The sequence below is a fragment of the Nerophis lumbriciformis genome, linkage group LG17, assembly GCF_033978685.3.
Source record: "Nerophis lumbriciformis linkage group LG17, RoL_Nlum_v2.1, whole genome shotgun sequence".
Taxonomy (NCBI): domain Eukaryota; kingdom Metazoa; phylum Chordata; class Actinopteri; order Syngnathiformes; family Syngnathidae; genus Nerophis; species Nerophis lumbriciformis.
Window position 1 is genome coordinate 20,580,765 of NC_084564.2, and position 64,236 is coordinate 20,645,000.

At 38.9% G+C, this 64,236-nt stretch overlaps 1 protein-coding gene and 1 long non-coding RNA gene across 2 annotated transcripts; both read right to left on the minus strand.

Moving 5' to 3' along the window:
* Positions 1 to 33,938: 33,938 nt before the first annotated feature.
* On the minus strand, positions 33,939 to 36,536 carry LOC140679520 (uncharacterized). The gene is made up of 3 exons (XM_072915035.1): positions 36,511 to 36,536; positions 34,220 to 35,181; positions 33,939 to 34,138 (listed from the first exon to the last, which is right to left on the minus strand). The coding sequence occupies exons 1-2, from the start codon at positions 36,534 to 36,536 to the stop codon at positions 34,488 to 34,490; spliced, it is 720 nt and encodes a 239-aa protein (XP_072771136.1). The 3' UTR covers positions 33,939 to 34,138; positions 34,220 to 34,487.
* Positions 36,537 to 36,599: 63 nt separating this feature from the next.
* On the minus strand, positions 36,600 to 37,295 carry LOC133614212 (uncharacterized). Its single transcript, XR_009816545.1, has 3 exons — positions 37,163 to 37,295; positions 36,907 to 37,095; positions 36,600 to 36,709 (listed from the first exon to the last, which is right to left on the minus strand). It is a non-coding gene; the product is annotated as an uncharacterized lncRNA (long non-coding RNA).
* Positions 37,296 to 64,236: the final 26,941 nt, after the last annotated feature.

Genomic DNA, 64,236 nt, shown 5'->3' on the forward strand with positions numbered 1-64,236 from the left:
ACAGAATTCCTATTCCTGCTTTAGGAGCACTTGCATTGAGAGGTGGAGATACACTTCCATGTTTAGATAACCGTTTCATGCATAAATAACACAACATGTTGATTGTTATGATTTTGTAATATCATCCATGCATTTTCTACCGCTTGTCCCTTTTGGAGTCACGGGGGGTTGGAGTCTATCCCAGCTGTAATCTGTAATATTTCTACTTGAATAAATGCTTCTGATATTCTGTACATGTTGTACAAGTTAATGGTCTGCATATTGCTGCATGGCATTGTTTTAACCTTCTCTATTTATCAAGCTGACTGAAGGTGTGATTAAAAAAAAAAGGACTTATTTCACATAAGCAAATCAGGTATGGAAAAAAAAAAAAAAGGGTAACAATTGTAAGATTAAAAGTCAACCGTCGCTTAGCTCGACCTTTCAAGTGTTCCATTTGGCAGCTTGTCTAAGCTTCCACGTGCACATCCAACTCTGACACAATTATTGTTTATAATGCTTAACTTATATGAAAATCTGGTAGATGGTAAAAGTAGGGATGGGCGATATGGCAAAAAAAATAAATCTATATCACAATTAATATATTCATATCATCCGATCTTGGTTAAACAGTGTTCCGTCGGGGATAATGACAACATTTTAAAATATAAACATTACCATTTTCAAAGACGGTATAGCTTGTGTCACTTAACATGCTAACGTACAGGGTACAATAAGCCATGCTAAAGGCAAACCACTAAGATAGAGTTTATGAATGTAAACCTAGGTGAGCGAATAGAGACTAATATTGACAGTGGCAATACCACTTGTGTCAATATTAATAATGGTTAAATAGCCTTTACTATTAACAACATTTTTGGTTGTAATTGCTATTGTTTACAAACTCAGGAAATAAGTCCCTGGTCACAGGAGGACTTGTAGGGATAAAACAAAGGTTTGAAATCTGATCCAAAATTAGGAAAACATTTAATTGATATTGCTACACCACCATTCTGTGTTTTTGTTGGATAATAATTGTGATCGAAAATTGATTTTGAATGATCTTGACAATTTTAAGCAATACATGAGTGTGTGAATATGAGTGTGAATGGTTGCCTGTCTGTCTGTGTCTGCGATGAGGTGGCGACTTGTGTACCATCCCTTCCGTCCGAGTGCAGCTGGGAAAAATTCCAGCCCCCCGCGACCCCGAGAGGGACAATTGGTAGGAAAAGAATGGATGGATAGATGGAAGTTAAAACATCGGTCCCCTTGTCGCGGCTAAACTGCTATTGCTACTTGTGCTAGCAGCAGTAGCAAGCTGTACAGACTTTGACAGAAATGGTTTTGTTTTGTACATTCTTTGTACATCGGCTTGATTTTCTCTACATCACTTTGGCAACCCAAAGCACCGCCACACAACCGATGTTGAGTTAGCTTTTTTTGCAACAATAGCTTCATCTTCGAAGGAGAACTTCCCTGTTTTCAGCTGCGTGTTTAGCTCCAAGTTCACATAATCTGTTTACTTCTGCGGCAACTTACAACCGGAAGTGGTGCAGAAGTCGACTCTGATTGGCTCTTTTCACGGATATTTTTGCCATGTTTAATCAAGTTCAAATACTAAAAGCTAAATACCGTGATGGACTTGAAATTTATCACGGTCATCAACCTCAATCATTTAATTGCTCAGCCCTAGGTAAAAGACAAAATAGATAACCCTTGACGGAAACTACAAGAAGAGGAACATGACAAAAACACTTTTCGAAGAATATATACAGAACAAAGTATGACAGCTTTCAAAAATGATCTGAGAAAACAGAGTTGGGACAATGTCTACAGTGAAAATGATGTAGATCATGCATATTTTTTTTTTGTTATTACCTTTGAGATGCTTTATGACAAACACTGTCCATTGAAACAACTTAGTAAGAAGCAAAAGAACAATAATCAACCATGGATGACAAAAGGACTGAAAAACGCTTGCAAAAAAAAAAAAAAAAGTACAACACAAAGATCTACAGAAGCAGAAAACAAGTACAAAACGTATAAGAACAAGCTAACTGGCGGACTACGAACATGTAGAAAATAATATTAGTCAATTATTGGACCAGAAGAAAAACAATATGAGAGCAACATGGGGCATCCTAAATAGCATTATTAAAAATGGTGCTAAAAAGGACTATCCTAAATACTTCTCAGATGGAAATGTAAAACATTACAATATGAACGAAGCTTCAATAAGTACTTTGTGAACATTGGACCAAATCTGGAGGAAAAGATTCCAGGTCCCGAGTCAGTTGAGGACTTGAATAACACCATAGATAGAAACCCCAACTCTATGTTCCTAGAAGGAGTGGCAAAAGAGGAAATAATCAATTTTGGGAAAAAAGGTAAATCCAAGATCTCAACTGATTGCAACGGAATTGATATGGAAACGATAAAAAACGTTATTAAAGAGATTTCAGAACCTTTAACATATATTAGCAACCTATCATTTCAAACAGGCAAATTCACAGATAATATGTAAATAGCAAAAGTCGTACCAATTTATGACTGGTGACATGTTTACAAACTACAGAACTGTTTCTCTACTTCCCCAATTTTCTAAAATTATTTAAAAACTGTTTAACAGATTAGACCAATTCATAAATAAAAATGAAACACTCACAGACAACTAATACGGATACAGAGCCAACATTTCAACATAAATGGCATTAATCGAAATAACGAAAGAGATTACCAATGCAATAGATTGCAAAACATTTTCTGCTGCAGTGTTTATGGATTTAACAAAAGCATTTGACACAATTAATCATAGCATTTTAATAAACAAATTAGAAAGATATGGAATCAGAGGGTTGGTCTTGAACTGCATTAGAAGCTACTTAACCAACAGGAAGCAATACGTGAACACACTTCTTCAGAGCTGAAAATATTTTGTGGCGTATCTCAGGGATAAATACTTGGACCAAAATTGTTCAATCTTTATATAAATTACATTTGCAAAGTTACAAAGGACTTAAAGTTAGTATTATTTGCAGATGATACAACTGTGTTTTGTTCAGGAGAGAACACACAGAAGCTAATACAAATAATAACAGAAGAAATGAACAAATTAAAAAGACGGTTTGACAAGAGCAGACTATCTTTGAATCTCAGTAAAACTAAAATAATGTTATTTGGTAACAGTAGACGGGAAAGTCAAACACAAATACAAATAGATAGAGTAGATATTGAAAGGGTAAAAGAAAACACATTTTTGGGTGTAATAATAGATGATAAAATGAACTGGAAACCTCATGTATAAAATATACATCATAAAGTAGCAATAAACACGTCAATAATGAATAAAGCAAAACATGTTCTGGACCAAAAATCACTTCATATTATTTACTGCTCGCTAGTGTTACCATATCTGAGTTACTGTGTAGAAATATGGGGAAACTACAAATGTGCGCTTCATTCACTAACGGTGTTACAAAAAAGATCAATTAGAATAATACATTATGTTGGATATAGAGAACATACAAACCCTTTATTTATTGAATCAAAAATATTGAAATTCAACGAGTTGGTGCATTTGTAAACAGCTAAAAATGATGTGCAGAGCAAACTATAACCTGCTACCCAATAATGTACAACAATTCTTCTCAACAAAAGAGGAGAAATATAACCTTATAGGAAAATCTAATTTAAAACATTTGTATGCTCGTACAACAATTAAAACCCTTAGCATATCTGTGTGTGGAATTAAATTATGAAATGGATTAACCAAAGAAATCAAACAAAGCAACAATTTGATTCAGTTTAAGAGACTGTTCAAACTACAAGGGTTCACAAAGTAAATAGAACAATAATTATGATGAACATCTTGAACCTTTTTTTTTTCTCGAGATAAAGATTATTTATTCATTTAATATTTGTCTACTTACTATGGTATATTATTTATTTACTATTCATTTATTCACTGTTCTGTTACAGAGAAAAAGAAATGGGATACAATTGCTATGGTATGAAAAGGGGTAGGATTAAATAAGCTCAGCTTCTTTCTACTCCTTTTCGGATGTGCTGTAATGAAACAACTGGAAATATGTGATGCATTATATTGTATCGTATGCATGTTCGAAATAAACCAGAACTGAACTGAACTGAACATTGGCTGTCATGATTTCTAGTGTCAATATGTAAATAGAGTGTCTTTTAAGTGTGAGCTTGTCAGAGTAATTTTTTGTTTGTGCAAGCAAACTCTTTTACTTCTGAACCAATGTGTACAAAAGGGTTAACATCTTAAAACATGCACCTCCACCGTGTTGTCTGTCTTATAATTTGTCTGACGAATAAACCAAATGGTGTTACCATCTCAAGTCAAACATACTTGAAATTTCTCACAATGTAAAAAACACTCAGTGTCACTCAGTCTTTAGCCAAATCACAGTGACATTTAGTGCCTGAGAAGCACATGTATGTTCAATTTGAGCAAAATTGGTTTAAAAACATGTTTTTGCAGGGGCACGAGCAGGACTAACGGCCATAAGTTATTGACCATTTGTTTAATGGTGATGTTGACGATATCTGTGTTGTTACTTTTATGCTACAATGTCTTCTTAGGCATTTTGAACGCAGCCTATAAGGGGGCCTGTTAAGTGTTGATTGGTTGGCATCTGCATTATCTTTTTCGTCATTGTGTACAAAGTTGTTAAGCTGTGAGGCCCAACCCACTTTCATTGGCGCGTCATCACAAGCACAAGCAGGCGCTTCCTGGAGGAAATCCTCAGCCTGGCCAGACATAACATAGTGTCACAGTTATCTCAATGCACCATCTGCTCGTATTGTCGTGGGCAGGTTGTTGCCTCAGAAAGAAAAATAATGTGGCGTAAATTGCTGTAATCGTTCTCAATTGGCTATTTGGCTTAGAAGCAAATTAACAATTTAGCTTATAAATGTAAGCACAGATCTCTGATTGAAGTTGGTAAAGCCACAATTGATTTGGTGGGGGAGGATATATTAATTACCAAAACTGCCTAATCCAACTCCACAAGAGTTTTTCCTTTAATCACACCTGCGTCTTTGCAAAATTGAAGAACTGAGTAGAGGTTGCCCAGCAGTCACCTGGAGGGGGGAACAACTGATGACTGTTATCCTGAGAGACGTGTCCTCAAATAGAAGATGGCAAGCCTAATTTGGACAAACAAGAGCGCCTGGTCTTTAGGCCTGCGACAGATCAGGCATCAGTTTGAACTGATTTTGACAAGTCTGAACACGCCGCATACAACGGTTTGAGAGATAATGGAGATTTCAGCCAGACGAACCTCTGTCAAAAAGATAAATTGTCAGGTCGGGACGCAGGTCTTGGATGAACGTTGAATATTTAGTCTGAAAGCAGGCATTATGTGTGTTTATGGTTAGGAATTCAATTGAAATACCAGTTCTCTTTGGCAATCCATCATTTTTGAGACGGGATGACCCCCTGATTCCTTCTTATAATGACAGGCTATTATTAGCAACATGGCACTTTTGAATGAGTATGGCATTTTACGACATGCTTATTACGAAAACACACCTTTGCTATCTATAAAAGATGAATTACCCCTCAGAGTGTAACAGTCAGGAATGGGATCCGTCCGCTTTTTCCTAAAATTATGTTTGATTTAAATTAATTTCAGAGGATATAGGTCTGGGATGATTATCAAAGATACCAGTAGTTTAAAATAAACATATTCTTTTTTGCAGACCTCGCTTAAATGTGTGGGTGTTTGTCGTCCACGTCCCCCGCCTCACAACAGGCAGCATACAAGTTTGTTCCATAGCGATAATAAAATTAATGGAGTGAACCTTTTTGTCATCCAACATCTTTGTCTCTTATTGGAGGTGGGGTTGCTATCATACACTCACATTGTGTGGTAACCTCATAATTTAGTGTGTTAATTTGTACTGCTCAAGGCAAGTCAAAGTTCTGTTTCTTGTCATATTTTTTCTGGTGTAGCGTCAGTCAGGTCAGTAATGGTGATGTTCTCATATTGGATAATCTCTTTTATAAGTATTATTAAACTAAACAGGGCATTAGCGTTTTACTTTTGTCGATCGAGAACTTTTTATAAAAATCCATTACCTACAGCATACATGTTAACTGTTGCTAATATTTTCTCATTGAGTGAAATTGTACTTCTAAAATGTTAACTAAGTATTTCTTCTGTGTGCTGATAATTTTTAATTCAAAGTTTTATCAACTAAAATTACCATTTAAAGGGTTTCACCCAGTTTGCCAATATACTTGTGATGTTTGGTGGATGGCTATGGGTGGGGTCAATAAGACATTGTATATTTTGCATACTCTGTGATGATGCAAATATTTTCTTTGAAACGGCTAAAAAAAAGTTTGTGCATACATTTAAACTCTGTTATTATTAACATATTTTCTTATCTTATCTTTATTTATCGTCTAGCTCTATTTTTCAATTGTTTCTGCTTATAGTATAGTAGTACAATGTAACACAGGATGTATACCAGTTGTGGTAGGGGAAGCTAATATTCAACTACTCTCTAAACACAAATACAGTCTCCAATAACGGATAAAAGACATAAAGATTGATAGGTTTTACAAAGAAAACGTCATTTACAGGATTGTCGAATTCTCTATATCATTGCGGAATGAAATTTTAAAAATGCTCTGGCAGTGGTTTATATTTGGAAATCGCTAATTTGCTCGTTTTTGGTGTCAATCAAAAAGGAATTAGGCTCAGACAGACCATTCAACCATCTTGCGGAAGCCCTGTGTCCAGGCCAACCGAGGCCATGAAGTCACTGAATGCACTGAAAAAACACCTCTGTCTCGTATTTCTCCGAGTACAGTGAAGTGAATTTTATTCATGCAGCGGTTTTTTTCTATAGTGTCTTGCCCAAGTACACAATGGCAGTGACCAGGACGATGGAATCCAAAAAATCAGGTAGTTTTTGGTGTTTCCCCCTATCACATCCCTAATCAGCATGTCAAAATCACGATTCAGTATGTATCTGGTTTAGGGTCACAGTTCGGTTAATTTTCAGTACTCCATGGAAACAAAATGCCAAATATAAAACTGCTTTGCTATTGTGCCAAAAGCTAAAAGCTGCTTTATGTCACGGTAACGTAGATGCTTAGAGGGCTCTCGCGTTCGATCATTGGCTAAATTCACATTGCAGGGTAGAATGTGCAATTCAGATTTTTTATTGTCAAATTTGATCGTTTTATGTAGTCGTTCCCATTCCAAAAAAAATGGAATGTCTAATGTGAACGCAATGCGACCCACATGCAGACATGTTGTCACACATGCAACGGTGTTTACGAAAGTAATCATTGGTCAACCATTCAGTTAGAGTAGGTCTCAGTCCTGGCGCATTTGTGGAAAGTTCTCTGAACAAAATTATTGCGTGTAGAAGATTAAGTAGGAAGAAGGCAAGCATTTTGGCTCTTGCAGTTTGTAGGACATTTTGCTGCGATGTCTGGGGATAGGTTGATCGGCAACACAAAATTGGCCCTAGTGTGTGAATGTGAGTGTGCATGTTGTCAGTCTATCTGTGTTGGCCCTGTGATGAGGTGGCGACTTGTCCAGGGTGTACCCCGCCTTCCGCCCGATTGTAGCTGAGATAGGCTCCAGCGCCCCCCGCGACCCCGAAGGGAATAAGCGGTAGAAAATGGATGGATAGATGGTCTGCTCCAAAGAAAGTGTGCGTGAGCAGACGCAGCCAGGAGTGGTGTGACACATATAGACAATTATCTATCACATCTGTTTACTTTAACCACTAATGTTATCATAAGCAAGCCATGGTGTTCTTGTTTTTTTGGTTTGAAAAATGTGACTTTGATCAAGCCGCAAAGAACCCCTTTAATGAATGTCTCACCGAACTTTATCCAAAAAAAATCTGATTCCAAATAAATGTAGTGTATGTTACACCCCTCATAAGAGACAAGTGCTGACCTCTGCCAAGTTTTTAATAATAAGTTGGCACACAAACAAACCCATGCAGGTGAAAGCATAACTTCCACCAGTGCAGATGATGGTGTCCCTACTAATGGAAACTCACAAGTTACCCCACACAAGGCTTGCAGCCCCCAAGGATCCGCTTAAGGGAGTATGTAGAGCTTATAGGACAGCATCCAAGGCCTTTCACCTTGGAGCTGTTAACTGTTGAGCCTGTGATCCCAAAAGCCCCTCCCCTTGTTTAAGACCCTCTTGGGTTTAGGATTGTAACCAGAGTGTTGGAATAACAGAGGAGGCAAAGTACCATGGCGAGCAGCCTCATGTGGCCTGGCAGGTCCGAGACCAGCACTCTCTTGTTGGCCTTGGTAGAAGGGTCATTTTTACCGTCTATCTATTGCTCCCTCCCATTGTCATACAAGTATCAGACAGTCAAGGAGGTCAGGACCATATGGATCCCATGGGGGCCCTCTGGTAGATGGACACAGTGGCTAAGGTCAAAGGATTCCAGTGCAACATTTGGAGGACATTGATGGCTTCGCAAATCTTGCAAAGGTTTATCTGTGAAATTTCCATAAACGTTGTAAATAAAAAAAAATAGTTGATGTGTTGATTTACCTGAACTGAGAAACAAATGTTAATTCGAAGCAGGCTATAATTAGAGAGAGGATGTTATTACCAAATTCAAAAACTCATTAGACTCATTAGACATGATCATTCATTAACAGGTATTTTTGTTTTGCCCTCAAAGTCCTCCTGTGTGCAGGGAATTATTCCATGACTTTATAAACATTACCAAAAATGACCCAAAAATTCTTTTGAGAAAATAAATGATTGAATGATTGATGAATTGATCTAATCACTCTAGTGTGGATGATACGGCATACTGATACTACCCTTTGTATCGACACCGATTTATGGATCAATCCACCCTCCCCGTATGTCCGCTGCACAGTAACAGAGCACTGTTATCCTTTCTCTAGAGTCTTATTAATTTACTTGTTAATTTCCTGTTAAAACCTGCTTACTTTCTGTTGTAATTTGGTTCAAACTACACTTCTTGAACTTTACCAAACACCTATTTAATGTACTGTTTCAAGCTTGCTTAGTCTCTAGCCTAATGATTATCATGTCGGCTCCTGCTTGCGTTTACAAGATGTGTAACATGTTTAGCCTGGTCCTTCAGTGACGACTTGAAATGGATACTTAAGATACAAACAAATTTAGTTGATATGCCCTAATGGAGGTGCTGATTAATGCATTAGCAGAGCACACTGTGATGGAGATAGTTAGCTTCAAGACGCCTGTCAGCCAGTAGACAGAAAATAAATAAATAGTGTCAGCCACCATTTTTGTGATCAGCATTGAAAGGCATTAATTGGCAGGTAGAGTACCCAAAAATTGTACTCAAGTAAGAGTACTGTTACTTTAGAATATGACTTAAGTAAAAGTAAAATGTAATCAACAACATAATTACTTGAGCAAGAGTAAGTAAGTATTCTGTGAAAGAAACTACTCAAGTATTGAGTAACTTGTGATTAACTTCTGATTTATTTAGTAGTTATTTTTTAATGGTTTTGGAACTACAATTATAGTTGGTGTGAGCCTATGTCTGTATGTGCATGTATGTGTAAAACATAACATTCATTTACAATTTACTGCAACATGTTTTCTGTAGTTGGAAGTAGAGTTTCTGTAAACTGAAGTGTGTACATTTCTACTGACACAGTTGACAGCACATGATATACAGTAAATGTTCTTTTTAACCAGTTTGAAAGAAATCATTGAAGACATCATGTCATGTCTGACGTCTGTCACTTTTTACATTCAGTACTTTTCTATGTAGTAAATTAGTCTTGATTTGTCAAATGATTCAGTTTCTTCTGTTTTCACAGCTACATGTGAAATTGTAGTTTCCATGCGCTTATCTCTCTGACTGATGGTCTTACGCACGGTGCCTCTCGTACACTAGGAGGTGATTGTGGTATTTGCAGCTTGTTTAGCTATGTTAGATGTAAATACTGTAAAGAAGGATAATTCTGTCCTTGGGCAAGACACTTCACCCTTGCTCCTGATGGGTGCTGGTTAGCGCCTTGCATGGCAGCTCCCGCCATCAGTGTGTGAATGTGTGTGTGAATGGGTGAATGTGGAAATACTGTCAAAAGCGCTTTGAGTACCTTGAAAGTAGAAAAGCGCTATACAAGCATAACCCTTTCTACATGCTAATAAACTAGTGCTAGTAACTTTAAAGCTACGGCTCTAACAGATAAGTACAACTTTCCACTGCTCTTTGATGTTGTTGGTAATGTTTTAATGTGTTTAGATGCTGACATAAGGATACGTCTTTGCAAGCCTTAATAGATAATTATAAATAATTGTGATATAAATAAATGTAACGATCGAAATGAAACTCAATGTAACGGTGTACAAGTAGCGTTTCTTCTCCTCAAAAATATAGGTAAAAAAATATAGATAGGAGAACAAATGAGCTCCTCAAAAGTCAAGTCTATTGACTTTCATGATCATAAATGCTATGAGTCAGAAAATAACATTGACCCAGATATTCACGTCTATAAAAACTCTAATGTGGGCTGTGAGTATTATATTGAAGGACAGTTTAATTCAAATGTTAAAATGGAAGTTTTTTCAGTGATTCATTTCAATAGCAGGAGTCTTTACTGTAACTTTTCCAAAATTAAAGAGTATCTTAAACAAATACAGCAAAGGTTTACCATAATAGCAATTTCAGAGACTTGGTTGAGTGATAGTAAGGAATTACTGGATGAATTAGAGGGATATGAAATGTTTTGGCAAAACAGGATGAACAAAAGGGGAGGGGGTGTTGTATTGTTTGTGATGTCCTCTCTCAAATGTAGAGTGATTGCTGACATGACAACTGCCATTGACAATCTGATGGAATGTGTAACTATTGAAATCAGTGTTGAAAGATCCAAAAACATATGAATTAGTTGTATTTATAGAACTCCAGGAACATGCATTGATCAATTTAATAAGACATTTTTTGAGTTACCGTATATGAAAGACATAATGATAAGGTGATCTTGATTTGTGGTGACTTCAACATTGATTTGATGAAATTTAATGATCGCATGAAAACCACTGATTTTGTAAATCTAATGTTTAGCTTGAGTTTCTTTCCACTAATTGTAAAACCTAGCAGAATAACAAAGGCCAGCTCAACACTGATTGACAATATTTTTATAAATGTATTTGATGGGAAGACAAAAAGGGGACTCTTAGTGACTGATGTAAGTGATCACTTGCCTGTCTTTACAGTGATGGAAATGAACAAGGACTGAAACTTACAAACAAAAAGACAAATAAGTAACTTTGTTAGAATAAAATCACCAGAGGCAGTTAAGTCATTCAAGGCTGCTCTTTTAAATCAGGATTGGCAAAAGGTTTTTTTGGAGGATACTAATGAAGCATACAATACATTCCTGGATATATTTCTGACACTTTATGACTGTCAGCTTTTGACACAATCGATCATTCCTTACTCCTGCAAAAATTGGAAAACTATGGCATAAGAGGTGTTTCACAGCAGTGGTTAAGTAGTTATTTAAGTGATAGATCTCAATATGTGGAAATTAACAAGACTAATTCACAAGAAGAGTTAACTTGTGGGGTTCCACAAGGCTCTGTATTGGGACCTAAGTTATTTATACTTTATTTAAATGATATTTGTTCAGTATCTAATAAATTGAAATGTGTTATGTTTGCAGATGATGCAAATGTATATTGTTCAGGAGAAGACTTGAAGGAAGTGTTGGAAATAATAGAGGTTGAGTTGCTTCAGCTAAAAAAAATGGTTTGATATTAATAAGCTATCATCAAATGATAAAAACAACTACATGTATGGTGTTTAGTGGTGCAAGGACAAATTGTGAAGCAAAATTTAAATTAAATCAAGTGGAAATTGATAAGAAATTGAAACTAAATTCTTGGGAATAATAATTAATCATAAATTATGTTGGAAATCGCATATTGAACGTATCAAGGGAAACATATCCAAATCCATTGCTATTCTTTAGAAAGTAAGACACATGCTGAATAAGAAATGTCTGCATATGTTATATTATTCTTTTATTTTTCCATATTTAACATATTGTGTTGCCGTTTGGGGAAATGTTTATAAAACAAACATAGACCCAATAATAAAACTTCAAAAAAGGGTAATTAGAATGATACACAAAGCGTGCTACTATGAACATACAAGTTCTAATGTGTTAACATTTTCAGATATTGTGTTTTTAAAATCAATGGAAATTAGGTTTCGAGTAAAGAACAACAGCCTTCCAGCTTGTATTCTTCGGTTATTTAAATTAAGAGGAGAACATTATAATTTACGGGGATATTGATTTTTGAAATAGGTAAAGTAAGAATGAATATAAAATACAAATGTATTTCAGTTTTAAGAGTTAAATGGTGGAACAAGCTCAGTGATGAGTTGAAGACGTGTAGTTCTTTGTTAAGGTTTAAGAAAGCCTTGATAGGGGAAATAATAGAAAATTATAAAATATAGTAACACTTACTTTCATCCCATTGATTTTTTTTTTTAACGTTGATGTTCCAGGTAATCTTATTTTCAGTGAAGGTATAAGATAGGCAAATATAAGCCTTGGCTTCAGCCTATTCCTTTTCAGTCATTCTTTTTCTTTTCTTTTTGTGTGTAAATGTGTATGATTGTTAAATATGTATAATCTGTACTGTTAAACTGATCACATAAAATGGTTGATTATACAACCGAAATAAACTTATTTCATTCAAATATTCAAGTAAAAGTTAAATGTATGTTACATAAAACTATTCTGACAATTACAATTTATCCAAAAAGTTACTTAAGTAAATGTAACGAAGTAGATGAAGCGCGCTGCAACCCACCTTGGTTGGTTGATCACATACTTTTTCCCGAAAATTGTCCGCTACTGATTGGTGGCTGATCAATTGGTGCAGCCATAATCAAAACCGTAAAACTATCTAAAATGAACTGAAAAAAAACATTTTATTTGTAGGGTTTCACTTCTAGTTCACTCGTTTTCTCGTTCAAGATAGTAGATGGTGATTGTCCTGCTTTAAATCCCACCACTATTCAAAAGTGCGTTTGTGGTGTCCCCCATGACCCATGACTTTCTGCTATCTCAGCCACACAGACGTGTCACACCTACGCCAGTCAAATAGTGTCCTTGCACCTTTATTGTTTCCCATCACTTCATTCATGACCTCCAACACAAACACCGCGGGGGTCTGTTCCTATAAATAAGGGGTTAAAGAGGAGGGGCCGTCTTCCTGTCTGCATTGTTGCCGTTTGCCAGCACTTCCTCTTTTCATTGACTGACCTCTTCTCTACTTCCTGTTTGTGTGACGCACCAGTGGTCATCCCAAGGGTAGTGTGACTGGATCCTCTAAATTAATTTTGGGTGGGGCCGCAGCAGAAAGAATGTGAGGAAGTTTAAATCAGAAGTAGATCACTGGTGCTGTATACCACATTGTCTGACCAGACGGCATGATTTAGTCTACTCACAGTTAGATTTACTGCAGTCCCAGCTTGTTACATCATATGTTAAAATCATAAAATAACATTTTAGTACAAAGAAGGGTATTAAAATCTCTTCTAATATTGCAACTTGATCGATGCAATATCACAGTATTATATAGTGTTGTTTTTCTCTCATACTACATTTAGATTATCTTTAAAAGAAAACTTTTTTCACCAAAAACATTTTTTGGGTCATTTTGTTTTAATAAATAAAAAATAACAATTTTGGAGGGGAATTGAAGAAAGATAATTGTAGTACAAAGATAGGAATTAAAATTAAGAAAAAAATGTATGAGCACATAACCAAACGTACGCTATGAAGACCTCCACAAAGGATTATTTTCTTTTTTCTTCAATTTAGCATTTTTCACTGGTTATGAAAACACAAATGTAACCTAACAAACTGTTATTGAGTAAAATTATTAGTACAATTATTTATGTATTATTTATAATAGTTTTTTATTTATCAATTATATATATTTATATATATATATATATATATATATATATATATATATATATATATATATATATATATATATATATATGTATATATATATATATATATATATATATATATATGTATATATATATATGTGTATATATATATATATATATATGTATATATGTGTATATATATATGTATATATGTGTGTGTATATATATATATATATATATATATATATATATATATATATATGTGTATATATATATATATATATATATGTATATATGTGTATATATATATGTATATATGTGTATATATATATATGTATATATATATATGTATATATATATATATGTATATATATATGTATATGTATATATATATATATATATGCATATATATATATATATATATATATACACATATATATATATATGCATATGTATGTATGTATGTATGTATGTATGTATGTATGTGTATATATATATATATATGTGTGTGTGTGTGTGTGTGTGTATATATGTGTGTATATATATATATATATATATATATATATATATATATATATATCAGTGACGTGCAGTCAGGGGAGGCAGGGTAGGGGGGGCCTCACGTGCCATCATGGAAAGAAAAATAATGTAAAAAGAAAAAAAAATCATTAAATTGTTATATGTATCCGGTGATTATATTATAAAGTTATTTTCCATTTAACTTCACCAGTTTTAGATTATTTTTATTCAAAATTGCTGAATTTTCACATTTGCCGTTCAAATACTGAGAAGAGACTTCCGGTGAGTCACCAGCCAGTTGAGCCTCGCTATGGATTGCGCAATGACTTGGCTCACTGCTGGCCTGCTGTGCAGTGAGACCGTATTGCTATATGAATTATATTATACATTTCCATAGTTTAGTTAGCTGAGGTATATAATGAACAGTGTATTTTGTCAACAACTGTATGTGTGTAACGTATTTCTTGTGCTGAGCAATCATAAAACGGCTGCGAAGACGCACTGGGTAAGGCTCGCAGTAATCCCGCCTCCTGGTGGTAGAGGGCGCTAGTGATCCCAGAGATCATCCTTGCGACTACTCGGCTGCAGAATAAGTGACAACAAGCAGCAACAGTTAGCGATCGTTTATTTTTTCCTCTCGCCTGGACTTTTAACATGGAGGATTACATATCTAAAATAAAATAGTTTTCTAAACTGGACTTTCAATCAAAGCAGGAGGTAATAATTAAAGGAAGATCTCCATCGAGACAGAGAGACTTTTAAAACTGAAGAAAGATAAGGAAGACTTCTATAAACAAGTTATCGATGCTTTTGTTCAGAAGGAGCGGCGCATGGACTTCATTTATAAGTAAAGGTAAGACCATAATAAAGTTTTTTTTATTAAATGTGCTTTTTTGTGTGCTACAGTTTGTATGTGTAAAGTTAAAGTTAAGTTAAAGTAATAATGATTGTCACACACACTAGGTGTGGTGAAATTTGTCCTCTGCATTTGACCCATCCCCTTGCTCACCCCCTGTGAGGTGAGGGGAGCAGTGGGCAGCAGCGGCGCTGCGCCAGGGAATTATTTTTGGTGATTTAACCCCCAATTCCAACCCTTGATGCTGAGTGCCAGGCAGGGAAGAATGTTGGTATGAGCTTTTAAACATAACCCGTTAACTGCTGCCAATCAAATGGTGAATATGATACTTTTTAGGGTTCATATGTTTGTAAATCTGACTGTGATGAAGTCAGTGCCTCAGTTGGTTATTTATGCGCCATATGGCTTACACTTATTCAGCCTGTTGTTCACTATTCTTTATTTATTTTAAAATGCCTTTCTAATGTCTATTCTTGGTGTTGGTTTTTATCAAATAAATATCCCCCAAAAATGTGACTTATACTCCAGTGCGACGTATATGTTTTTTTTCTTCTTTATTGTGCATAGTCCGAAAAATACAGTATATGGAAAATGAAAAACAAATACATTTTATAAATACATAATATAATTCAGTATAATACATAATTGTATATACAGTATGTTGTAAATTTTTTAAACCATTCGTAGTATATTTGATTATAAAACCTAAAGAAATAACTTATTTTTTTATCACTTTATTGCCACAAATCTGATGAAAAAAGAATCGAAACAACAGTCAACAGTTGCAAGTATGTTACTTTTCCTCACTATTTGCATTTAATTTGCATATTTATAAATATATGACGATCAAGGCCGGTGTTGTGTGTGTGCGCGTACATGCCTATGGGCGTACTGCGTACGTACATGCATGTGCGTGCGTGTGTGATTGCAGGACAATCTGTGAGTTTGCTTTCAGATGTCTGTTGTCTCCTGGGAGACCTTTTTATAGTGTAACAGGAACCAGTTCTCCCTTGTGTCGTCTACTCATCTGCACCAATGACACAGTTTTCTTCCGAGTTTAATTATTTTATTTTCTCCCGAGTTTGTAATTTTTTCTCATGCAAAGTCATCAACTGACTCAAGGGACCTTTGTGATGCTGAAGTTGTAAGTCAAGTAATTTACTGCCAGGTGGCATACATTTTGTAGTATTAAGGCCAAGTTGAGAAAAGAAAAAGTAGTAAAAAGTGTTGAAAACATTGACTATTCTATTTTTTGTGAACCTTCCACTGAAGTATAACTTTCAACATTCTCAACTCGTCTTAATGCCATACGTTATGGTGGTATTATTTCAACTGTATTCTCTTAATAGGCAAGGCAAGTTTGCACTAAACAAACATATGAATGCTCCCATTTTTCATGAGTTGAACTCAAAGATCTACAACTTTTTCTATATACACAAAAGACCTATTTCTCTCAAATATTTTTCACAAATCTGTCTAAATCTGTGTTAGCGAGCATTTCTTATATGCCAAAGTTATCCATCCCACCCCACACGTGTGGCATATCAAGATGCTGATTAAACAGCATTATTATTGTACAGGTGTGCCTGAGGCTGCCCACAATAAAAGCCAACTTTGAAATATGCGGTTTTATCGCGCAACACAATGCCACAGATGTCGCAAGTTTTGAGGGAGCGTGCAGTTAGCATGTTGACTGCAGGAATGTCCACCAGAGCTGTTGCCCGTGAATTAAATGTTCACCTCTCTACCATAAGTCGTCTTCAAAGGCGTTTCAGAGAATTTGGCAGTACATCCAACCGGCCTTACAACCGCAGACAAAGTGTAACCACACTAGCCCAGGAACTCAACATCCAGCTGGTGCACCTCCATGATCGTCTGAGAATTGGTTTGCATAACTAAATAATTTCTGCACAAACTGTGCAGGGAAGCTCATCAGCATGCTCGTCGTCCTCATTGAGGTCTCGACCTGACAGCAGTTCGTCGTCGTAACCAACTTAAGTGGGCAAATGCTCACATTTGATGGCGTCTGGCACGTTAGAAAGGTGTTCTGTTCATGAATGAATCCCGGTTTCACTGTTCAGGGCAGATGGCAGACAGTGTGTGTGGCGTCGTGTGGGAGAGCGGTTTGCTGATGTCAACATTGTGAATCGAGTGGTCCATGATGGGTGTGGGGTTATGGTATGGGCAGGTGTATGTTATGGACAATGAACGCAAGTGCATTTTTTTATGGAGATACAACATTGTTGTGCCATTCACCCGAGACCATCACCTCATGTTACAACATGACAATGCACGGCCCCAAGTTGGAAGGATCTGTACACAATTCCTGGAATCTGAAAACATCCCAGTTCTTGCATGGCCAGCATGTTCACCGCACATGTCACCAATTGAGCATGTTTGGGATGCTGTGGATCAGCGTATACGACAGCGTGTTCCAGTTACTGCCAATTTCCAGCAACTTCGCACAGCCATTGAAGAGGAGTAAACCAACATTCCACAGGCCACAATCAACAACAAATGGTGGTCACACCAGATACTGACTGCTTTTCAGAACGCCCGTCACCCCCAATAAAGCAAAACTTCACATTTCAGGATGGCCTTTTATTGTGGCCAGCCTAAGGCACAACACCTGTACAATAATCATGCTGTTTAATCATTATCTGGTTATGCCACACCTGTGAACTGGGATGGATTATCTTGACAAAGAAGTGCTCACTAACACAGATTTAGACAGATTTGTGAAGAATATTTGAGAGGAATAGGTATTTTGTGTGTATAATAAACGTTTTAAATCTTTGAGTTGAACTCATGAAAAATGGGAGCAAAAACAAAAGTGTTGCGTTTATATTTTTGTTCAGTATATTTATAGAACATAATTTGTACACAAGGCCATTCAACATGTTTTTACAAAAAAATACAAGAAGCCAAAATTAAAATAATCCTGAAATAAATATAGTTCAAATCACAAAATGAAATGATAATAAAAACAATCATAATTTAAATTAAGTGTTTTTCTTGTAACGTTATGACTTTATTCTTGTCATTTTGTTACTTTATACTGATATCAGGATTTCGATCCCTGGTGGGGGGTATTGGTGTGTGCTTATGCCTTCCATGACATAAGCTAGGTTCCATTCCAGGGTTGTGTCAGAAAAGACATCCGGTGTAAAAAATAAGCCAAAACTTAAATGTATGCAATTGACTGGCTGTGGCCACCCCTACTAGTCATATTAATATATATTTATACTCGGAAAATTACAATTTTATTCCCACAGTAATTCAGCAATATCCATCCATCCATTTTCAATATTTACATAGATTTACCTAAATGTTTTTATTACAAGAAAAAATACATGTTTTGCAGGCATTTTTATCATTTTGCATTTAGGACTTTACGCTTTATTGTTACTTAATTACTTAATTTTTTCCATATTTTGCCATATTTTTCGGTAATATACCATTTTATTTTCCTAACGAGATAAGGCAATTCCTGAAGGAATTGCGTGTGAATGCTCCAATGCTGAAGTCGAACTGAAATCCTGTAATTGTTTTTAGAATTGTTGAAATAGAGCTTTGAAGAATGTCACATTGATTTCAATGGGAATTTCCCAAAAAATTGGGAATTTCGGGAAAAGCTGGAATTTTTTTTATAATGGTAAAAAACTTGAATGGTCTGAATGAGTTGAAATGGTTGGTGTTGGAATTTTTCAAATCGGTCGAGAAATGTTGAAGTAGTAACGTGGAATTGAGAATTGATAATATGGAATTTCGGGAAAACCGGGAATTTTTGCAGTTAAAAAACAGCTTGGTTGTTTGTCCTGATTAAGAGGAATGTTTTGACGGTGGAACGGTTGAAATGCGTTGAAGAATGTGGAAGGAGTAGTCGCCAGAAAAAAGGGTGGAAATAGGGCTTTGAAAAACCAGGAATTCTGGAAAACCCTGGAAATGTTTTGAATTTGGAAAAAAGGTAGTTTAAATTTTCAGAATGGTGGAATGTGTTGAGGGTGGAATGGTTTGAATCGGTTTAAAAATGTAGAAATGGTGGATGTTTAAAAAAATGGCCAATTCATTTTGAATGGGAAAAATGTTCCGGAAAACCTGTAATTCTGGGAAATCTGGGAATTTTTAGAATTAGTCAAGGGAAGCCCGCGATTCCTGAATAGTTTGAAGTTGGAACAGTTTGAATAATGTGGAAGGTAAAGCGCGCCAAAATCTTGAGAAGAAGAATAAGAAGTTGAAGAAGTTTAATAAATAAATGAATTTTGGTGTAAAAAACCATGTGTGAATGATTTGGAGCATTCACACAATTACAACTTGTTCTGATAAAACATAAAAATGTAATTTGATTTTTAATTGTAATATATTTATTATTAATATTCTTATCATTCATAAAATGTCCCCATTCTGACAATTTGTTTACTTTCAACATATAACAGTTATATTTTGAATTGAATTGAATTACATTTTGGCAGAGACATTTATGCAAGGCTTGAAAAGGGGTTGGATGAAGCAGATGCTTATAATATCCTAACCCCTCTCACTCATACCACATTTAACATAAACAATATAATACAAGAACAATACCGTACAAAAGTGAGTTATGACTTAAAATTTGAACTTTTTTTTTGACATTTTTGCGACTTGTTTCTTAACTTTTTGTTTGAATATTTTATTCTCCAATTAATACCACTTTTATCACAAAACAGCTTGACGTTTTGTGTTGTAGTATTTTGAGAAACTAAGAGCTTAAATATCAAAAGGTGATGGCAACTGCCATTTGTTACCCAAGTGATGTTAAGACTATGGCAGGAAATGATGTGAATGGTGACCTGCAGAGGTAATAACATTGTATGAAGACAGTCTCTGGAGGGCCTCGCTGACAATGGATCAAAATGAGAGCGCAAACAATGGAACACAGGTTACGGCGTCAACCAACCAGATGGTAGTGTGAGAAAACAAAACAGTGTGGTTTGATTATTTGCACCTTTGAGCTGCTAAAGCCAAGGCTGCAGCCCACCTGGATGTTGGTAGGTGGGAGGCTTGAGTCCTAACTCACAAGGCTCTTATCTCATTTCGACATTGTTTGCACTGACAGCCTCCTCCAGATGTTTCCTGCGGGGCTTCTGCTGATTCTTAGCAGGGACAAGAGCCCGCACGCTGGCCCCCGTGTTGGTGTTAGCCCTTCGGGTCTCATCCATTGTGTTTACCTACGGCCGCATGCTGATAGCAACTTGGCAATCAGGCTAAATCATATTCCAAATGTTGTCATCTGCTCATGGGAGAGGCTTATTGTTGTTTTGCTTATTTTTATCCATGGGCACGTGCAGTTTGGTTGTCAAAAAAGGGAGGACTTTTTTTCATACAAAGGATGTTGTGTAATTGTGCTCTTTGTGTTTCCTGTGTTTGAGCTAAAACGGTCAATCAAACGTGATCATCAGCCAAGTGCAGTGAAGTCGTTCAGGCCTCAGTGACCCCATTCACTTTTGTTCAAGCAGAACAACAATATGTACTAAAAAAGGTACCTCCAAATCTAAACAACGCAACACGCCACAATGATTTTTGGTGAAGCTAAACCTTGAAAGTAAGCAATTCAAAGACGTGAGAAATTAGGCAAATCTGGGTGATTTAGGAAACGTCAACTGATTTTCTCCACATCTTTGTCTTTGGTCTTTTTTGTGCCTTTGTAAAAAAAAACATGGTTTGAAGTCAAGTATAACCAGTCACTTTCTACCCACTGTATATATTTTATATACACATGCGTGGGTTCCCTCCGGGTACTCCGGCTTCCTCCCACCTCTAAAGACATGCACCTGGGGATAAGTTGATTGGCAACACCCCCCGCGACCCCAAAGGGAATAAGCGGTAGAAAATGGATGGATGGATGGATGTTTAATACATATATTTTTAGCTGATGTTTATCATTGGGCACTGGACTACAGGACAAGATGTTAGTCATGTGTAAACATTGGGACACCCGTGAAAAAGATTTATAAGACATACAGTCGTGGTCAAACGTTTACATACACTTGTGAAGGACATAATGTCATGGCTGTCTTGAGTTTCCAATCATTTCTACAACTTTTTTTTTTTTATAGTGATTGGAGCAGATACTTGTTTGTCACAAAAAACATTCATGAAGTTTGGTTCTTTTATGAATTTATTATGGGTCTACTGAAAATGTGACCAAATCTGCTGGGTCAACAGTATACATACCACAACATAAATGATACATTTTAGTGATGTAAAAAAGTTACAATCAAATCAAATTAGCTTCTTGGCATTGCCTCTTAACTTCCTGTGAGTGATTATGATTGACAACACCTGTTGACTTCTCTGAGCCCATTTAAATAGGGCTCATGTGATGCAGCCATTAGACTTTGTTACAAACGCGACGATGGGAAAGTCAAAGGAACGTAGCACAGATCTGAAAAAACAAATCCTTGACTTGAACAAGTCAGGAAAGTCACTTGGAGTCATTTCAAAGCAGCTTAAGGACCCAAGAGCAACTGTGCAGACAATTGTTCGTAAGCATAAAGTGCATGGCACAGTTTTGTCAGTGCCACGATCAGGAAGAAAACGCAAGCTATCACCTGCTGCTGAGAGAAAATTAATTGGTCAGTATGATCAAGAGTCAACCAAGAACCACCAAAAAGCAGGTCTGCAATGAATTGGAAGCTGATGGAACACAGGTGTCATAGTGTCCACAGTCAAGCGTGTTTTGCATCGCCATGGACTGAGAGGGTACCATGCAAGAAGGAAGCCCCTTGCTCCAGAAGCGACACCTTAAGGCTCGTCTAAAGTTTGCTGCCGATCACATGGACAAAGATAAGACTTTCTGGAGGAAAGTTCTGTGGTCAAATGAAACAAAAATTTTGCTATTTGGCCACGATACCCAGCAATATGTTTGGAGGAGAAAAGGTGAGGCCTTTAATCCGAGGAACACCATGCCTACCGTCAAGCATAGGGGTGGTAGTATTATGCTCTGGGCCTGATTTGCTGCCAATGGAACTGGTGCTTTACAGAGAGTAAATGCGACAATGAAAAAGGAGGATTATCTCCAAATTCTTCAGAACAACCTAAAATCATCAGCCCGGAGGATGTGTCTTGGGCGCAGTTGGGTTTTCCAACAGGACAATGACCCCAAACACACGTCAAAAGTGGTAAAGGAATGGCTAAATCAGGCTAGAATTAAGATTTTAGAATGGCCTTCCCAAAGTCCTGACTTAAACTCCATTGAGAACATTTGGACAATACTGAAGAAACAAGTCCATGACAGAAAACCAACAAATTGCACCAAATTTGTCATGAGGAATGGTCAAAAATTCAACCAAAAGCTTGTGGATGGCTACCAAAAGCACCTTATTGCAGTGAAACTTACCAAGGGACATGTAACCAAATATTAACATTGCTGTATGTATGCTTTTGACCCAGCAGATTTGGCCAGATTTTCAGTAGACCCATAATAAATTCATAAAAGAACCAAACTTCATGAATTTTTTTTGTGACCAACAAGTATGTGCTCCAATCACTCTATCACACAAAAATAAGAGTTGTACAAATTATTGGAAACTCAAGACAGCCATGACATTATGTTCTTTACAAGTGTATGTAAACTTTTGACCACGACTGTACCAGCAAACATTTAATGCAAATACCCTCAAAGTTTTATAATTAATAGACAAATGAGTTATGGCCACTGAGTTGCTAAGTCCTGCCCATTTTACTCTTTTAACTAATTTTGCTCAAATCTTACACACGTGTCCCATGAAGGGGTGAATCCAATGCCGTGCTTCAAGTAGAAAATATGGTTGCTGTCATCTTTTTTTTTTTTTTAGTGAAGTGCACATTTCCCGAGACTATTCCGTCCTATTTTTAAATATCTGAATCAGTGCTTTTGATGAACGAGGACCTATTTAACGTGTCTCCCTGCAAGTACGCACCACAGGCTTTGAACTCGCCTCAGTGTTTTACTGCATCGTGATAATGGTTGGAGACTAAGAAGCTGGTGTACTCTATCATCTGTGACAGCGGCGGAGACAACTCTCCTATCTCACGTCTCATCCTGTTAGAGCTTTTGTTAAAAAAAATACAAAAAACGCTGTCTCACCAATCTCCTTCCTGAAGCAACCCTGAACTCATCCTCTTGCACTGCTGACTTTCTCTCAATTCTCCTGGGCCAGCGATGGTTCAGCTATAATACCACTTGACTGCTAACTTGCTAAATTAGACATTTCACACACCATTTTTAACCTCAACCATGTGTGTTCTTTCCATTCAACCTTTCTTAGCACACACTCATGTTGTGCATGTGTGTTCTGGAAATGCATTACATGAGCTACCACGCTTCTGGCAAAGTGTGGGGTCAAGTACTGCATAAGACATCCTGTGCCTGAGACCTGGAAGCACATTTGGCCATTTAAAAACTTGCAAACTTTCTTTAAATAATTAGCTGTGATAGACTCCAGCTCACCCTTCACCATTAACGGGGTCATATTATGTTTTTGTTTTTTTGTTTTTTTTACAATTAAAACATTTCCTTGTGGTCTACGTAACATTGGTCAACATTTTGCATAGATTTTTTTTACAGACCATCTTCATATATCAGGGCTATTCAACTACATATTAAAGAGTGCCGCAGTTTCAAGAGTGCAAGGGCTCAGGAACCGGACATCGAAATGTGGATGTTTCGTTAGAAAGTGCCTCCGCAGGTTGTATTTCTTTGAGATTGTGTTTACTTAATTGCAAAGTAAACACATCGGCTTTTACACTGCGCTGTCAATAAATTTATTATTTTGCCCTTGCTACTTGTTTCCAGCGTGTACAGCTAGACAGATAGTTAACAGCATGAATAAATAAGCTCCAGAAGTTTTGTTGATTATTGATATATTCCTTCTTTTGAAATGCTTTCCTCATTAAGTCTAATTTCTTTACACATCTTCCTTCATTTAGTATAACGTCCATTGTTCATTCTACATAATGTCCATTGGTTATTTTACATAAATAATGTCCATTGTGCATTTTACATAAATAAAATAGAAGGTTTAGTTTTAATACATTCACACAATAAACTACAGATGTGTACGCATATAGAAATAAAACAATATCCACAGCAAAATGTATGTTGCTAGAAACAATTAAACCTAAGGTGTAACGTTATCGTCATCTACTGGGCAAATTTAGCGCTACATTTATTAAACGAGCCTTAATAGCCAAAGAGTTATTCAGATAGAAAACAACCTGAGCACTGGCTCGGTGCAGAACCTGCATACTTTGTTGTTCTGTTAAAAGTCAGGTTTTCGCCTTTTATCTAATTTTTTACACGGTCGATTGTGCCTTGAATGAGTAGTCTTCTTCTACTCACCCCACTGCTGCTTCATCATAACACATATGGCTCGCTGTTTCCCCCTGCGGGGTGGCGGAATTACTGCATACATTAGCTACCACAGTTTAAATTATTTCATCAAGCCTATTTGGCTTTGTTTGGCAAGCCAAATGAAATATAAATAAATATATATATATATTGTGTAATACTATCTGCGCGTGCGTATCTATGATCTGCGAGAAGATCATAGAGTGTAATACAAGTGTGCGCACTCATTCAGAAGTGTGTGTAACACAATCTGTGTGTGGGCATCCGAGGTGTGCCTACATTTTACCAACCACGGAAGACACCACGCAATTTAAACCAATCAGAAACAATGTACAGCTGAGGTGCGTGAATGAGAGCCGCCAAGACCCGCCTTGTTTATGATTGGTTTAAATTGCGTATTGTCTTCCGTGGTTGGTTAAATGTAGGCACAGTGGATCGATGGCACCAGATGTATATTAAGATGTTGAAAATGGATGTAGTATGTTTTTGTTAAAATTATACATATGCATGAAATTAATGCCAATTCTGTGTATATTTTCTCCTTTTATTTATAAAACACATATTTAACATACACAAAGGACAAGATAATAAATAGAAATAAAAATAAAAGTATTTTTAGTGCCTGCCCTTCTTTTCGACAATATGTACTACTGCCTGGTCACCCCATGAATTTAAAGATGGAATCTGTAATTATTCTGTATCAATCAATCAATCAATCAATCTTTATTTATATAGCCCTAAATCACAAGTGTCTCAAAGGGCTGCACAAGCCACAACGACATCCTCGGTACAAAGCCCACATACGGGCAAGGAAAAACTCACCCCAGTGGGACGTCGATGTGAATGACTATGAGAAACCTTGGAGAGGACCGCATATGTGGGTAACCCCCCCCCTCTAGGGGAGACCGAAAGCAATGGATGTCGAGTGGGTCTGACATAATATTGTGAGAGTCCAGTCCATAGTGGATCCAACATAATAGTAAGAGTCCAGTCCATAGTGGGGCCAGCAGGACACCATCCCGAGCGGAGACGGGTCAGCAGCGTAGAGATGTTCCCAGCCGATGCACAGGCGAGCGGTCCACCCCGGGTCCCGACTCTGGACAGCCAGCACTTCATCCATGGCCACCGGACCTGTGCCCCCCCCCCCTCAAGGAAAAGGGGAGCAGAGGAGAAAAGAAAAGAAACGGCAGATCAACTGGTCCAACAGGGGGGCTATTTAAAGGCTAGAGTATACAAATGAGTTTTAAGATGGGACTTAAATGCTTCTACTGAGGTAGCATCTCTAATTGTTACCGGGAGGGCATTCCATAGTACTGGAGCCCGAATAGAAAACGCTCTATAGCCCGCAGACTTTTTTTGGGCTCTGGGAATCACTAATAAGCCGGAGTTCTTTGAACGCAGATTTCTTGCCGGGACATATGGTACAATACAATCGACAAGATAGGACGGAGCTAGACCGTGTAGTATTTTATACGTAAGTAGTAAAACCTTAAAGTCACATCTTAAGTGCACAGGAAGCCAGTGCAGGTGAGCCAGTATAGGCGTAATATGATCAAACTTTCTTGTTCTTGTCAAAAGTCTAGCAGCCGCATTTTGTACCAACTGTAATTTTTTAATGCTAGACATAGGGAGACCCGAAAATAATACGTTACAGTAGTCGAGACGAGACGTAACGAACGCATGAATAATGATCTCAGCGTCGCTAGTGGATAAAATAGAACGAATTTTAGCGATATTACGGAGATGAAAGAAGGCCGTTTTAGTAACACTCTTAATGTGTGATTCAAACGAGAGAGTTGGGTCGAAGATAATACCCAGATTCTTTACTGATTCGCCTTGTGTAATTGTTTGGTTGTCAAATGTTAAGGTGGTATTATTAAATAAATGTCGGTGTTTAGCAGGACCGATAATCAGCATTTCCGTTTTCTTGGCGTTGAGTTCTGTGGGGCTGCTTGTTATAGACCAGGGGTGTCAAACTCAAATACAGAGTGGGCCAAAATTTAAAACTGAACAAAGCCACGGGCCAAGGTTGAACAAATTAACCTTTTTGATAGGGACCCAAACAAGTTTTGCATTACATATTGAACAAGCAAGGCTTATATAACTTTATAGTGACATGCAAAATCGAGTTTCAAATAATAATAATAATAATACAAAAATATCAATGGCATATCAAATACAATTTAAATAAAAATTGAATGTCTCTTTTCTATTTGCAGCCTTCTGAGGTAAATATCAACATTAACTTTTTGGGAGAACATCCGCACCGTAACATCCGCACCGTAACACAACATAAACACAACAGAACAAATACCCAGAACCCTTTGCAGCACTAACTCTTCCGGGACGCTACAAAATACCTCCCCCCGCTACCACCAACCCCCCCCCCCCCACACACACACACACACACCTTATAGCGTCCCGGAAGAGTTAGTGCTGCAAAGGGTTCTGGGTATTTGTTCTGTTGTGTTACGGTGCGGATGTTCTCCCAAAATGTGTTTGTCATTCTTGTTTGGTGTAGGCTCACAGTGTGGCGTGTATTTCTAACGGTATTAAAGTTTTTTACACGGGTACCCTCAGTGTAACCTGTATCAATGAAGATCAAGTATGCATTGCATTCACTTGTGTGTGCGTGCCAAGGCCGCACATATGATGTGACTGGGCCAGCTCTCGTTGGACTAGATGAAAAGCGGACGTGACAATTTTCGAGAGGGGCACTGAAATATGGGAGTCTCCCGGGAGGGTTGGCAAGTATGAGAATTTGCGGTGAATGCGGTTACCGCGGCACCGCTGCTGTACATAATCGGCGGGCCAGCTCTAGTGTTAATTTGATATTACCTCAAGGGCCAACTGAAATTACACGGTGGGCCAAATTTGGCCCGCGGGCCAGAGTTTCACACCCATGTTATAGACGGTGCCTTCGGACAACAACTTTTAGGCTCGTTCGGTGTGTTTTTCTTTTCATTACTTTGTGGTTTTGAAGTAACATTAGTAATTATTCGCATTTTCTTTGTCTCTGTACTGTTCTTCATGTCGTGTTTTCAAACGATTAGACGTGTTCAAGTCGCCAGCACAGACTTGTTGGCAGCATGTTTTGCATATTAGCATTGTTCGGTTGGTGTCTGACTTTTTTTTAATCCAAACACATGGATTAGATGAATCCACTTTATTCTTTTTGACATCAATTTGTCTTTGGGTTTTGTTGGTCCAGCTTCCATTTTACTTTCCATCTCTGCTAGTAGCTCTGTTATCGACATCCATACAAAGTAGCAGTGTTGCTACAGTTATATTAGCCGCAGCTTAGACATTACATTTAAAATTGATATACTGTAAACTGTAAATTATACTGTACGATAGATATTTTTGTATGTCCTACCGTGATATTTATCATTATTTTGCGCAGCACTAAGTGGTAATTGCAAAGTTTTTTCAGACATGCTTAACAAAGTTTCATTGAAGTACATCACGTGTTTTACACTTTCCAAATCCCCAAAAAGCAATGGAAAAAGCTGAGCTTATTTAATGCTACCCTTTCTCCATGTCTAAGCAAATACTTCCTTCACTTGTCTTTTAAATGTTCGATAAAAGATGAATCAATGTTGAAATTAAAGATAACACTTGTGCATCTTTAGACATACAGTACCATACCTTACATTAAATGTTTTCTGTGTGGTACTGAGTCATTTTAAACCGTTAGCCACGTTGCTTTGTCGTCATGTAGGTTATGTTTGAATCAATTTCTGTAGAAAAACCAACAAAGTTCACTCATGGAAAAACAAAATGCATAAAAAATCTCCAAATGTTGTCTAGACAGTCAAAAAGGGTTGCTATGTCATATATCAAGTTATCCCTTTTATTGCTGCCAATGACATGCACTGACTTTCAAGCAATGGGATGTACTTACTATGCACCTGTGTTATATGGAGCTTAACATATTCATTCACTGCCAAAATGTTCGATCTTTTCCAGACCATTTGGCACGAAACTTGGTGGCACGCCTTGCGGATGTTTTTTTTGTTTTTTTAAATTCAGCTTATCAGTCCTTTTTTCCCTCTAACCCTCCCGTGGATGTTACTTCCACAAGGTGCATTGGATCAGTATTTTTTTTATTTTTGGGGAACAAAAGAGGAAATCCATCAGATCTGCAGTGATGTGCCGTATAACACTGGGCTAATAAATTGTACATGTCTCACAGTAACAGGAAGTACAGGTCTAATAGAGTGTATCCTCTAGGCTTCCAGTTGGGGTAATCCATAGCTTAAGGCTATTTTTTGGCCAAACACCTAGTATTTTTGGATGGTAATATTATGGCCAAAAGGACAAATGTATTTATTTAACCAGGCAAATGTTAAAACAGATTGTTATATATCTTAATTTCACATTATAAACACATTTTGGAGAATTATGTGCATGTACTTTTTATGTGGAACTAGAAATGAGTAGAAGCGCTATACATTTTTATATTAGCATGATATGAGCATATAATATGTTAATATTTGATGTGACACAACATGGCATGGAAATGTTGTATCATATCATATGTATCATAAATTATACAATTTTGTATTATATAATAATATATAATGTGACACCACATGGAATGGAATTATATGTTATGTGACATGAAATGAAATGATTATATGGTACGACACACATGGTACACACATATACAGTAATTAAATTATATTCTATGACTAGGGTTGTACGGTATTCTGGCATTAGTATAGTACCGCGATACTAATGAATCATACTCAATACTAAAAGGGATCCATTAACCTATATGAACAATTCCAGTCTGGTTTCCGCCCCCTGCACAGCACTGAAACAGTACTAGTAAAAATCACAAACGATCTCCTCCTGGCAGCTGATTCTGGTGTTCTCACTATCCTAATCGTCTTAGATCTCACTGCAGCCTTTGACACCATTTCACACACTATCCTCCTCCATAGATTGCACGGTATTGGCATCACAAGCACACCACTTCACTGGTTTAGATCATATCTCTCCGACCGCACTCAGTTTGTTCAACTCTGTTCATTCAAATCCCCTCCGTCTCCCGTTTCCTCTGGTGTCCCCCAGGGCTCTGTTCTTGGTCCCCTGCTTTATATCATTTACATTCTTCCCCTGGGCAATATTTTCCGTAAATTTAAAATACATTTTCACTGTTATGCGGATGACACCCAGCTCTACATCTCAACCAAACCAACTGCCTCTCTTCCTCCTTCCTCTCTTACAGACTGCCTCAGTGAACTCAAGCAGTGGTTCTCATCCAATTTCCTTCAACTCAATAGTAATAAAACCGAAATCTTACTTGTCGGTACAAAAACAATTCTCGCCAAAACCAACAGCTTGTCCATTACTCTCTGCAATTCCTCTGTCTCACCCTCCTCCTAAGTCAAGAGTCTGGGTGTCATCCTCAATAGCACACTCTCCTTTCAAGCTCACATAAACCGCATTACCCGGTCTGCTTACTTTCATCTTTGGAACATTAATCGTCTTCGCCCATCCCTTACCCCACATACTGCTGCCATACTAGTCCATAGCCTGGTCACCTCTCGCCTGGACTACTGCAACTCTCTCCTGTTTGGTCTCCCTCACAAGTCACTTCACAAACTTCAGCTTCTCCAGAACTCTGCAGCCCGGATAATCACCAGAACCCCTTCAATCCAGCACATCACCCCTGTTCTGCAGCAACTCCACTGGCTAACCATCAAACATCGTATCCACTTTAAAATAATTCTCATCACTTTCAAAGCCATCCATAACCTCTCTCCATCATATCTCTCTGACCTGATCCATGTCACCACGCCCTTACGTTCCCTAAGATCCTCTTCATCCATCCATCTCACTGTCCCTTTATGTAAACTGTCCACCATGGGTGCCCGGGCTTTCAGCCGCTCTGCCCCACATCTTTGGAACTCTTTACCACCAGACCTTCGTTACTTAGATTCAATATCCCTCTTCAAATCAAGACTCACCGCCGTCAAAATGTAAATAAACGCCATCGGTGGATCCACACCAGTGGTTCTTAACCTTGTTGGAGGTACCGAACCCCACCAGTTTCATATGCGTCTTCTTTAGTGAAATAAAATGGTTTTTTTTCAAATTCAAGACAAAGTTATGTTTTTTTACTGGTGCACAAAATGAACCGTGCATGAACATCACCTTGTTCAAAGAACAACACAAACAGTGCATGAACTCACAATAAATTACACACCTGCAAATCAGATGGAAAATTAGAGGGAAAATTCTTTGGGGGTATCCATAATACACTGATAGGGAGAAGTTTTTATTTACACGATGAGTTGGGTGTGTCTTGACCTCAGCGGCGGAGGCTCTGCCGAACCCCTGAGGCTGACTCACCGAACCCCTAGGGTTTGATCGAACCCAGGTTAAGAACCACTGATCTACACCTAACATCCACTGTAATGATACCAAGTACAGGAGCCTATTTAGTCGATACTACTATGATCTTGTCGATACTTTTTGGCATCACAACATCTTCTTTTTTTTGTTTTTTATTTATATTATGTTTATAAAGTCAGGAAATACATCCCTGGACACATACGGACTTTGAATATGACCAGTGTATGATCCTGTAACGACTTGGTATCGGATTAATACCCAAATTTGTGGTGTCATCCAAAACTAATGTAAAACATCCAAACAGAAGACTAAGTGATTATTACATTTTAACAGAAGTGTAGATAGAACATGTTAAAACAAAAACTAAGCAAATATTAACAGTAAATGAACAAGTAGATTCATAATCAATTTGTACAGTGTGTCCCGCATAATGTTGACAAAATAATAGAATGATAAATGACACAATATGTTACTGCATACGTCAGCAGACTAATTAGGAGTTTTTGTTTGTTTACTTACTACTGCTAAAAGACAAGTTGTCAAGTATGTTCACTATTTTATTTAAGGACAAACTTGCAATAAGAAACATATGTTTAATGTACCCTAAGATTTTTTGTTAAAATAAAGACAATAATACACATTTTTGTGGTGCCCTTTTATTTAGAAAAATATATGAAAGTACTGAAAAATATCGAAATAATTTTGGTACCGCTACTGGTACCAAAATATTGGTATCGAGACAACACTACTATGGACTAGGGGTTTGACATGGGATGAGATGATATAATATGGTGCATTATAATATCTGATAAAGTCTCAGGATATATATTGCTATATGGAGATATTCATATATTAGTATGAATAATTTTGTTGTATCACATTATACATCAAACAAAATCCTATGGCTTTGCATAACAAAGCTGGGTCATGCAAGCCTGAAATGGTTCAATTTCCAAGTAAATTTTATTTATATTGCACCAATTCAGAGCAAAAGTTATCTGAAGGCACTTTATACATGGACCAGGTATAGCACCACGCACGTCATACATCAAAGAGAATCAACTGAACACCAGATGAGAAAGCATTTGCCGACGGAGGCAAGAAAAAACTCCCCCAAAGAGAAGAAACCCAGAACAGAATCCAAGCTCTGTCAGATGACAGACTGATTCTGAGAAGAGGAACAAAGGGTAAATAGAGAGAAAAAAATGGACAGATGTGTTTAGCAGCCAAAGGAGGGACAAGATAACAATTGGCACAATAATAGTAGTGTTCGAAGAGCAACAATTGTAACTGTCTTGATCTCCAAGGGTTTTCTGTTCTTATGTCCTGCTTTACTCAACAAAATCACTACAATAACATAAGGACATTTTTAGGTACTTTAAAAGAAGTGGGTTTAATTTATTCAAGCAGGCTTTAGAACTCATGGGTTTCCCCTCCTTATAGCATTTTCCCTAGACAGCATGCTGTTGAAAGGACATGTTTTCAATTTAGCCTGTGACATCCTTATCCCTCTCTGTTTTAGTTCCTACATATTGTCTACCTGTTGCCCCCGCCTTTGTCTTGTGTGTCAGACAGCTGATTAATTCCCCAAAGGAGCGGAGAGGTGAATTGATAAATCATCTCAGTATTCATCCGCTGGTAAATAAAAAACATGGCACATATCTAGACCTTGACACACAGATGCTCGGCATTAATGCCTTGAGGCCCTCTGTGTATAGCGTGGTAATTTATTAACTGCTACAACATGTAGTCCCCCAGGGAAAGGACATGCATTCTCCCTGCACTTGCACTGCACATGGGTCGAGTGGAACTACCATATATTTGGAAACTTGTTCGTCACATGGTTAAGAGGCCCATAAAGACACCCAAACAGACAATGTTGTATCCCTTCGTGGATGGCAGTTGATGCTGGTTTTTGTTATTATGGGCCTGTTTTTCTCTTCATATATTAAAATGACAGCAATTACTTTCTGCAAATATCAAAATTAAGTTTGTATTAGGAGCATGAAATCAACTTAAGGTTTTACACTCGAAGCCCCGGAGTTGGACACAATTCCTTTGTTGAAGCTGGTTGTTGTTATTATTGTGGGCCTGCTTACCTTTTCATGTGTAACAATGACAGATGTTGCCATCCCCAAACATCTAAATGTAGTTAAACTTAAGTTTTGTCAGTCTTAGGGATGGGAATTGTTAACATTTTTCCAGTCCCGGTTCCACTTTTTTGTTTCTGCTCAATGATTCGGTTCTTTATCATGTCTTTTATTGATTCTTATTTGAAAAAAAGATAACAAAAAGAAGGATTTGCATCAATTTTGTTTAGTTTAGAGCTAACATGACCTTACAAGGCCTACAGTGAGGTCTTAAGTGGCACATAGCATAGAAAAACTATTTTGAAAATAAAAAAATAAAAAAAACATTTGGAAATTACAAAATAATGTAACATTTCGTGACATATTTAAAACTTTTTAGAATCTTTGTCATCTACCTAAAAAATATACCGTGCAAAGGTTTGTTTAGATTTACAAAGTGAAACTAATATAATGACATAGGCTCATGACATGCAACACGAGATATTTCAAGCCTTCTTTTGATGTAATGTTGATGATTATGGTTTACAGCTTATGAAAACCTTGAATTAAAAATCGCAGTTTTCAAAAACTTTAAACCATGATCATCAAAATGATAATAAATAAAGGCTTGACATACCTACTTTGCATGTAATGTGTTATGGTTGTACTAAGGGGAGGTGACGGCGACAGACACCAGGGGGCGGTATGTACAATATTTATTATATATAATAAATATATATAATAATAACAACAACAAACAATCCAACTAAACTAAGGAAATGGAGTGTGAACTAGAATACAAGAGTGTGTAGTGTAAGACTATGTGTAATTTAACTGAAGTGAGTGTTACCAACGTGTTGAACGAGATACGAGGAAGTCCAGGGGGCAGGCAGATGATCCGGGGCGAGAGCGAGGCGTCAGAATCCAGGGGCGAGAGAAAGGTCGAGGAACGAAGGAGGCAGTCAGAGTCCAGAGGGAGATCCAGGGGAAAGTGAGACGCACAGCTCACTTTCCAGGCGACGGAGGGTACTGCGGGGACACGGGAGAAGACAGGGGACAAATCAAGGCACGGAGAGGAAACATGAATCGAGCATAAAGCTTGTTGCTTACGGTACACCATGAGAAAACTAAGTTCCCGCGTCGATCCTTGGTTCACTGGTCCTTTATACATCTCGCCCTCATCAGTCCCAGGTGTGTAGGCTTGTCGCTGCGTGGGCGTGCTGCGCTCAACGCGAGCAGGGGCGTGTCCGAGCGCGCTGTCAACGGCTCCTCCAAGTGCTCCCGCAGAGGAGGGAGAAGTAGACTGCGCGTGCGCCGTAACAGTATCCCCCCCCTATGGACAGATTCCAGATGTCCAAAGACAGACAAATGAACATACTCACGAAACAAGGGAGGGTGGAGGGGAGAACTGGTGGTGGGTCGCCGGCCCAAGTGTCCCCGAATCCACCGAGGACGAGTCTGGTGGCGGCGGCGAGAAGAACGCCGCTGAAGCCGGCGAGGCGGGCGACCAAGGGACGGCCACCATCTTGGCCGTCGGGAAGGCGGACGTGATTGGCGCCATGGTGCGTCTCGCCGGAAACGAGGATATGACGTCGGCGGCGGCGTGGAAGCGGCAGACGTCGGCGGCGGCGTGGAAGCGGCAGACGTCGTCGGCGGCGTGGAAGCGGCAGACGTCGGCGGCGGCATGGAAGGCGTGAAGGAAGACGTCATCGGCGAGGCAGGCGTGGAGGAAGACGTCATCGGCGCCGTTGAAGCGGCAGACGTCATCGGCGCCGTTGAAGCAGCGGACGTCAAAGGCGTGGAAGCAGCGGACGTCAAAGCCGGAGACGAGGAGGGCAGCTGAGGAGCTGGCCGAGGTGCTGAAGTCGGCGGAGCAGGCCGAGGTGCTGAAGTCGGCGGAGCAAGCCGAGGTGCTGAAGTCGGCGGAGCAGGCCGAGGTGCTGAAGTCGGCGGAGCCGGCCGAGGTGCTGGAGTCGGCGGAGCCGGCCGAGGTGCTGAAGTCGGCGGAGCCGGCCGAGGTGCTGGAGTCGGCGGAGCCGGCCGAGGGGCAGAGGTCGAGGCCAGCCTGGGAGCTGGTGGAGACGTGGGAGCCAGCCTGGGAGCTGGTGGAGTCGTGGGGGGCAGCCTGGGAGCTGGTGGAGATGTGGGGGCCAGCCTGGAAGCTGGTGGAGACGTGGGGGCCAGCCTGGGAGCTGGTGGAGACGTGGGGGCCAGCCTGGGAGCTGGTGCTAGCTCGGAGGCTAGCCTGGGGACTGGTGCTAGCTCGGAGGCTAGCCTGGGGACTGGTGCTAGCTCGGAGGCTAGCCTGGGGACTGGTGCTAGCTCGGAGGCTATCCGAGGGACTGGTGCTAGCTCGGACGCTAGCCGAGGGACTGGTGCTAGCTCGGACGCTAGCCGAGGGACTGGTACTAGCTCGGACGCTAGCCGAGGGACTGGTGCTAGCTCGGATGCTAGCCGAGGGACTGATGCTAGCTCGGACGCTAGCCGAGGGGCTGAGAAAAGCGGAAAACAGGTGGAATTAGTCTGGCAGAGGGTAGCCTGTCTTGGTGCAGCTGCGCCACCCCATCAGCACAGCCACCAGTACTACCCCCCCCTCTCCGAAAGCGGATGCCAGACGCTTCTTTCTGGATGAGGAACAGTCACTAAGGGTGGGAGGAGGGTGTCCAGGCGACGGGTAAATTCCTCCTTGCTCACATCACTGCTAAACATGCCGTTCCACGACAGTTTGGCAGGACAAGACAACTCCTCCGGTGTGGAGCGAAAAAAAGAAAAAGACATGGTGAATGGGGCAAGAGGCAGAAAAAAAAAATTGTCACAGGGGGCGGAACGAAAGTCACTAGGGGCGGGGCTAAGGAACTGTGCCGTCAGGTCCTTAATAATTTTTGGCGGGAACTTACTGTTATGGTTGTACTAAGGGGAGGTGACGGCGACAGACACCAGGGGGCGGTATGTACAATATTTATTATATATAATAAATATATATAATAATAATAACAACAAACAATCCAACTAAACTAAGGAAATGGAGTGTGAACTAGAATACAAGAGTGTGTAGTGTAAGACTATGTGTGTAATTTAACTGAAGTGAGTGTTACCAACATGTTGAACGAGATACGAGGAAGTCCAGGGGGCAGGCAGATGATCCGGGGCGAGAGCGAGGCGTCAGAATCCAGGGGCGAGAGAAAGGTCGAGGAACGAAGGAGGCAGTCAGAGTCCAGAGGGAGATCCAGGGGAAAGTGAGACGCACATCTCACTTTCCAGGCGACAGAGGGTACTGCGGGGACACGGGAGAAGACAGGGGACAAATCAAGGCACGGAGAGGAAACATGAATCGAGCATAAAGCTTGTTGCTTACGGTACACCATGAGAAAACTAAGTTCCCGCATCGATCCTTGGTTCACTGGTCCTTTATACATCTCGCCCTCATCAGTCCCAGGTGTGTAGGCTTGTCGCTGCGTGGGCGTGCTGCGTGGGCGTGCTGCGTGGGCGTGCTGCGTGGGCGTGCTGCGTGGGCGTGCTGCGCTCAACGCGAGCAGGGGCGTGTCCGAGCGCGCTGTCAACGGCTCCTCCAAGTGCTCCCGCAGAGGAGGGAGAAGTAGACTGCGCGTGCGCCGTAACATAATGACTTTATATCTCATATTAGTTTCACATTTTATGTTGAATTGCTGACATGAATGGACTTTTACACAATATTCTAATTGTATGAGATCCACCTATATAATATAATGACTGAGTAAAAATAGCGTTGGGAGGGAAACCTGCAACTTTTCTCTGACTACAATTGAACATTCACCTACCGCAAAAAGGAGCATCTATGTAGCGAATTGTTGCAAGCTTTTGACTAGAAACTTAGTCAATGCTTGGTGACATTCGTCATTCTTGGTAGTGGTACTCTTCCCTGCCGTGGTGAAAACTCACGGCGTACATGAACTGGAGCTATTACTGCCCGCCTTCAAACCAGTCAGAATATGTTTCCTCATGCTCATCTGAATGAGAAGACATTCATTTCAATTTAGCAGGTAATAGCACGAACATTATAGGCGGTATTAGTACCTGTTGTATTTACGATGGCTGCTGCCTGGGATGAGATTGGCGTGGTTCAAAGACGCGACATCCATCTATAATTATTGCATGCTGCGTGTTCAAATGTTTCAGCACATTGCTCGTATGTCCTCTTTGATGAAATTGCAACCTTGGACGTATTACAATAGTGCTGTTGCAATCTTTTCTTGTAAAATGTTGGCAAACTTCAGAGCGCTTCTTCCGCCCTGGCACGTTGCATGAGGACATCATCTTCACCTGTGAGAACAGTTAAAGGAATCGTTTGAAAAAATGGCAAGCGATTCCAAGGAATTTTGGTACACTGGGAACCTGTTCTGAACAAGAACCGATTTTCGATTCCCACCCCTTGTCAGACTGCTCCAATGTTTGTCCAGTCAACAGCATTCAGGGTTATTTTGCAAGATCAATTAACACAGTGAAGTATTGCTCTTATTATCTTCATCATATAGTTCAAATCCTTTTGCTGAAGGTTGGATGTCAAGGTTCGCCACTAACACCAGTTTTGAGCTTTATTTTACAGTCCTGGTAGCATTTATTGTTCCAAGTTATGATTTTATCAACCAATCCTTTCTCCTCTATGTTCCCTTTTCGGAGATGAGTTTGAAATAGATTATGTCTGATTTTGTGCCTAAACAAAATGTTATTCTTTCCGTAATGTTGATCAAGAGCGGTCTCTGTTGCTTTGCCATTGTTAATACTCATAGTTTTTTTGCTTTTTTTCTAGGACACTTTTGATATCCTACGCATACACCACATCCCAAATTATTCCAGTCTATTTGCCATTGATTGAATTATTGCCCAGGTTTCAGATCCATATCATAAAGTATATCTTGTATAGCACTTAAGTATTCTTAACCTTTGCTGTAAGGCAAATTTCCTTGCTATCCTCCCTTGTAATATGCATGATCTTGCGCTTACGCAATTATGGTATTGCGCCAGTAAGGTGTCGTTTTGCACAAATGACACATGCAACCATGTGAGAACTCTGTGGGGTTCTGTCACTTCATTGGAAACCCCATCAGGGTATTTACCAGCCGTGTCTGCTTTTTATTTTTACAACACCTCTCGTTTAGTTTTTCTCTGACTTTATTGTCATCAACACATTAAGGAGCGCTGTACATACCTGCCCCGCTTTCTCATGTACAGTGCAGAGTATAAGTCACACAAATGGTATCGTTAACTCACAGGCGTCTCTAGTTCCGTTTGCAATGTACAAACCCCGTTTCCATATGAGTTGGGAAATTGTGTTAGATGTAAATATAAACGGAATACAATGATTTGCAAATAATTTTCAACCCATATTCAGTTGAATATGCTACAAAGACAACATATTTGATGTTCAAACTGATAAACTTTTTTTTTTTTTTGCAAATAATCTTTAACTTTAGAATTTGATGCCAGCAACACGTGACAAAGAAGTTGGGAAAGGTGGCAATAAATACTGATAAAGTTGAGGAATGCTCATCAAACACTTATTTAGAACATCCCACAGGTGAACAGGCAACAAATTGGGAACAGGTGGGTGCCATGATTGGGTATAAAAGTAGATTCCATGAAATGCTCAGTCATTCACAAACAAGGATGGGGCGAGGGTCACCACTTTGTCAACAAATGCGTGAGCAACTTGTTGAACAGTTTAAGAAAAACCTTTCTCAACCAGCCATTGCAAGGAATTTAGGGATTTCACCATCTACGGTCCGTAATATCATTAAAGGTTCAGAGAATCTGGAGAAATCACTGCACGTAAGCAGCTAAGCCCGTGACCTTCGATACCTCAGGCTGTACTGCATCAGCAAGCGACATCAGTGTGTAAAGGATATCACCACATGGGCTCAGGAACACTTCAGAAACCCACTGTCAGTAACTACAGTTGGTCGCTACATCTGTAAGTGCAAGTTAAAACTCTCCTATGCAAGGCGAAAACCGTTTATCAACAACACCCAGAAACGCCGTCGGCTTCGCTGGGCCTGAGCTCATCTAAGATGGACTGATACAAAGTGGAAAAGTATTCTGTGGTCTGACGAGTCCACATTTCAAATTGTTTTTGGAAACTGTGGACCAAAGAGGAAAAGAACCATCCGGATTGTTATAGGCGCAAAGTTGAAAAGCTAGCATCTGTGATGGTATGGGGGTGTATTAGTGCCCAAGACATGGGTAACTTACACATCTGTGAAGGCGCCATTAATGCTGAAGGGTACATACAGGTTTTGGAGCAACATATGTTGCCATCCAAGCAACGTTACCATGGACGCCCCTGCTTATTTCAGCAAGAAAATGCCAAGCCACGTGTTACATCAACGTGGCTTCATAGTAAAAGAGTGCGGGTACTAGACTGGCCTGCCTGTAGTCCAGACCTGTCTCCCATTGAAAATGTGTGGCGCATTATGAAGCCTAAAATACCACAACGGAGACCCTGGACTGTTGAACAACTTAAGCTGTACATCAAGCGAGAATGGGAAAGAATTCCACCTGAGAAGCTTAAAAAATGTGTCTCCTCAGTTCCCAAACGTTTACTGAGTGTTGTTAAAAGGAAAGGCCATGTAACACAGTGGTGAACATGCCCTTTCCCAACTAGTTTGGCACGTATTGCAGCCATGAAATTCTAAGTTAATTATGTGCAAAAAAAAAAAAGTTTATGAGTTTTAACATCAAATATCTTGTCTTTGTAGTGCATTCAACTGAATATGGGTTGAAAATGATTTGCAAATCATTGTATTCTGTTTATATTTACATCTAACACAATTTCCCAACTCATATGGAAACAGGGTTTGTACACCATTTAAGTGACCATGGAAAGTAACGGATTGTAAAAGAGACATATTTTAAGTGTCACATGTTTTGTTCTTTTAGTACAAATGTTACTAAACGATTAATCCTCAACTATAACTGATTACAAAACAGATCAGTGTTTTCATGGTAAAATATGGGACTTTCAATGTGTTGCAACAGGATGCTCATGAAGCTGAAATAGTACAATACAAAGAAAACTTGTGTAGAGTTCATTGTGATTAAAGTAGATTGTGATCTATGTTCACAAGACACCCAGTAAAAAATACAGCAAATAAAGGATGTATGTAGGGCTAGATGATATGGACGAAAAAGTATATATCGATATATTTTTACTTTAACTCGATATTCGATATGTATCTCGATATATTTTTCGGTGAAAGTATACATATAAAGATATTCATTTTTGAGCGATATTCAGGGAAATTGAAGTGAATGACAACTGTATTGTAAACAGTCAGTGTCACTTTAATTAACCCAGTTAGTCAAGATAGGTATTAGCAGCACGGAAAAGAAACTGTTTAAGTAGTACAGATTTACATAACATAAATAAAATAGAAAAATATTCTTTCCACGTAAAATAAGTAACATAGCTGTGCGAATAATACAAATTGTATTAAACTCAGATAAAAAAATGTATTTGCAGGCAGGCACTTTGTCATTTCCTTTCCTGGTTCGATGACCCGCCCTATCTTGCCTCTGATTGGCCTGTCCCTAACCAATCATGACTCATCATAGTAAACAACCAACCAATCATGGATGTTGTTATACCTGCAAGCACGTCTTGGAAGGAGGAAGGGAAGGGGTTTAGTAGCCCATGGAGGGTAAGCGGGGAGAACAAGGAACACAACAAATAAGCGGCTTTTGGTCATTTTAATGTGAAATCAATTATATCGATATTACGATATTTTCTTAATTCATATCTTGTTTAAAAAATATATCGATATATCTTACAAACTCGATATATATCGCACAGCCCTAGATGCATGCGTTAAAACGTTTTAAATTCAGTTTTACAAATAGGAAATAATTACAAGCGTACTATACTTACAATTATGCAACATTATGTCTTGTCAAAGCATCGTCCGTTGCTGGAAAATGTTGCGTGAATTGACTTGTGAGACACCGCCCTTTGCTGGATATATAGGCGCAGCACACTGTTCCTCCCAGCTGATAACGCCATCAAACCACTTTCTACTCAAATTACCATGGAAAAACCTCAATATGTTAATTTAAAAGCAGGGAAATAAAAACCTGCCAATATGCAGGGGTGCGAATGCCGAACCACAAATGGAAGGGGAATCGACTAATTTATAACTCTGACCCCCAATCAGCAGTCCCTCTAGGATTTCGTGGGCTTTTTTTGTGATTGCTGCTGCCTAAAATGCTTGAATTCACGGCAGCTTTTTCAGAAAGTTGCGCACAAGTTGCAGTGTTTTGTGGCTTACAATATCGAGTAATTTTCAATCAACGTGTGATTTAATGAATGTGTTATCAATGGGTCTGTGTTTCTTATAACCTTAACCACAAAATACACAGGATGTCAACAGAAATTGGAAAATAACTGTATTGATATTTTACTCGTTTTACACCAGACAGACTTAAAAGTAGACAATGAAAACCCATACTTGGAGCTCATTGTCATATTACTGCACTGTTTTAATTCATTAAAACTAATAGTAGTAATAATTATAATTACAAAAATAATCACCACCAAAGGCTTCATCATTGTTTGCTGCCTACTCTTTCGTCCACAAGTTGCAGATATTCTGCATCTTTATTTTATGCTAGAAATGTGTTTGTCCATCTTAAACTTTAATCTGTGTTAGAACTGTTGAGTCCTCTATAGCAATAATTTTAGTTGGTAAATGAGAGACGATGAGCTTATCATCATTATCATCACACTTCAACATGTCTAACGTGTAAAGGCTGCCTTTAGGCTAGGTCAGCATCGCAAATGAAAATCGGTAAATAAATATATAAATACATATAAACTAGGAAGTAAAAGTTTATATACAACATTACCCAGAAGATCTAACACCATATACAGGCAACGTAAGGAGGTCCAAGCTACGCGTCTACAAAGGAAACACATATGGGTTTTCATTGCACGTTTGAGCACTGCTCAGAGACAAATTACATTGGAAAAGATGTTGATTGGCTGTAATTTGCATGGAAATGACAGGCTTTGGGCAAAGTTGCTAGGCTGTGCATAATTTGTGGGGATTGGTTAAATTATTGCGACAATACAAAATCCTGCAGGTACTGAATAGGCTTTTGTACCTACAATCTCATCAACAGAATACATTAGTAATTAATTTGCTAATATAATATACTACTATATGCTTTAATATAGTATAGAATATTTTATAAAAAGCCAAGCAGTCTAATCATACACAGCACTTTAATTGGTTGCAATGTTGATCAACACAAATGGCAGCAGAAGGGGATACTTTTTTAAATCTTTTCGGAATAAAAAATAAGTTGTCAGTTTAGCAATATTTACAGGACATCTTAGTTTAGTTATTCCACAACTGAGGCATTTGTGAGCCCTGCTGCTAATGTGTTGTGTTTATCACGTCTGGGACAAGTTGCTATTAGTTGGCTGGTCAATGACCCTTAACACTCACTGCCTCCTCCAAATATCCTGCCTTTGCGAGTTCTTTTATCGCCAGGATTGACGCCCACAACAAAGAGGTTCAGGGTGACGAAGTGTACAGAAACTAAAAATGCTGGCGACGCCAGCTAAAGCGGCTTACACACACACACACACACACAACTTTTAACGTTGAGTAGTGTTATGCAGCGTCGATTAAAAAATTGTGTAACATTTACATGCGTGTGTAATTTTGTCATAAATGTAAAACATGCACTCATTTGAGAAATAAAAAAAAGTAAGCGGGAAAGTAAACGCTGCTCTCATTGACCAGATGTATTATATAGCAAGTACAGTGGCATTACTGCAGCAACACAACCAATGTTGTAATTGCGCTATGGCGCAAACTGCATTAATATCACTGATAAGTTCATTGTAAACAATATGGCAATGACAAAGAACAAACAGCTGTGTAGCACAACCATCATGTTTTAAAGTGCATGCAGAGGTGGAGATACAAATGCATCTACTGCCATCTTGTAATGTTAAATCAGGAGACTGCCTACAGCCACAGCTGTTAGTGAGAATTTTGTTTGACATAATTACAGATACCAGCAGTTTGCAGTATAGTAGTAGATCAACTTATGAGCTTAATTGGTTCTGTGACGGCATTTGTATCTCAAGTCAACATCTGTCACTAATCTATATAATGTAAACACCACCATTTTAATATTTAACATGCCTTTTAAAAAAGAAAATACTTTTCGATAAGAAATATTGTATGACAAACAATACAATAGAATGTAGTAAAAAAAAAGTAAAGTAGTTTTATGAAGTAATGTAATAGTAATAGACAGTATTTACTTTGGATTTACCCTGAAGAGCGGATTTCTACAGTATCTCTTTGCAGCTGCTTCTCGTAATCAGTAGCTTTTCAATATTTTCATAGATAAATGTCTGCTGTGCCTTGCGATGAGGTGGCGCCTTGTTCAGGGTGTACCCCGCCCTCCGCCCGGGTGCAGTTGGGATAGGCTTCAGTGACCCCGGGAGGGACAAGCAGTAGAAAATGGATGGATGGATGGAAATGTCTGCTGTTTAGATGTTATTTCAATATTATTGGCTGGCATTAGACTCATTCTGCTTCCTTCTCCTTTTTGATGTCTAATTTTTTAAGTCACTTTATATCATTTGCTTTTTCTCAGCACTGTACTTCACATTTACTTTCTCCCTCCTATGGTTGGAAAAACAAACTTATGTCCATCATTAGCCATAAGTTAATGCTAGCCAGTAAGACCAGATGTTTTGGGCGGATCTTCCAGGGTTCACTGTGACATTTGCTACGCCAACTAATGGCGGGGAGGCTTGCAGCTCAAATCTTAACCATTAGCCGAAACATAGCTCTCGTCTCAAAATACTCTTAAGTTAGGGCTCTCTTAAGTTGTGGTACCATTATAGCTGAATACAGGTATTGTTTGGAGTGTCTACGGCTGTGTTGTGCAACCACTGTGCCGTGCGATACAGTCTGGTGTGCCGTGGGAGATTATCTAATTTTGCCTATTTGGGTTAAAAATATTTTTTCCAAACCAGTAATTATAGTCTGCAAATTATGTGTTGTTGTTGAGTGTCGGTGCTGTCTAGAGCTCCGCAGAGTAACCGTGTTATATTCTTCCATGTCAGTAGGTGGCAGCCGGTAGCTAATTGCTTTGTAGATGTCGGAAACAGCAGGAGGCAGCATGCAGGTCAAAAGGTATCTAATGCTTAAACCAAAAATAAACAAAAGGTGTGTGCCCTTAAGAAAAGCATTGAAGCTTAGGGAAGGCTATGCAGAACAAAACTAAAACTGAACTGGCTACAAAGTAAACAAAAGCAGAATGCTGGAGGACAGCAAAGACTTACTGTGGAGCAAAGACGGCGTCCACAATGTACATCCGAACATGACATGACAATCAACAATGTCCCCACAAAGAAGGATAAAAACAACTGAAATATTCTTGATTGCTAAAACAAAGTAGATGCGGGAGATATCGCTGAAAGGAAGACATGAAACTGCTACAGGAAAATACCAAAAAAAAAGAAAAAGCCACCAAAATAGGAGCGCAAGTCAAGAACTAAAACACTACACACAGGAATACAGCAAAAAAACTCAAAATAAGTCACATCGTGATTTCACAGGTCGTGACAGTACACTTACTTTGAGACAAGAGCTATATTGATTAATGGTTGGTTTTGGTTTGAAGTCATATCCAACAATTGTGACAACGACTTTTTACTGTCAACTGAGTTTCGTTTTTAAGGAATTCTGCTGGTGGTGTGCGTCCGGATTTTTTCAACGCAAAAAATGTGCCTTGGCTCAAAAAAGTTTGAAAAACACTGGTCTACGGTACTCTGCGTTTTAAAAATGATCGTTAAGAAGTCCTGAGCTCTCTGAAAAAGAACAATTTAGTCAAATAGCCCTGGTATAAACACTTTTGTTAATCCAATTTAGCTGGTATGCCGAAACATCAATATTTGTTTTTCCTCTAGTCAAGCTCGGGTGTCTTTTTTTATCGTTGCAAGTCATTCTGTTCTGCTTTATTTCAATGTGTTATCACACCTGACAGAGAAAGTCAGCCGTCCAATGACTCAGCATTTTGGGTGTCGAACCCCTGACCAAACTTTGGCCTCCATCGTTTTCTCTCTCTCTCTCTCGCACCGAGAGGGGGGGATGCTGAGAACGGTGGGGTGTAGCCTTTCCCAGCCAAAGCCCCAGAAGATTGCTGTGGAGCAAAGAGCCCACCTCGGCCCCCAGTGATGTGGGAAAAGCCTGGGAGGGCGTCTATGAGAGCGTGCTAAGGCTCCAAAGCTAGTGCTGCATGCATTAGTCAGGCCAGCCCCGTCTTGTAAACACGGCTTAGTCTTTTCTTTGCATGTTGTTTCACCTTGCCTTGCACCAAACATAAGATGAAGGCTGAATCATCATGGAGGTTGATTCGTGACAAAGTACTTTAACCTCTACTCTAAAAACTGTTGAGCTGGTAGATGTCATGTGACACACCATGTAATTTCTGCTAAACTTGACTATATCGTGTCCATCTGCTCAGTGGGCGTTTCATTAGGTACAGTAAACAAGTAAAGCCATTAGTGATAGAAATGCTTAGTCATAAAGTTGTTATACAACTACAAAACAGTATTTGGAACTTTGTAGAAGGCAGCAATCTTCACTATCAAGAGACATCTTGCCCAACCTTACACCAAGCAAAATGTAACACATTAAAACAATCAAATACAACAAACAGGAGTGCAGTCTGCATGTGGCAGTGCTATAGTATGGTGTGTAAACCTCACTTATGCCTTAATAAGTGCAGTGCACAGCCAACGACCACCCATTTATTTTAGCTCGATGGATAGCGCTGCTGAACTTAACGCTCAGTCAGTTGAAATATGTGGTTACATAAGCATGGCTTGCGTAGGGCTAGACTGGTTGACCATTGTTACAAATGTTTAACACTACTTGGAAATCAATTAGTACTTTTGGAAAAGTGGTTGTTTTGAAAATGGCTTTCAGTCTTGCATTTTGTTTTGGGGATGATCTGGATCATATGTACTACGTTACCTTACGTTTACGTTACGAGGCTCATTTTCTCTGTGTGTGCATACTAGTGGCCCCACTTCCACAAAACATACAGAGTGGATGACCGACTAGAGGGTTCACTCAGACCAATGCAAACAGTGAACCCTCTTGCAGCCCATTTGGAAGCAAGACAATTTAGTTTAACCTTCGATTAATTACCTCTTCCTCTAGGTGGTTATGTATTCGCTGGGGTTTATTTGTCCGTCAGTTTGTTTGTTCGCAGCATAGCTCAAAAGGTTATGGCCGGATTTTGACTAAACTTTAAGGTAATGTCAGAAATAGAAAAAGAAACAAGTGATTAGATTTTAGGGGTGATCCAGATCACCTTCTGGATTCAGGATTCGTTTTTTAAATGATTATTTACTATTCTATTGAGTGATAGAGCCTTGCGAAGGTCTGCGCTCTTTGAGTGATTTTCTAGTTTCTCATAAAAATGTCTTATGTGCATAGAATATAATTAAAAAAAGTATTGTGATTTTATTGTCATACAATTGCTATGTTGTTCTATTAATTTTATTAATACTATGACTTGACATAAAATAAAATGATTGTATGACATTATTTACATAACATCCACTAATTAAATACGTATTAAGGTAAATAAATTAAATCAAATTAATGCCTGACATTTTAATATGTCGGCCTATATACAGTTTAAAAATACTAATATTTCTAGGCTATCACAGCTATTAGAACAAAACACATCGCAACAAAAAATATCAGAATTTTATATGGCATGTATCTTCTATTGCTGTAAATGCCCCACTATTACTGGCTTATGGATATAATATTGTAGCAAAATTATTTGCAAACGTGTATCTCAATCTGTGCGCGTGTAGTCCAATTTGTGTACTAATTTGTGTATCTGTATATCAATCCAAGTGTGTGTATTCAGATCCGCTTACGTGTGTTTTAAGTTGTCTCGCTGTCTCTAATCAGAAATAATTCTCGATAGGCTGTCTATTTACACGTGACTTTTGCTACACTTCTGCCGTGTACGCTTTGAGCGAGCGCATCCAGATTTGTGAGCGTGTAATAGGGCTGGGCGATATATCGAGTTTGTAACATATATCGGTATATTTTAAACAAGATATGAATGAAGAAAATATCGTAATATCGATATAATTTTTTTCACGTTAAAAATTACCAAACGCCGCTTATATGATGTGTTCATTGTTAAACCCTCCCCTTCCAACAACAACACACAAGCCCATATAGAGCCTGACTATGCCACCGGCAATGTGCCAGTGACCAACTAGTAAGTAAAACGCCAAGTTCTGCATACCTGCCAACAACTACGGTTTTCCTGTAATGAGTACGGTCTTTGATAATCCCTTCAGGTTTACGACTGCAGTGGTAGAAAATACAGTTTTCAAAATAAAAATAATTAACTTAAAAATCGAAGCTTAACTACATTTCCCAGTCGCTTGGCAGTAGCTTCGCTACTTGTTTGACAAGTAGCGATTTCCGTAGCTTAGTTATTTTTAGACCCATGTAGCGGTTAGCTAAGCTACATGCTACAAAAGAAGAGAGAGGGTGAAGAGAAAGCAAACTGGACTAGTGAAACTCCACGGGCAGGGGACAAAATATACGGGAAAGATCCATGATTGGTTTGTTTACGTACAAGAAAATCCATGATTGGTTGGTTGGTTTAAAATGATGAGTCACGATTGGTTAAGAGCAGGGCAAAACATTAGGGACAGGCCAATCAGATGCAAGATAGGGTGGGTCATCAAACCAGGAAGGGAAATCACAACATCCATCCATCCATCCATTTTCTACCGCTTGTCCCTTTTGTGGTCAAACATCCCAAATGACGACGAGAGAGTCAGAGAAGAGAGAATATTAAAGCAAAATCTACGCCGAAGTGAGGAAGATCATAACCGCACAATTAAGTAAAGTCACTTACTTTGCGCTGACCACTTCTAGTTGGACCACAGAACCGATACGTGTGCAACAGTTCATTACATCGTCGACTGGGAATTAAAAAGTGCCTGCCTGCAAATGTATTTTTTATCTGAGTTTGATACATGTTGTATTATTTGCACAGCTATGTTATTTATTTTATGTAGAAATGATATGTTTCTATTTTATTTATGTTATGTAATTATGTGCTACTTCAGCAGTTTCTTTTCTGTGCTGTTCATACCCATAATGACTAACTGGGTTAATAAAAGTGCCACTGACTGTTTACAGTACAGTTGTCATTCACTTCAATTTCAGTGAATATCGCTCAAAAATTAATACCTTTATATGTATATTTTCACCGAAAAATATATCGAGATATATATCGAATATCGAGTTTAAGCAAAAATAAAATATATATCCTTTTTCGTCCATATCGCCCAGCCCTAGCGTGTAATACAACGTGTGCACGTGCGTTCAGAAGTGCATGCATGCTTGTAATACAATCTGCACGTACGTATCTATGATCTGTAAGAAGCTTGGAACCCTCTATGGGCTGTCTTTTTTTACACGTGACTTTTACGACACTATCTAAAACACAGGTACACAGATCTGAACGTACACACTCTGATTGACGTACAGACACACACTTCGTACACACGCACGTTAATTGGATTACACAAGCACGGATTGAGATACACCTTTGCAAATAATGTTGCTACATTAATACTTCCATACTGGCTGCTGTAGTCAACATTTGGGAATGACACAGTGGCAGAGTGAAGTGTCATGGTGGCTTGGTGAGTAATCCCCGGCTAGTCTGTGTGTGTTAAACTGATACAGAGCAGAAGGATCTGTGTTCCGTCAAACCCTATAACAAGCCAGACACACATGCGCACACACTCCAACATGCACTGTTAAAACAACTTCCCACCAGTGGAGAGAGTGCGAATGTTTTAGGAAGACGAGAAATAAAGAGCGTTATTTTTGCAAGAGCCTCGCACGACATCTTCAGAGGGTTCCTTCGCCGTGATGGGAACAGGGATTGTATCGCATCTTGTAGCTCTTCTGTCCAAATGTTTTCTTGTGTGTGAAGTAGAGCAAAAATGCCTCTGAAGCTCTTCTGAGCACACAAAGAAACCTAATGCATGACTGCAAGATGTTTACAGGCACACGACTTGCTCAACCGGCAGTACTTTGCTAACCTTTTGCACCAGCACAGTGGATCCTAAAGTCAGATTATCCTGAATGCGTCCAAAATTTGGAAAGAAATGTCTCTAAAGTTATATAAACAAATCATAAACCCAATACCAATCCCTACATTTACCCACGTGTAGCCAAAATTACCCTAAAGGCAATGTCCCACTTGATTTTTCATGTGTGTGAGAAAACGCATAAACTCTGAGCATTTCTTGGACCACATGTGAGAAACATCAGACGTGCGTACTGTGGTCACACCAACATCACAGCTGTCCCAAAGCTGACCATAAACACGTTAAGATTTCTTATTAAAATAATCAAATTACAGCAGTCATTTCCATTAGATTAAAAAGTCTTGTTTTTCTTGAGCGGTGTACTAGTACTTTAGAAATCATTTGTACCCCTTTCAAAGATCACATTTTTGTACACCTTAAAACATTCACATTTTGCACTATAAAATGTGTGCTGTTTAGCACAAGCATGAAATAAAATGTACATTACTGTAACTTTTTGTCTGTAAAATCAGGGTTTCCCCGAGATAGCGCATACATATATATATATATATATATATACACATATGTATATATATATATATATATACCGGTATATATATATACACATATATACATATATATACACACATATATACATATATATATATACACATATAAATATATATATATATATAAATACACATATATATACACATATAAATATATATATATATATAAATATATATATATATATATATATATATATATATATATATATATATATATATATATATATATATATATATATAAATATATATACAGGTAAAAGCCAGTAAATTAGAATATTTTGAAAAACTTGATTTATTTCAGTAATTGCATTCAAAAGGTGTAACTTGTACATTATATTTATTCATTGCACACAGACTGATGCATTCAAATGTTTATTTCATTTAATTTTGATGATTTGAAGTGGCAACAAATGAAAATCCAAAATTCCGTGTGTCACAAAATTAGAATATTACTTAAGGCTAATACAAAAAAGGGATTTTTTGAAATGTTGGCCAACTCAAAAGTATGAAAATGAAAAATATGAGCATGTACAATACTCAATACTTGGTTGGAGCTCCTTTTGCCTCAATTACTGCGTTAATGCGGCGTGGCATGCAGTCGATGAGTTTCTGGCACTGCTCAGGTGTTATGAGAGCCCAGGTTGCTCTGATAGTGGCCTTCAACTCTTCTGCGTTTTTGGGTCTGGCATTCTGCATCTTCCTTTTCACAATACCCCACAGATTTTCTATGGCGGGCCAATTTAGAACAGAAATACCATGGTCCGTAAACCAGGCACGGGTAGATTTTGCTCTGTGTGCAGGCGCCAAGTCCTGTTGGAACTTGAAATCTCCATCTCCATAGAGCAGGTCAGCAGCAGGAAGCATGAAGTGCTCTAAAACTTGCTGGTAGACGGCTGCGTTGACCCTGGATCTCAGGAAACAGAGTGGACCGACACCAGCAGATGACATGGCACCCCAAACCATCACTGATGGTGGAAACTTTACACTAGACTTCAGGCAACGTGGATCCTGTGCCTCTCCTGTCTTCCTCCAGACTCTGGGACCTCGATTTCCAAAGGAAATGCAAAATTTGCATGGTTGGGTGATGGTTTGGGGTGCCATGTCATCTGCTGGTGTCGGTCCACTCTGTTTCCTGAGATCCAGGGTCAACGCAGCCGTCTACCAGCAAGTTTTAGAGCACTTCATGCTTCCTGCTGCTGACCTGCTCTATGGAGATGGAGATTTCAAGTTCCAACAGGACTTGGCGCCTGCACACAGCGCAAAATCTACCCGTGCCTGGTTTACGGACCATGGTATTTCTGTTCTAAATTGGCCCGCCAACTCCCCTGACCTTAGCCCCATAGAAAATCTGTGGGGTATTGTGAAAAGGAAGATGCAGAATGCCAGACCCAAAAACACAGAAGAGTTGAAGGCCACTATCAGAGCAACCTGGGCTCTCATAACACCTGAGCAGTGCCAGAAACTCATCGACTCCATGCCACGCCGCATTAACGCAGTAATTGAGGCAAAAGGAGCTCCAACCAAGTATTGAGTATAGTACATGCTCATATATTTTCATTTTCATACTTTTCATTTGGCCAACATTTCTAAAAATCCCTTTTTTGTATTAGCCTTAAGTAATATTCTAATTTTGTGACACACGGAATTTTGGATTTTCATTTGTTGCCACTTCAAATCATCAAAATTAAATGAAATAAACATTTGAATGCATCAGTCTGTGTGCAATGAATAAATATAATGTACAAGTTACACCTTTTGAATGCAATTACTGAAATAAATCAAGTTTTTCAAAATATTCTAATTTACTGGCTTTTACCTGTATATATAAGTTTAAGTTAAAGTACCAATGATTGTCACACACACACTAGGTGTGGCAAAATTATTCTCTGAATTTGACCCATCACCCTTGATCACCCCCTGGGAGATATATATATATATATATATATATATATATATACTAGGGATGTCCCCATCCGATATTTGGATCGGATCGGCTGCCGATATTTGCCAAAATTTGCGTATCGGCAAGGCATGGGAAAATGCCGATCCATATCCAGTTTAAAAAAAACTCCGGTCCGTGTTTTCCAACGCACCTATTTAAAGAATACATTCCACTTTTCTGCTGCTCCGTAATTCCCGTTCCGCATTTTCCAGCACACCTTCAACACATCCACAATTCTCACGCAGTTGCTTTTAGCTGCTGGCATTACACGACAGGCTCTTCTCACTCTTTTCTGTGTCTCCCTCTCACAGACAGCGAGCGCACCTTCTTACACACGTCACATACTGTCACGTCATACGTCACATACGTATACGTCCTCCCCGAGCAGAGAGGTAGCAGCATGGCTAACGTTAGCTGTGATGCTAGCGCAGCCGCTAAGGTGCGCGCCTGCTCAAGCGTCCTCTGTGCACGGCAAATCTATGCCACGCACAAAATCAAATAAAAAAATAAGCGCATAACAATTTTCGACACACGGACAGGACAGAGACAACAGTTTTTGTCATCATTGTTCAAATATTGTGACGTCTGTCGAGACGCTTATCTCCATTCGGTGCCACACGTCCAGACTCCACACCATCAAAATGGCAAAAAATTTCCACATCAACACCGTATGAAAAAATTAGTGATTTTTTTAGTTGTGATTTCCTTCTCTGCATGAAAGTTTAAAAGTAGCATATATTAATGCAGTATGAAGAAGAATGTTTTAATGTAGACATGCAAGCCTTGAAAGAACATTTTAAAAATCAAGACTACATTTCCTGCAAATGGGTGCATTTCTACCCTATATTTTAACTTTAGATTTATTCTCATATCAAACTCTTTTGGCTGTCTTTTTGACACTTACATCAGGCGCCCCCCTCCACACCCTGGATTATAAATAATGTAAATAATTCAATGTGATTATCTTGTGTGATGACTGTATTATGATGATAGTATATATCTGATAGTATATATCTGTATCATGAATCAATTTAAGTGGACCCCGACTTAAACAAGTTGAAAAACTTATTCGGGTGTTACCATTTAGTGGTCAATTATACGGAATATGTACTTCACTGTGCAACCTACTAATAAAAATCTCAATCAATCAATCCAAACACATAGAATCATCATACTGCTGTGATTATATACATCAAGTGTTCATTCAAGGCTAAGGCAAAATATCGAGATATATATTGTGTATCGCAATATGGCCTTAAAATATCGCAATATTAAAAAAAGGCTATATCGCCCAGCCCTAGTTCAATGATGCCATTTCTGTTTGTCATGTATAATTTTGTCTATTTTGTGTTTATCTTTGAATAAACGGGTCAGTTTCTTGTTACCAACCATTGTGTATTATTCAAACTCCCCTAATTCAGCTGGCTAGTTGTTATCAAGAGTACTAAAACCCTTTTCAACATGATTCTGACAACTAAGTAGGCCAAATAACTTTAAACTTTAATACATGCTCGGATAGGCCAGTATCGGTCAGTATCGGTATCGGATCGGAAATGCAAAAACAATATCGGTATCGGATCGGAAGTGCAAAAACCTGGATCGGGACATCCCTAATATATACACATATATATATATTGTGTGTGTATATATATATATATATATATATATATATATATATATATATATATACATATATATATATATACACATATATATATATATATACATATATATATATACACATATATATATAATGTGTATATATATATGTGTATATTAGAGATGCGCGGATAGGCAATTATTTCATCCGCAACCGCATCAGAAAGTCGTCAACCATCCACAATTCACCCGATCTAACATTTGATCAGAACCGCATCCGCCCGCACCCGCCCGTTGTTATATATCTAATATAGACGATGCAAGGCATTAGTGAGGTTATAAAGCTTTTGCCTGTTAAAGAAAAGAGACTGATCCAATGCAGCATTCGCGTGCCACGCTGTCACGACCCAGACGCACACCAGTGCGCAATCATATGGGAGCCGTGCTGAGCGCACCTCCAAGCGCGTCTCGCTGCCGGCGACGGCCGGGTATATGGGCCCGACGCTCCAGCGCCATCCATTTTCAGGGCTAGTTGATTCGGCAGGTGGGTTGTTACACACTCCTTAGCGGGTTCCAACTTCCATGGCCACCGTCCTAGCTGCTGTCTATATCAACCAGGGTGAGCCCCACCCCTTTCGTGAGCGCACTGCGCGCGGAGTGACCCCTGTTACGCGCCCCCGGCAACAGGGGTGGCGGGCAGGTAAGCTGCGCGGGCGGGGCGCGCGGAGTGACCCCTGTTACGAGCCCCCGGCCACGGGGGTGGCGGGCAGGTAAGCTGCTTACCTGCTGCGCGTGACGCCGGCCGCGGCGAAGGCGGACGAGGCGGGGTGTCGGTGCGGTGGGCGCGGTGGTGACCCTGGACGTGCGTCGGGCCCTTCTCGCGGATCGCCTCAGCTACGGCTCCCGGTGGGGCCCTCTCGGGGGAAGGGGCCTCGGTCCCGGACCCCGGCGAGGCGTCGGGGGCCTTCTCCGCTCCGTAAAAGTGTCCATCTCTTTTTTTTTTTTCTTCTGTTGTGGCATATGCTGCAGGTGCCTGCTCGTTTTTCGTATGTGGGTAACAACATTTAACTATGTATATATATTTCCGAATTGGTTTAACTGCCACCCGCCTGAATCTATTTAAAATCTAATTTTTTTAAATTTCAATCGCCCGACCCGACCCGACCCGACCCGCTGATAAAATCTAATTTTTTTTAATTTCATCCGCCCGATCCGCGGATAATCCGCGGACTCCGCGGTTGTGCCCGCAAACCGCGCATCTCTAGTGTATATATATATGTGCATATAAATATATATATATGTGTATATATATATATTTGTGCATATATATATATATATATATATAGAGATATAGATATATCTATATACATATATATTATATATATATATATATATATGTATGTATGTATGTATATGTATGTATATATATATATATATATAAAATGTATGTTTTTATATATATATATATATATATATATATATATATATATATATATATGTGTATATATATATATCCATCCATCCATTTCCTACCGCTTATTTCCTTCGAGGTTGCGGGGGTGGCTAGGGACGTGGTCAATATGACATCATCATGTGTATGACATCATGATTATTTTGATTTGCAATAATGCAAAAGGGCTAAACAAATGTTTAATGTGTATTAAAAATGTGTGCCATTAGTTATTATTAATATATTTTTTGTTATTAGCTGAATCAGCTTTATTGGCCAAGTATGTTTAACACACAAGGAATTTGACTTGGTAGACAGTGCTCTCTTTGTTCAATGCCATTTCAGTTGTTGCAGCTTGTTGTAAAAGTTAACACAGGCTGCACTATATTCTACCCTCCCCGAATGTCACCATTTAGTTTGCCAAATATGCACAGTAAACAGTCAATTGAATGCACGGGAGAACATGCACACTGACACCCCACACAGAGATGTCCAAACGAAGGTTCGAAGACTCACACGGCGTAAAGAGTAATGTCAAAAAAATTGGAGTAGTTTCAACAGGCCTGAACAAGAAATGCATTCATTAACTTGAAATACCTTTCTCTTCAACTTTCTGTCCTTACTTTCCCGGGTGTCAACTCCGTTTCGGTGCGAGACCAGCTGTAGCGCTCCTGACAGAGGCGCATTAGATGCAGGTTTTTTGGGGGGTTTTTTTATAAATAGAGTGACATTTTTTTATGATATTTAAGATGGTTTTCAAACTTATTATGACTAATATGAAGTAAATAATAGACCAGGGGTGTCAAACTCATTTTGATCGGGAGCCACATGGAAAAAAATCTACTCCCAAGTGGGCCCGACTGGTAACATCACGGCACGATAACTTAAAAATATAGACAACTTCAGATTGTTTTCTTTGTGTAAAATTAGAACAAACACATTCTGAAAATGTACGAATCATAATGTTATTTGGGGTTTTTTTACACTTACATGTTGCGGTTAATAGTATTCTTTCTTTATTTGTCGTTATTTATACTTTCTGAATAAATTATGTGAAAATGTTCATCACTCAACACATTGGTGTTGATTTTCAATCTATCAAGATAAGTTTGCTCATTTTCCTCGACTGGTGCACTAACATCATGTGGTTTATTGTTTTACATATGTAGCATCATCTACAAAGATACAATGAATTGCTATTGCGACATCCAGTGGCAACATTTACAACAACAGTTTCTTTCTTTAAAAAATTTCGGCTCATTTTTATACTTAGCTAAATCATCCCGCGAGCCGTATAAAACCTGTTCGCGGGCCGCTGTAATAGACTATGTACAGTATATTCATTCGTACAATATATATTATTTAAATTTGTTTTTATTTAAATAAAAAAGTTTTTATATCAAACAAAAATAAAAATTTATATTTCTAATGCCTGGCGGCATTTTACTTGCCGTGGCGGTGCGCCACAATTAATTACATATAGGGGAAATCCTGTAAATATCTCATTACAATCATGTAATGAATTAACATTCTTAATAAATGTCAGTAACACAAGCAAATATCTGATTGGGCAGTGTGGGTCTACAGTGCCCAGGCAGCATTTACATCTCTTAACTGTGCTGCATCGTTAGCTACAAGCTAACCAGCAAAACAGTGGCAACACTGTTAATGACATTATTTGACTGCGTATGAAGTGTATTATAATGACACGACCTGCCAGTTACAGTTCATTTTGGGTTTTGGAGTTGTCTTACTGTTTGTGTCGCCGTGGACGTGTCACTGGCTGAGCTGTGTGCTGGATAACGCAAGTGAAAGCTCCATACGAGGGCGTTGTTTTGAGAGAGTTTGTTTTGGCATGGCTATGGCAGAAAGTGACCATTTTTCCTCAATTATAGTTTTCTGCTGATGTTGTTTTGGCCGACAGTAACCAGTTTTGCTCATTAAAGTGATTGTTGATAGACCACCTCCTTGTCATCCTTAAAACGTCTGGACGGACGTTACAATGAATCTGTTGTGACCGCTTGTTGTCCACTGTCACTGATAGGGTTGTATTGTAAAATGGTGCAGAATGAATTATATTTAGAGATGTACGATAAATGCGTTAAAATGTAATATCGGAAATTATCGGTATCGGGTTTTTTTTATTATCGGTATCTGTTTTATTTATTTTTATTTTATTTTTATTTTTTTATTAAATCAACATAAAAAACACAAGATACTCTTACAATTAGTGCACCAACCCAAAAAACCTTCCTCCGCCATTTACACTCATTCACACAAAAGGGTTGTTTCTTTCTGTTATTAATATTCTGGTTCCTACATTATATGTCAATATATATCAATACAGTCTGCAAGGGATACAATCCGTAAGCACACATGATTGTGCGTGCTGCTGGTCCACTAATAGTACTAACCTTTAACAGTTAATTTTACTAATTTTCATTAATTACTTGTTTCTATGTAACTGTTTTTATATTGTTTTACTTTCTTTTTTATTCAAGAAAATGTTTTTAATTTATTTATCTTATTTTATTTTATTAGGGACGGCGTGGCGCAGTGGAAGAATGGCCGTGCGCGACCCGAGGGTCCCTGGTTCAATCCCCACCTAGTACCAACCTCGTCATGTCTGTTGTGTCCTGAGCAAGACACTTCACCCTTGCTCCTGATGGGTGCTGGTTAGCGCCTTGCATGGCAGCTCCCTCCATCAGTGTGTGAATGTGTGTGTGAATGGGTAAATGTGGAAGTAGTGTCAAAGCGCTTTGAGTACCTTGAAGGTAGAAAAGCGCTATACAAGTACAACCCATTTATCATTTATCATATTAATTTTTTTTAAAAGTACCTTATCTTCACCATTCCTGGTTGTCCAAATTAGGCATAATAATGTGTTAATTCCACGACTGTATATATCGGTTGATATCGGTATCGGTTGATATCGGTAATTAAAGAGTTGGACGATATCGGCAAAAAGCCATTATCGGATATCTCTAATTATATTTATGTTAAATGTGTTTGTATATGTTTATATTTGTTAACTATGTTTATGTTATGTTCTATAACCCTAACACATCCAAACCTAACCCTAACCCTGACTTTAACGTAGTTCTAACCCAACCCTCAGCCTAAACGTAACAACCCTATCATAAACCAAAACCTTTACACTTTTGTCGTCACAACTGAAAATAACAATACTCTCCTTTGCCAGTCATTTGATATCATCATTGCGTTGAATTCTGATGTAATTTTAATGTTGATTTAACATGTCACATCCATCCATCCATTTTCTACCACTTGTCCTTTATGTGTTAGCTATTTTCTGTTTTCTTAAATGATATAACACAACTTTAAAGAGCTGAAAATTAAATAAGTAACTACCACATATTTAATATTAATATACTTTTAGTAAATATATAACATTAAATATCAACAGTAGTAGTTTCTTGTATTCATAAGCAAATGCCAATGTTAGACTTGTTTTTAAACCGATAAAAAAAACTGTATAAACAAGCGTTCTTATGGACTGTATTTTCATGGAAATGGATGTACAACCACTGCGTGTGCGTTTACTGTAACTGTGCAGCAGTGACTTTAGTGTTTTTTAATGTTTTCCACATTGACAGAATGAAGACATAAGATATTTGCTCACAAAACCACAAACCATTTGTTCTTTGTCACACCCCTGAAACTAACACACACATGCACACACATTACACAGCCTCTCCTTCAAACCAACACATTGTCATGACAATTTAGTAGGAAAGTGCACAAAATGTTGACACTAATCCTAAACACCCACCCTTAACCCTATCATAACCCTAACCTAACACCCTAACCTGAACACCTGGACCCCAAACTCTAGCCTTGCTCCAGACTGTATTTAATACTGACCCTAATCAGGTCGGTTTGGTTATGGTTAGGGTTTAAGGGTTTTTCTAAGGCTGGGGTTATAGTTTTGGTTAGGGCTGGATTTAAGCATAGGGTTTTGGTGACGGCTGGAATTGAGGTTGTGTTAGCGTTTAGTGTATATTGCAATATGTTTCCTCTCCAAATGAGTTTGAATTTTGTTCAAAAAGTAACAAAAGTAAAATGTAAAACATATATTCATGCTAGAATTCATGCTAAACTCCTGTTGTCTGAACCAAAATGATTTCTCATCCGCATTATGCTTCAATTTTGCTAACAGTTGTCCTCTCTTTTTTATTTAATTTGTTTGATTTTAATGTTAACTGTCAAATGGTTTATGGTGAACCCTTGGCGTGTAAATATTTTGCCTTGTGTGGGTTCAATGGAGGGTTAAAGTGAGTCACAGCTCCCATAATCATATGTAGTACTTTTCTGCTATTTCACTGAGCAGGGAAACTCATATGCCAAAAATAAGAGAACATGACGCCTATTAGTTCTTCTATCTACAGTATGTTTTTACTCATCATGTCGTCAAAGCACTCCCTTTTGCCTGACACTTGTGTGCCCACTTTTCCGGTGGCAGCAACCTTCTCCCTTGCTGCCCTTTCAACCCCTCCCTCCCTGCCTCTTAGATCCAAAAGTGCTCTAAAAGACGAGCTGTTGCATTTAGTGTTTTTGCAACAAAAATAGCTCATTCATGTCGTGCAAGCCATCGCACAAACCCTGCATGCTTCTGTCCTTTCCCACAAAACTTTAACCTCCTGAGTGGCAAAGGTTGCAAAAGCTTAGTTCACTTAGAGAAAGTCGGCTGTTCTCCAAGTCCTCATGGGAGGCAAGTTGTAGAGTTTGTTGTGTAGCTATAGATGTGGATTTTTCCAAGAATGCACAACACAATTTATTGTGTACACTGTACCAAATTCAAAATTGACTACCCACAAATTGTGACTTTGACACACTTAAGACTGAACTTCCCCTGTTGTTGCACACTTCAGATTTATTAGCTCATTCTGACCCAGGATTACTCCTCCCGAAGAACTAGTCAGCACTCTTGTGCTGTAAATCAGACCGAACACAGCAAGGGCAGGGCCACAAAACCAATAGTGTTTAAGGTGAGGTCAATGGGAAGGAAACTCAACATCAGTAGGCTACCGTTCTTCCATCTATTCAAATGGCTAGTTAATGCAAAGTGATGTTGAGATATACCGTATGTATGTACTGCACAGAATATATATATATATATATATATATATATATATATATATTCACAAAATAGGCCAGGCACTAGGGATGGGTACTGAATCCGGTACTTTTTTGGCACCAACCGAATCCCGGCGGTCCTACGTTGAACGATTCACGTAAATAGTGCCATGTTTAGGTACCTGCGTTGCACGTGCCGTCACGCCCGGTTGCCAACTTAGCCGGCTCTTCACTATGGACTGGACTCTCACGGTATTAACTGTATCCACCCGGCATCCATTGCACTGGTCACCCAGTGGGGGATCTCCACATCTGCAGTCCCTTCCAAGGTTTCTAGTTGTTCCCATAGGTTTGAGTTTTTTCTTGCCCAGATGTGGGATCTGAGCCGAGGATGTCGTTGTGGCTTGTGCAGCCCTTTGAGACGTTTGTGATTAAGGGCTATATAAGTAAACTTTGAAAGATTGATCATACTTCTGCACTTGGCAATCACTCCAAATGAGAGTGGAATGAGCCAAACAACTCAAAACAAGATTTAACAACAGGAAAGCAGTTGTCATAATCAGCAAATTCTTATATGTTGCAATAAAAAAGTTAGATTTTATTATCAAAATGAATATTTATTAACACAGACAAAGGTACACAAAATTGGTATCCTTAACATTTGAACCGGTATCGGTTCAAATGTGAACGGTACCCGGCACTTTGCATGTTATGTTCATGTCCAGGTGTATTATCATTTAGAGTGTATCGTGATAGATTGGGAGATGAATCTGATACTCTTTAAGACTAACATTTTAATGCATAATGCTTAAGGAATCAATTTATGGATGGATGGGTTGATTGGTAGGTCGGTGGATTGTAAATGTAAGTTGTGTCGACACTCTAGAAACACAATGAAAAACCTTCCTCCATGGAAATAAAACTCAAACAGAACCGAGACTTTCCTGTTCATGTCTGAGACAAAAGACAAGTAAAACCTTCCCGTAAGGAAGAAATCTCAAACAGAACCAAGACTCAGTGTGGGCACTTTGGCAACAAAGGCAAGGAAAAACCGCCCTCACACGAAGTAACTTCACAACAGATTCGAGACTTCCCATGGTGCACATTAGTTAATGAGGCCAGGGAAAACTCCCACCAAGGAAGAAATCTAAAACAGAACCAAGACTCAGTATGGATACTTTGGTGATAGAGGCAAGGAAAAACCTCCTTCCAAGGAAGAAACCTGAAATAGTACAGACATTCAGAAGTGGGAATCTTTGAGCACCTCACGATTCGATTGATTATGTATATATTTTTTATTTTTATGTTGTATATTATTATCATATTGTTAATACATCAAATATTATTATTACTATGTCCTCCTTTGGCTACTGACATATCCAGTATTGCTGCGTTGCCTATGACGCCACATCCGCTTTGCTTTGTCGCGGCGTGATGCACATGTAGGGCAAACAAGCTTGAGCCTCGTGATGAATTAGGTGGGATTTGTTAGTGAGTGAAGAGTTTGAACTGAAAATGCCACTCTGTTGAAGTGTGCAAAGCATTTACTCTTTTCGTATTTCACGATTTCACATTCAAGCTAGCTGAGCGCCGCTGCTAGCATAGCTTGTTTTCTCTTCCTCCCTCCTCCGTGGGTCTGCGCTATCCCAGCTAACACATAATGTTAAAATAATATTAGCTAATAGTTCTCCCATTGTTAGTTAGAACCAAACCTACAACTAATGTTTAGAAAACATTAGCATCAATGCCGCATTTGAGAACAGTCTGTATTACTTTATTTAAAATACGTAAATAATACATTTTTGGACATTTGTTCATCGATTTATGAATCGCTGAGGTTCTAATAGTGATGCATCGGAGTTTCTATCATTATGTTTTCCCACCTCTACACTCCGTATCTCTAGGCAAAGAATTACTGCCGTTAATTCCCAACAAGAATCAACAATGTGTAGGCTCATTGCTGACAGAGGCTAAGAAAAATTACCTCTCAAGAAGAAACCTTTCTGTCTAGATTGGTTGTATTGAGATAGAAAGAAGGAAGATGGTTGAGAGAGAAACAGGACAGTTGTATGATGATATCAACAATGACAATACTGGTCTGTTTTTACCATTACTAGTAATGGTTTCTTGTAGGTAGTAATGTTGTTACTAACAGAACAGATGACTTTTCTACTTCAACCTTCTATGTTTGTCTCGTGTGTGTGTGTGTGTGTGTGTGTGTGTGTGTGTGTGTGTGTGTGTGTGTGTGTGTGTGTGTGTGTGTGTGTGTGTGTGTGTGTGTGTGTGTGTGTGTGTGTGTGTGTGTGTGTGTGTGTGTGTGTGTGTGTGTGTGTGTGTGTGTGTGTTTAACCCCAACAGCGGGGAGAAAGAGAAACGTTCTTTTGACTAACAGTGATTGGAAGCAGATGTTGAGCGAGAGAAGAAAATGTTTCGGAAAATTCTCAGGGCTCAGCCTTCCCTTTTTCTGGGCCCTGGCCCAGGCAACCAATGGCAGCCCAGCAACGGTCAGACCCAGGGGTGAAAGAAGCACTCCTACTGGATGGAGAAGCAGACGTGGGCGTTTGGAGCAGATGCCCTGGGAAACTTTCTGTATCCCAGTTGACTGAGAGTAAAAAAGAAAAGCAAGAACATGTTCTTGTAGAACTGGAGAGTTACCAACATGTGTTAAAATGCAGTAGAGGCCCTCCTACTCCTTTTCCATCAATGCAAGTGCATTTCTCAATGTCGCAGATACCATACAATGCTTTAGGATTACATAAAAAAAGAAAGTCCAGAGACATTTAGAAATGAATGAAAGCTTCCACACCTCTGCCATCTGATATTTCACATTCTCATTTTCTTCCTTCAGTGCCATTGCTCGTCTCCTCTTTCACACTCCAGTTCACCTGCAAACAAAGACCCATCTTAGTCTTTCATTGTAGTAGCAAATCAATCATCTTTCCTAATGGAAACTCCACATTAGCCTGCGCAGACACTCCATTTCCGCCTCGGAATGCCAGGGTCGCCTGGTTACCTGAGCTCCAGCCAGCCCATGCAGACCCGGAGCCCGGCAGCCACTCTCATTTCAGGCGGCATAGCGAGGTGATGGCGCTAGGTCTTGGGGTTAGCGGCGGGGGTCGATGGTGTATTAACTTGGGGTGCGACAATGGCAATAAAAATGCAAATTAGCAGGCAAAGCAGGGGACGGCCCCCAATGTGCCCTTCATAAAACGGTATAATACAGTCGCTACACCTGCCAAGATGTGGGGGTCAACAACACAACAATGCAATGGATGATGAAAGAAAAAGGCATGAAGTGTGTGACTAAACATGATAGCATAGAGGTAGTGAAGGTTTTTATCTTCCAATATTCCACACAGATCTATTATCTTTCAAGAAATGCACGGGCAGACTTACTTGCAAATGCTATCACTGCAAAGGCAGCCATTTATTGTTACCAAATTATAGTATCTATTAAAACGAGTTGAGTTCCTACATTACTGGAATAGCAGCAGCAGTTCAAGGAAGCCTCAAGTCCCCTTTAACAACCTTGTTTGTTCCATCAATTAAAAATCCATGAGAAAGGGTCACATTGGACCCAACTATGAAGGACATTAAGATGAGCATGTTGCTCTCATGACCACAGAGGACACATTGATCATATTTCAGTGTATTTCTCGACGTCATGGAAGTTGTGTGTCACAGGGATTCTCTGCAAGACAGTGAGGTTATATTTAGCTCAGTTTCATCCTGATCAAAGTCTCCTTCAGCTTAAAACCAAAGCTCTCTTTCAAAAATATGGGAAGATGATAGGAGTAGAGGAGAATTAACTTTGTATACTTTTATTAAAGACGAAAGGATAGGATTGGTGGGATGGGAGACTGAAATAAATGGGTACTCAACAGAACCGAGACTCAATGTGAAATAGAGACTACGGAAAACTCCCTCTAAGCGCGAAACCTCCAAAAGAAACTTGAACAACAGAGACAAGAAATACTCATTAAGACAACAAACAGAACTGAGACTTACTGTAGGCTCTCTGTCGACATAGACAAGGACAAACTCGTTGTAGAGGAGAAACCTCCAAAAGAAACTTTTAACGACAGAGGCAATGAAAAACTCAAAGGTAGAAACAATTGACAGGGGTGCAACGATTAGTCAACATCATACTCGCCAACCCTCCCGATTTTTCCGGGAGACTCCTGAATTTCAGTGCCCCTCCCGAAAATCTAAACTAAATCAATGAAGTGCTGACACATACTTTCATGAAATAACAAAATCCTAAATGAGTGACATCAATTATTAATTAAATAACTAAATATTTAAATGTACTTTTGC

What these genes read in the sequence shown, in the direction of transcription:
- LOC140679520 (XM_072915035.1), bottom strand. Translation starts at nt 36,536, where the DNA reads ATGAGGGCGAGATGTATAAAGGACCA. An exon ending in GCGAGATGTATAAAGGACCA is followed by an intron (nt 35,182 to 36,510) that starts GTGAACCAAGGA and finishes CGTCTCCACCAG; the next exon opens with CTCCCAGGCTGGCCTCGACC.